The sequence below is a fragment of the Vitis riparia genome, chromosome 4, assembly GCF_004353265.1.
Source record: "Vitis riparia cultivar Riparia Gloire de Montpellier isolate 1030 chromosome 4, EGFV_Vit.rip_1.0, whole genome shotgun sequence".
Lineage (NCBI taxonomy): Eukaryota > Viridiplantae > Streptophyta > Magnoliopsida > Vitales > Vitaceae > Vitis > Vitis riparia.
Genome location: NC_048434.1, coordinates 13,006,097 through 13,078,185, shown reverse-complemented (window position 1 = coordinate 13,078,185; position 72,089 = coordinate 13,006,097). Strand labels below are relative to the sequence as shown.

At 33.8% G+C, this 72,089-nt stretch overlaps 1 protein-coding gene across 3 annotated transcripts; it reads left to right on the top strand.

Annotated features, from left to right (window-relative positions):
* Positions 1 to 33,271: 33,271 nt before the first annotated feature.
* LOC117912182 (cadmium-induced protein AS8) lies at positions 33,272 to 45,231 on the top strand. Of its 3 annotated transcripts, none has more exons than XM_034826680.1 (5): positions 33,272 to 33,574; positions 33,757 to 33,806; positions 34,805 to 35,051; positions 35,243 to 35,515; positions 44,976 to 45,231. In XM_034826680.1, the coding sequence occupies exons 3-5, from the start codon at positions 34,811 to 34,813 to the stop codon at positions 44,987 to 44,989; spliced, it is 528 nt and encodes a 175-aa protein (XP_034682571.1). In that variant the 5' UTR covers positions 33,272 to 33,574; positions 33,757 to 33,806; positions 34,805 to 34,810; the 3' UTR covers positions 44,990 to 45,231. The 3 variants fall into 3 exon arrangements, with proteins under 3 accessions (XP_034682571.1, XP_034682573.1, XP_034682572.1); XM_034826682.1 differs by having other exon boundaries at positions 33,272 to 33,623; XM_034826681.1 differs by lacking the exon at positions 33,757 to 33,806 and having other exon boundaries at positions 33,273 to 33,574.
* The last annotated feature ends 26,858 nt before the right edge of the window (positions 45,232 to 72,089 follow it).

Here is a 72,089-nt window from a genome sequence, read left to right as displayed (position 1 = left end):
TAAATGAATGAACGTGAATAGTGGAATTTTTTAGATTGAAAATTAAATATGGAAGTCGGATTTTTAAAGAATTGAACTTTAATGATTGGAGTTTTTAAAAGAAATAAATAAATAAATATGGAATTATAATAATAATAACAAAAATAATATTTAAACGAATGAACGTGAATAGTGGAATTTTTTAGATTTAAAATTAAATTTGGGAATCAAAATTTTAAGAATTACTTAAAGATAGAATTTTAAAAGTAAATAAATAAAATAATAATAATAATAATAACAAAAGAATAATGATTAAATAAATAAATATGGAAATGGGAATTCTGGAATACTATTCTAAAATGAAAGCTTTAAAAATTATTTGAGAAGTGAAATCATGAAAGGAATTTTGGAAACCTGGAGTTAGGAAAATTGTTAAAATAATAAGAAGATAAATAAAAAGTCAAAAGCTTATTGGGGCCATATGCCAAAGTGACCACACTTAGAGGTGGCCAATGTGGGAATTTTCAAATGATGTTTGAACATCCTAGCAGCCCAAAGAAAAATAAAGCAAAGTCTTGCAACGTGTACATCATGAATTTACATCTAGGCCCTACCATCAACCACAAGATATTTTCAATTGTAATGCCTTAGATACTTTCTAGCATGGATGCAACTACTCTCTTGGCCTTCCTATTATTATATTCCTCTTTTATTTTTGAACCACAACCCCTCTTTTTTACTTCAACAATTTCACTCATTTTCTCCTCCACACGATTAAATATGATGGAATCCATTTTATTTATTTTTAGCAAAAACTCTAAGTACAGTTGGGTCTACGTTAGAAGCTCATACAATTTAGTGAACTGGTTATCATTCAAGTGGGAGGCCTCCTGAGATATTACTTGTTTTGCATCCTCTTCCTTCACCCGTTCTTTCATCAGCATCTCTTCTTCCTTTGCCATGGTTCTGGATATAAAAGAAGAATCTCCATTTTTTTGCATTGAGGAGAAGAAGTATGTCATCCTCCATCTTAACTTTAATTTTCTCCTCACAAATACCCTCATCCTCCAGGACTGAATTCGGAGAATCTACAGAGGCGTCATCCTTTACTTCGTTACCAGGTACCATTTTCTAACCCTAACAATCTTGAGAGTTGTGGTGTTGGTGGTCACAAAGCAACAGACCACAACCGACAAGAGAAGATGGAGTATTTAATACCCAGAAATGGTCAAGATGGATCATTTACCAGGGACTCGGTGGCTCACTCGCTGAGCTTTCATATTTATCTTTGAAGTGCATGCCAGGAGAAGATGACAAGGAAACCAAAGCAATAATATACCCAAGTAACAAATGCAAGCCAGAAAACGACTAGATAAATGCATGAAGAGCAATATAATAGGGAAAATGGATAGGAAATCTACAGTACTCGTACCTGGAAGTCTCTTCTCAGCATCAGATGTGCTCGCCTTTCAGCACTCGTCTAAATGCAGAGGTACTCCCCTCCTCCTCGGCTTCCCATTGGTTCCCCTTTTCTCAAGCCAACTTTTTCCTTTCTTCCTACTGTCCCCCCAAGGTGTCTTTTCTAAGCTCTATTTTCCTATCAACCCTTCACACCTACTCCCTACTGCCCTCTCAGTTGTCTCATCAAGCCGCCCCCCAAAATGCTCACCCATCAGGGTGGTCAGAAAAAGAAAAATAAAAAAATAAAAAATAATAAAAAATAAAAACCTTCTCATTCGAGGGGGTCTACAACATCCATCTTAGATAAGATAGTTAACAATGATTCCACTAGTTTCTAGCATATTCCATAAGTTATGGACATCATTTAGTAAAACCAAAGAGGATAAATAAAGTACATAAATTTTTATTTTTAGGACATAAGTTAGAAATATAGTTCAAGAAGGTGTAGTTTTTCTTTATAGGTAAAATATTTTCTTACAAATCAATAGCTAAGTTCTAAATTTCTGCCTTGTTGAAAATTTATCATCATAAGAATAGATATATGAGTTATCATCAGAATAATGTTGATTAGATTAGTTACAAGAAGGTGTACATGTCTTATGATGACAATCTATTTGTGGTATCCAACTAAAATGAAAAACATGTCTTAGCAGCTACTTGTAAAGTACTAGTTAATATTCTTTAAAGGTTGATAACAACCTACATTGAAGATAAAAAACTACAAATATTCATAAAATAGAAGAAAATAAAACACAATAAAAGATGCTCACTTCGAACAAATGGTACAAAATGTTCTGATTAGAGTAGATGAAACAAACTTCAAGTTGAGAAATAGAGATATCTAGGTCAATGAGATGGAGAAACAAAAATATCAAGGTCAAAACTATATTCACATTGTAGTTTCAAGAAACTATAGTACTCTTTTCACTAATTATAAGCAAATTATTACTCTTCCTACTATATTTTATATGGGTTTGTTCTAGCTCAACTTAAATCATCAAGCAATTGATTGAAAGTTCTAATGTTCAATATTCATTCCATCCATCTACAAGATTAATGAAAAAAGTAGGCAATGTTAGTAAGTGATTCAAGATCTATGGAGATAAACTCACTCGGTTTTTGTACCCTGCATCATTTTCAGGTGTTTGTGTCATAAGGAAATTTCTTAATATCTTTGGTTCCAAAGGATGTTGGAAAGCCAACTATCAAGTTAGAGAAGGTTGCAGTTAGGAAAGGAACTTGTATATGGGAAGATCTTATCTATGAAATTGTGAAGTTAATCAAGAAGAAGAAAATAGAGATAATCAATGAGAAAATTAACCATTTCATTGTTTCAACTATATGAATTATCATAACTTCTTTCATCTTTTTTATTTTTTGATTGAATTTCTATTGAGTAATTTCTAAATTTTATCCTTTTCAAAAATAGGTGAAGCTTCAATTAATTTTGTAGACTAAGAGGTTATTAAACATCTAATTATGTCTCTGTCCCTTTGGACTTCTATACAATTTGGTGATATTCCTAGTGTTCATAATCTATATACTTGGTGTTAACAGTCAAGTGGACTAATTTCACATTTTGATATATTATCTAATCCCTTAATTCAGGAACCTACTACTCTACTCAAAAGGATATTCAATTGAAGAGAACAAATGTGTCTATCTCTTTATCCACTTATGTGCTCCATTGATTCCTATAGTTAGTAGATACCAACGTACTACAGTAGCAATCTCTATTTGACTAGGCTCACCTACTTGCAAGAGGTGAATACCTCCCCCCTCTCCCAAGTCTTCAAATTCTAAATTTTTTGCCATGGCACAAAAACCACTTTGATGGTGACTCAATATATTCTAATTTATGGGTGTTTGGACATTACAAGAACTTGGTATCATTCCACAAGAATACGCAGGTTGGGGCACCAGTTCAAGCCCATTTTTTATCTGATAGAAAAGACAAAGGAATTAAGGAAATCATTATGATATAGTGAGGGATTATGGAAAAAAAAAAAAGATATGAGCATACAAAAGGTGTTAGTGTTGTACCAATAGAATGAGGTGGTGATTGTGGTGAAAAGTTTGAGTGGTTCACATCATACCACCATGGTGCCAATTGAAATTGAGACTCCTTTAGCATTGTCTATCTCTAAGGAAAGGAAAAAAAATTACGAGGAAAAAAATTTGCTCCAAGGCATTACAAACTATCAAATTCTTAGTTGACTTTGTTACTTAATTACATATCAAAATTACAAAACTACAACAAATTGTGAAGTCTATTTATATAACATACCTCAAGAACAAAAAGCTTCCCTTATAAATGCTTAAACAAAACCTACAAGAGGGAAGTAAAAGGAGTTATTGTCATAGATGCAAATTCATAGAAAGAAATAACTTCAAACACATTTATTTAGGCTAACATAATCTGTGGTTTTCTCTATAAATCATAATGAGATAAGGCATCTTTAACTTCGTAAATTAAAATATATATATATATATATATATATATATATATATCAATCATTGTTATATGGTCTCTAAAAATGATCAAATATCAAGAAGAAAATGCATCTTAAATTACCTAATTACATGACTCCATTTCTAATTTTTCTTATGAAAGGTTTAACATATATGTTAAGTGTTAAAAAATGACTTTTCCTAGGAGAATAAAATACTACCTCAGACAGTAATAATGAGGACTTATTTGAAGCTTTAAGGGCTTTTAAAATGCATCGTCAGTGTAGTTCATTGAGGGTCCTACCCCTAACAACTGAAAGAAAGTAACACATGGAAAAATTTGAGAGGATATTTCACACTTAAATTGTCCCAAAGCCCTCTCATTTGCTTATCAAACTTAAGCTAAAGTTTTTGTTTAGTTTGTTATGTTTGGTTCTCAGAAAATACTAAGGAAAGAAAACAAAATGCAAAGGAAAATGATTTTTTCATGTTTAGTTGTCCTATGAAAAATTCAAAAGAAAATAAAATATAATTAAAACTAATTAAAAACTTATGTATTTTTAAATTATTTAATCTTTATATTAATGAGTTAAAATAAATAAAATAAGTTTGAAGTAACAAAAAAAAATAATTTATCAACTTTAAATCTATTTTTTATTTTCCTTCACTTTTTCTTTTCTTCTACTTTTCCTTTGTATTTTCTTTCCCTTGCATTTTCCCTCAAACTTTCTAGGAACCAAACATAGCATAAAGGAATAATTCAAAAAGAGACTTCGGGTTGTAAAGTCTATCCTTTTATCCCTTGTTGTTCTACCTTACGTCCATAATCCCATCATGACTGAAACAACATGCCGAAATAATTCACTACATGTTCATCACCATAAAAACAAAAATCTTTGCCACTATTTGACTACTTAAAAATAGTCATCATAATAAGGACAACTTCGATCATCAATTCTAAAGGAAGGACAGACATAACTAAAACATAGGAAGAGCCACTCATTCCCTAAGATCTTGCCAGCCACACTAATAAAGAGTTAAGAAATACATTTTTTTTAGATATAGGACCAACCACTCTAGAGCTTTAAGAATTCAAACCCTTAATTATATTGTAATACATTGGTAGATATATTGGCTCATATGTCTATTGAAAAGAATCAAATTAGGCTATGAATTGAGGAAGAAAAATCCTTTTTCTTAGAGATACAATCATGTAAAGAAAATAGAAAAGATATTCCTTTCTTAAGCACTAAATAATAGTGAAAATGGCAAAGACTTTGTTTGCATTTCCTTTGTTTTTTCAAGAACCATATAGAGGATAATTGAACAAATAGATAGTAGATCGAAGAAGTACTTGATGAAAAAGTGAAGAGCAAAGTGATCTATGAGATGGCTCACATGTAAAGGTTGTTAAAGATCTTTGTCATTTGAAGGTTTGTTATAGTCAATGGTGTCGTGATCGAAGATAGCAGATTCAAAGATTGTCATCATCAAATGTCTAGGGCTATAGAAAGAGAAAATAAGTTGCACATATTGGGTTTATATATGAACCCTATGGTTCAGGTTGAACATAACGCGACAACAATGGGCCTATTTATGGTTGTAGACAAAATGATACCTTGACTAGATACCCATATTTTTTATGCCCCTAACTACACTTGAAAATCCTTTACACATGTGGAATCTGTATCAAATGGGACTATAACCATGATAGAAAATTTTTGCACTAGAATTTAGCTCCAACATGATTATTAGTAGTGGAACAACTACTTATTGGAACTATCAAACCCTTTATTCATGTTTCTTGTTAGCCCCTAATAATGTTTGGTGGCTATACCTTTATTTTCTTGTAATGCATCAAAACTGGTGTTGGTAAAAACACATGTAGCTCTAATTTATAGGCTGCTAACAATTCCCTTTAAAATGAGGAATTATTTCAAGCATGCCAACTATTTAATCAAATGCCACACATGATCAGTACATTCTCAACGAACATGATGATTTCAAGCTATGTCAAGTCAAACAATCTTGCTAACACTAGGGAGTTGTTTGATGGCAAGGTTGATCAAACAACAATGACATGGACAATTTAATTGGTGAGTATTTGTAATTCAACCAATTCATGGAGGGATTTATTTTTTTACCTTAACGTTGAGATGTGGGATTGAGCTAGATTATGTAAGTTTTGTCACTCTTATCTCATATCAAGGGTGTAATGACCCTGAAATAAGCCTTTAGAATTCACTTTGCAATAGTTTAATGTGCCAACATTAGGTTAGATGTTATAGTTCAATTCACAATTTTGTGATGACACTACTACAAAAATAGAAAATTATGACACTTTAATCATTAGCGCTTTCATAAAGTATCGTTACATTGGGATATACAATGGCGCTTTTCAAAAGTGTCATTTTTTATAGTAGTTTTTTTTATTTCATGGCGCTTATTTAAAGTATCATTGGCTGATGTGACCTTTATAAGTATAACTAGTTATGCCATGACGCTTTATAGTAGAGTCATAGTTGTGATATTTTGCATTGGCTCTTATATCAGGTGACATTAAATAATAGTATATATATATATATATATATATATATATATATATATATATATATATATATATATATGTTCCAAATATATATTAATTAAAACTTTTTCCCTTTCTACGAGTACTCGCCAAACATTCCCTCCACCATTTTAGAACTCAACAAACCCCGAAACCCTAGAGCCCTCACTAAGACCAACTAACGAATGGCGACCGAATGATGAGTTATCGGAGACTTACTGCAAAGCCATTATCCTGAACCCCAACTTTGTCTATCGAAGCTAACCTTGTTTCGAAGAGTTCCCGGGTTTCTTTATAAAAATCAGTGCTCTCCTTAGATCAAAGCATTTTTTGTAAAGACCCTTGCTTCATAACTAACCAACGTGGTGAGAAACCTTTGTTTCATCCATTATTAAGTTGCCCTAATGCTTTCGTTATTAGTAAAATCTGCAATGCCCTAAATCATTTGACTCCACATCAGTTGCCAAAATCCATTCCCCTTGCAAAGTTCGCCACTAAAATGCCCTAATCCGTTGGAATGGTCATGTCTAACTTCCATGGGAGATCACCATTGTCAAAATCTACTATGGAGCATCATAGTTACGGGTAAATCTCTTTCTCAACTAATGTTGTTTTCCTCATACTTGAATAGATTAGTGCAGATGAAGACAAATGGACGGGTTTTCATTGTTCCAAATATCTGATATTATTGTTTCATGGATGGGGAAATTATTTTGGGAGGACAAAATCAGGGAGATGGTATCCCAAATAAATACAATGCATTTTTTTATTGTTTTTCCTTGACTTGATAGGACGTTACAACCAATTGTTGTATTCTACTCTATTTTTTTGTTTATATTCAGTGGTATTTAAAAAATAAATAAATAAATAAATAAAATTAGAAGGATATCTTGAATTTCTTTTGTAGCCCTTCTTTATGTTGTCAATAAGCTTTCTTATCCAATTTATGTGCTTCTTTGATACCCTATCTCCTTCATCATCCCAACTGACCAAGTATTGAATTTATACAAGTTCCCTTTTCTGTGTGGGCAAGGAACTTCAATCTCTGAAATCTCATTCATCCTTCCACAATAAGGACTTAAGATCTACCTCTTCTTTGTAAAGCATCTTCCATACCCTTGGAAGATGAGACATTTTTTGTGGGTTCTTTGCCACCTTGGTTTTCCATAGATGTCTTAATTACTTTCGTAATGTTTTTAACTAGTCTTCCTTCTTTATCATCTTTTATCTTTCTCGAAGAATATCTTATCCTTCCTTGAACTTTCATCAATATTAATGAATTTTATTTTCTTTCATTGAAAAAAGAAAAGGTAAGAGAAAGAAAAAAGAGATTGTAGATAGGTACAATAGCATAGGGTTGGAATTTAGATGGACTTCCAGATCCAGAAGACAAATAATCTTGTCAAAGGGAAGCTGATTTCCTTGATAGTTTGGCTTCAGGTTGGTTCTGCCTGGGTGAGTGGTGGGATTTTGGGCAGGGTGGGTGTGCTCCTCTATTTTATTTCTTGGATGATGCCTTTTTTTTTCTTTGTCCTCAATGCACATGGCCTGAAGAATCTTGTCCTACTTCTTACTCTCTTAGTGCATGTTTATGGTTTTCCAGAAAAACATAGCAATATGGCAATTCATTTGTGAATATAAGAACGTGAAATAAAATACCCTCCATTTTCTTATTCCTGTTATTTTTTATTGGTTGGACTTTCATTTTTTGGCTTCTTGTAAAACTAGTGGGATGGGCCTTGCAATTGGCTGTCTTTAGAACAAGGCATATAATGAAAAAAATTGTTATGTGGCTTATTTTACTGCTATAATCGAATACTGCATATATTATGATTTGAAAGCTAACCACAATTTATGATGCAGCTATGTGAACTGTCATTCCACAAAACTCGCCATTTGAGGAATCCAAACAATGAAAACCTAATGATAAAGTAAGATTGCTCATCCTTCTTTGTCATCACTTCTGATTGATTCCAACTTTAAACAATGTCTTCTTTCTCCCCCTTTCACACTAAACCCAGAATTTTCTTTTGGTAACAATTAATCCCTGTCATTTTCTATTGGTTTCTGGGTATAAATGAGGTAGGTGAGAGGTCCTTCCTTTCAGCTGTGAAGGTTGGAAATTTACTGGGATTGGTTTAATCATGCACACCACCTGGATTCTACCAATAAAGTCCTTAGGAATGTAATCTAAATTTTGGCCTAATCTTTGATGTTACAAAAAGAAAGTAGGGGTGGAGATGATACACTCCACAGATTGGACAGCTAACAAGTACCTACTACTATTGACTATGTATTAATTTCCTAGCAGCATATATTCCTTGTAAAGTGCAGTAAGTCTACCATTCAATTCCATCCATCACGGCCAATTCCCACCAGCAAAATCAAATCTGTACCCCAAAATCTTGAAATTTGTTACTTTCTCCTCCACAGTCAACACGAGACCTAAATTTCCAGAAGCTAGTCTTCATCACATCCATATCAATCGTCCTTCCTTCCTAGTAGGTGTGAACAAAATTTTATTGAAATGAGGTGAGGTGTATTATAAGTTGTAATTATTATAGTTCACAAAATTCTTGTTTGCTTAGTGAAGCACACGTTACAAAGAAAATGTGAAGCTTTTTATTTTATGGACAATTGTGTTTTCAATCCATACAGAGTTGATAATTAAGTTAAGGTTCTCCAACTACCCATAATTAATGACAAGGATATGAGATAGTAATTAACAAAAATACTCACTTGACTCATTTTTGTCTTTATTCTACTACTTGCCACTATTCTTTCTTATTTAACCATTTTTTTATTTTTCATTATTTTTTTAAACTCTTTTATAAATAATTCAAAAATTAACATTATTTTTTATTTTTAAATTATAAATAAACAAAAATTATATTAATGATTCAAAGACTATTTTGGAAAATACTTTCTAAAAAAATATTAATTTAAATAAATAAAAATTATCTTTTAAATTTATTTTTATCTTTTACATTTTAGAAGTAAATAATTTAATGATTAAAATAAATATATTCACTATTTTAATTTTTTTTATACTAAAAAGTATTTTAAAGTTTTTTTTTACTATTATAAAATAAAAAGTTTAATTTTTTTTAATCTTCTTTCTTCATTATTTTAATAACTTTTTTAACATGACTTTTAGTAATAAGTTATATGAAATGTTACAAATTTGTTTATTAAGGATTTTTTTTAATGATTTGAATTAATTGAAAATTTATTAAAATAAGAAAAAGAAAAAGAAAGAAAGAGGATGGATGGAGAGTTTTTATTTTAAGTACTCAATTAAAATGTTTTCATATGACCTAATTTTATAAATGGATTATATCAATACATAGTAGAGATTAAATTTTTATTATATAAAATGGTTGAAATGTATATTTAATTATTTTAGATGAAAACAAGTAACTAAAAATTATATAGATTATATTTGAGTTTGGTTTTAAAATATTTTTATAGTTTTTATTTTTTATTTTTTTTTATTTTTAAAAATAATTTTTATTTTCTATATTGTCTCTTTTTTAAAATACGTTTAATTAAAAAAATGAAAACTATTTTTAAAAATGAAAATTGAAAACCTTGTTTAGTGCTATTTTTTTTATGAAAAAAAAAATTATTTATTCATTTATTACGTCATTGTACAATTGTATTACACTAACCGTACTAAGTGTACAAAGGCGTACAAGGCTACCATTTGTGAAAGATTATAATAGATTATGAGTAACTCCTTTATTTTTCTTATCACTCACAAATTGTGCATATATGTCATGCACTTTATTTAATTCCCGCGTGGAAATTCCAATACTTTCTCCAAGAATGATATTTGGGGGAAAAATTTTTGACCTTAAGTCATCCACCATCTTCTCAACTAAACCATTGGAAATATGGTTAAACACTCCTACGTGGACACATAACTTAGGAGGGATATGAAATTTGTGTCATTGTACAAGGGTATTACACTAACTATACAAGGGAAATGTACTAATTGTACAAATGTGTACAAGATTACCCTTTGTGAATTATTTTAATAAATTCTAAACCACTTTTTTTTTTATTTTCTTGTCACCCAAGGATTGTACGCCTATGTCATGCATTTTATTTAACTCTCACTTGGAAATTCTAATATTTTTCCCAATAATGATATTTGGGGAAAAAATTTGACCCTAAGTCATCCACCATTTTCTTAACCAAACCATTGAAAATATAATTAATACACATACATGAACATATAACTTATGACAAATATGAAATTTGTGTCATTGTACAAGGGTATTACACTAATTGTACAAGGTAAATGTGCTAAGTGTACAAGGGTGTACAAAGTTTTGTACAATTTTTAAACAACTTGAATTTGACATTAAGACAATTATTGATAGTTTTTTTTTTTCTTTTTTTTACCAAACTATGTCATTAAGACATTCCCTACAAAAATTAACACATAGGAAATAAAATTAAAACCAATCATGTTTGAATTGTTCATTATAAGTAAACTAAATGAAATATATATTTTTACTATTTTGCCTTTATAAACATAATTTCTTTGTTATCAATAGAGATTAAAAAAATCATATTTAAATGGAATTAAAAATAAACAAAAATTATTTTTATAACATTTTTATTTTTTAAAATCATTAATTTAAATTATGAAATTAGTTTTAAAATTAAAAATATTTGTTGTAATTATAGTTTTGAAGATTTCATGATTTTTATCTTATTACTTTGAAAAAATCGCTTTAATAAGAAAGTATTTATTTTAATGATTTTAAATATTTAAATCTTTATTAAAAAATATTTAGGATTAGTGTGGAGAGCAATTAGGTAATTTTGGAATGGAGAAATTTTGAATATTTTGAAAATTTTAATTCAGCCAATTACCCTATTTACACTTTCAAAATTATTGGAAGGTTGGTAAATTAGTCTTAAAAATATTGTCTTCTTGATTAATATTATATATATATATCAAAGCCACGGGAAGGGAAGTTGGGTTTGTTTTGGGTGTTTTGAGCTATCCTAGGATAGGTAGTAGTGTGCCTAGGAGCGCGAGCCCTGCCGGTTGAGCCGTTGTTAGCCGTGGATAGGCGTTTGTTAGGTTGTAAAAGGGTTGGGTGACGTCTCATAAGGTTTGTCAATCCGCTATTAGGCTCTAGATCAAAACCTTAAAATGAGTTCAATTTTCAGAACCATGTCTAGGAGATCCAATGATTCTCAAGATACTGTTGTAAACAATGCAAAGATCAATTATCCTAAGATCTAAAATGATTTAGATGATTGGAAGTTACCCAAGGTGTCTAATCAATAAATTTATAAGAAAGGAACCTTTAAGTTTTTCACAAATTATACCATCAAAACCTCTGAAATGTCAGTTAGCTTAGAACAAGACGACCAAGTCATAAGACTCCTAGATAACAAGTCCATTGAAAAGCATAAGAAAAATGGCTATAATTTCGTACACTTTGGTATGATTCAAGTAGCAGCTAAGCCTTTGACAAGATTAGGTTTAAACACCTCTATTATCATGTGTTTAAGGGATAAAAGGCATCTCGAATATCGAGATTCTATTATAGGCGCAGTCCAAGCTGGACTGAATGATGGCCCAGTTTATTTCTAGTGTTTTCCTAACTTCACAGTTAGAATAAGAGATGCAGCCATCTTAGATTCTATTGTCCTACATATTAAGACCCATGACTTTAAGATCAAACCAGGAAACAGTCATGTTTCTCATAACCAGGTTTGCCTATAAGAGCATGAACACAAGTGTTGGATCTGAGGCTCTTTGCACCAACCCTAAGGGTGAGACCACTTACTTTCACTCAGATATGCTTGATAAGTCAGATTTTGTGGAAAGATGTTGAGTTTCCTGAAAACTGGCATTTTGCTAATGTCGTTCCAGCCATTGAACAGAGATCTGAAAGGATTGAACAGATTGTTCAATATCCTAATGGGGGAGGAGATCTGATTTTCTCCAACTCTTTCAAACATTCCAACAGTCCTAGAGTTTCAGTTTATGAACCCTCTAGAGCTTCAAGCTCTTCTATTCCAGTTAGAACCACTAGGGAATAGGAAGGTTCCAACTCAGGAAATCCTAAGAACATTAAGCTAACAGGTGTTAGAAGTCACACCAACGTGGCTAAACCATTTTACACAGAGGAAAATGAGTCTACTCAGGAATCCCAACAGGATGAGTCCCCTGTTATGTCTCCTACCTATTCTCATATGATTAACACTATAAGCCTAAGTGATGAGGGTTTTGAGATCAACAAGGATCTCTTAAGAAAGGGCTTTTATTCTGAAGTCAATAAGCAAAGAAATGATTGGTTCTTTAGCACTATCCCTAAAGTCATTAGAGCCATTTACCAAGAAGAATTCTATGCCTACTTAAGACAAGAAAAGAAAAATATTAAGTTTTAGATTTGGTTTGAACTCTTCAAACAAGAGAAATATCCAGATTATCCCTATAAGCGTGTTAATAATACTAAGAGCACTGATAAAATTAAGTCTTTTGAATTTTCTATGGATTTACAAGAAAATCCCCAAATTAACCAGGCTTTTGTTGATAGGATTAACCAGAAGATTAAGGATAATCTTGTTGCCCCTTTGACTGTCCAGCCTCATAAGAGAATCAATTTGGTTAAAGGTGATATTAGTTCAGAACAAGAAGCTGATGAACTAATTAAGATGTTTGAGGAACCCCATAATCAAACTATTTCAAAAAGTATTAACAATTTGGAAGCCTTTAAGACTAGGAATTACTATCCTAGACCTACTTTTCCTGACATGCAGTTTAAGGAAAGAAATCAGTATACTCAAGCCTCATACACCAGTGGTACTATCTATGAATGGAACATAGATGGTATGATCGAGTATAACATACTCACTAAGCTTTAAGAAATGACCATGGTAAGTATAGCCTATAAATTAAACAATAGATTGCCAGATCATGCTGTAGCTCAGACCATTGTTGTTGGGTTTACAGGTCAGCTTAAAGGTTGATGGGATAATTATCTCACTTTTGATGATAAAAATAGTATCCTAAAAGCCTATAGGATTAATGAGAATAGTGAAGTTGTTAAGGACGAAGATGGCCAAGATATAGAGGATGCAGTGGCTACTCTAATCTACTCAATATCCAAGCACTTCATTGGAGATCCTGCAAAAATTAAGGATAAAACTGCAGATCTCTTAACCAACCTTAAGTGTCCCAAGCTTCACAAGACCATGACCCCTAAAAAGAATACCCAAGCTCCTAACCAGAAAACCCAATCCAGTCAAGCTCCTTTTCCCCATAAAATGCTATGGAGCCAACAAGTTGAAGAAGAAGAAGCAAGGCTTCATTCTTCTAACCCTATGCCTAATAAGATGATGACCTTGTACTATGATCATTCTGATCCAGCTAATTCAGTCAAGGCCACCCAATACCCAGCCATTTCAGAGTCTCAGACCTTCAAGCAAGTCACTAAGGCTAATCCCTCTCAAAAGGAATTAGCATCAAGCTCCTCTTTTTCAAACAAGCAAATTATGGTGGCTGCCAACCCCACACCTCTTTCAACAAAACCAAGATATTGGCAAAATGATTTAAATCAACCTCTTTTGGTTATTGAAAGAGAATTTTTTTTTTTTTGAAAACCCTAAAGAGATTGCTGCAAAAGCTTTTCAAGAAAATTTTCATTATCCCTCTAGTGATATTTTAAAAACAAGAGAGTTTTATGAAGCAGTCCTTACAGAAACTAGTTCTATTAAAATTAAGCATAACGCTGATAAATTCAGCAATATGAGCTTGGCATTCTCCACCTGCCATATCTATAAGATTCTTACTGTCAAGCAATGGGGGTGGAAATCCTAATCTTTCAAGGGAATTTTCTGAACCATCAAAGCCAAGGTTTTTTAATTATTGGGATTATCAGAGAGCATGGTTCAACGCTTTTCTGATCTAGAATAGGGACTTCCATCATTCATGGATGTTCTATTTTCCATCTAAGAATCAACTTTCCTCTTTCCCATTTTGGTTCCACAGTTGGTGGACTTATTATGGTCTGACTATTAAGATTCTTCCTAAGCCCATCCTGGACGGCTTTGAGCTATTCAGCAATTCTTTTGTTATCCCCAAAGAACTTTCAGCTTTTCCCCCTTTATTATTCTTTTTCAGCAAATTTGGCCTTGTTTGGATAGTCCAGTGGGACTATATTATCATTGCAGATGAATCAATAGCCTTTTCAACTCTATGAAGGACCTTTAAAACTAAATGGTGGGACGCCTTGAAAAATGATGCATTTATTGATGCAGTTAAGCAATACTTCCTTAAGAACCCCACACAAGTCTCAGCCAGTGATGATATGTCTCAGTTTCTCCTCAAAAAGCAATAGTTACAAGCCATGCTCGCAGCAGCTAAGACCCTCAAGATTTCTAGAAAATCCTTGAAGAAGGAAGCTCAAGTTTTTCCCAAGAAAATTCTTATGCAGAATCTGATGATTCAACAAGCTACCTTCCAGACAATGGTGACGACTGTGAAGGAATCCTTCCTCTAATAAGAAGATCCAAGTAATCATCAGCCTTATGTCTTCCTACCGTCAAGAATATTTTACATCTTTGCAGTTTCAGCACCAAAAACAGCAAGCATGTGACTACACAGTCTAAAGCAGCCTGTCAGTAGTTTTCTCAACCAAAAGTGGGTTTTTGGTGGAATTCGATCAAAAAGTGAAATTTACTATTCACTATTCATTATTCATTCACGAGATTACTATTCATTGCAGTTAGTCAAAAAGCAAACAGTGCTTTGTCCCCTCTTTTGGCTATTTAAGGAGGCTTGATCCTCATTTTTAAGCATCTTGAATTTTCCATTTTCTCTCCCAAGCTTATGCTCTCCCTTCTCTCTTCTTTCTCTCTCAGCATGTAAACCTTTCAAGCCCCAAGCTTTCTTCAAAGCTTTCCACCCATTGTAAGATATGTCTCCTTATGTATCTATGTTTTATGATATACCTCCTATGATGGAGGGTTTTAAAATTATGTAAATTTTCAAGTTTGTTTTACGTTTACCTCCTATCATGGATGGTTTGTTTTATGTTTCCAGTTTACCTCCTATCATGGATGGTTTTATATTTATGAACTAAAAGTTTGTGGTTCCTTTTCTTTTAAAATTTCTTTGGTTATTTATCTTGTTTATTTTCTAACCCTCTTCTTTGTTTTGAATCATGGCATAATTCCTGTTTTCATTGCATATGACCTTGTCCTGGGTGTTGTTATATATATATATATGCATATGAGTGTTTACATTATTTTCGAAATAATAAACACCATGTGTCTAATTTGCAAGTTAGAAAAAAATAATAATAATATTTTATGAGGTATTTAAAAAGTATTTATTATATGTTTTATAAATTTGAAAAAATATAATATTTGATGATACCTAATTTACAAGTTAGAACAAACAAATAATACTAATATTTTATGAGGTGTTTAAATATTATTTAATATATATGAGAAATAATATAAGTTTGAAATAAAGAATAATATTTATTATATATTATGCAAGTTTTCAACATATTTAAAAAATATTTATTATATATTATGTAAGTTTGAAAAAATATATATATATTTGATGAGGTATTTAAAAGTTATTCACTTCAAAAATACATTTGGCAATAATAATTTTTAACCATTTTTCATATTCAATTTGATGAAGAAAAATGATTCAAGTTGATTCCACTATTAAATAGGTGAGAAAAGGGTAAAAGAGTCAAAGAGAGAATGAGAAAGGTGAGATAATTGGTTAGTTTTTTCATTTAATAGTCAAGGGTATTTTAGGGATTTTTTAAAGACAACATCCTTACTCTCAATTTTCACTCTTTCATTGGGTGTTGGGCTTAAATATGGAACTTATATGGACCATACATTAATTTTTGGGCCTAGCTAGGCCCAAAACACAATTTTCCCTTTATTTTACTGTCGAATGTAATAAAGCATTGCATGGAATAGTGGCTAGTAATGATAGTGTCCCTTTTGTGGACTTCTTCTTTGCTTCATGGATACATGGAGAAAGTAATGGAAAAAAGTATTAAAGCCAATCTAGAACCCCCCCAAATATAATTCCAATTTCCAATATATATATATATATATATTGCAATAGAAAATGAGGAAGAAAACCAAATCTCATTCTCTTTATAACTTATACTACTCTCTTGTAAGTAAGGATGATAATGTCCATCATGTCTTAGTTTTAAACTCGGGCTAAGTTTGGAGTAGGTCTAAATATTGCCTTGTCCTAGGCCATGTCAATAAAAAGTTAATTTAATTTAATTTCTTTTTATTTTCCTAAATAAAATTTTCAAAAATTATTTTTTATTAAATGAATTATAAAATTTTATATAATATTTATTTATTTATAATTTCTTTTTTATGTAATCTAAAATTTAAAAAATAAATAAATAATGGGATTTCTCATGCCCACCACACCCGATTTATTGTATTATTTTATTTTTTGAGATAGAAATGAAAATATATTTAAATAATTGAAACAAAGTCGAGATATAGGCGTTCCCATCTGGAACCCATCTCTTATTGTCTTCCCTACTTCTACATGGGATTATGATTTACCTCTATTCTTATCCTATTTTTATTCTTATTCTCACCTACCAAAAACACTAGTAATTAATTGTATGTTTTCAATGTGTTATTATTTTCAACGACTAAATAATATTATAAAATTCTAATTATTGTAAATTTTAAAGCAATTTGAGTCTCATTTCGTTAGTTTAAAGTAATTCAGAATGTAATCAAACTCATTCTAAACTTAGGTCTAATGAGTAGCCCTAAGTAGCATCACTCTAAGAAAGTTGTTTTGGCTTACAAAGTGCTTTCAAAATAAACAAAAAAAACTAATAAAACCCTGAATTAGAGAAAGTTGGCCTCCATTAGCATTTGGTTGTCACCATAGACCATGGCCCTTTAGGAATCTATAAACTTAGAAATGAAAAGCTAAAATCCAATGAAAAGAAAAGCTAGAAAGAGCTTGAAGTCAATAACACTACACCAGTATAATAACCCTGATAATGATTCCTTGAGGCTTACTTTTTGTTTTCATTTTCTAGGAAAGCTAATCTTCCCCTGGAAAATTAATTATAGTTCTCCATAAAGTCCTAGATCACTAAAAAATTCCATATGGTACCCTAGCTTAAATTATTTTTTAGTATACTTATTTAATGATTCATTCTTATCTTGTTTTCTCCCTATTTACAAATATATTTTAATAATTGTTTCATACATAAATTTTAATCAACTCTTTGCATATTAATTATTTTTATTAAGCACGATAATCCATATTATGATTTTATTGACCAAAGTCAATCAAAATTCTTTATTATTTTCGATAGTAGTTTTCCTCATGCCTCCAAAGTAGGGTTCTTTACTATTAATTATATATTGATTATGCTATTAATTATGTTTGTTGTACTATTAAAATAAATTGGAATTCAAAAAACAAATAAAAATCTTTAGTAACCCAAATTATCAACTTCAATTCATTGAAAGTCTTACCAAGAAATGGAATTTTGGTAAAACAGAAGTCCATTTGACCTCTCCATTTGCTATTACTACATCAATTTTAGTGTATTCAACAATCACAAAATATTAAAATAAGAAATATTTTTTTAATAACCACACATCATAAATATTAAATGAATTATTTATTTTATTTTTAATTTTTTATTTGTTTTTGCATATACATCTTTTAAGGGATAGTGACCTACATTGGAATTTTTCATTATACAAGCCAACATATTTTAATTATAATGTCATTTTTACTTTGGGTGGTTAGAAGAATATAATGGAGGCGTTATTTTAAATTTTGTTTAAATCTTATTGAGAACTTGAATTCTACAAGTTATTCCCTAGCTTAGTTTGATACCAAGGCCCAAAATTTGACTTAAGGTTATGACATAGCCTAGTGTGACTTGATTTGGAAATCATGGGCCATACGTATACTTGTTTAATGGGTAATGGATAACATGAAATATACCAATAATTATGGACCATCTTTAGGTGTTTTATAATTATTAGATTACTCAATAAGTAAATGTGTTTTAATTTTAATCAAACATGCACGCATGAAACCTTAAAGTTCCCATTCAAGTATCATTGTAAGATAAAAGTTTCTCTTATTACATACTAAAGACATTTAAGTTGTCAAAGGTGAAAAAGGTTTTATCTAAGCCATTTTCAAGTTAACAACTTTTAAATTGTCTAGCATGTGATAAAGATTTTTTTTTTTTTTTTTTTTTTTGCAATGATGCTTGAATTGTCTGATTGGATAGTGTAGGAAAACATAATATCTATGAAGTTAATTGCTTATGGTTAATTCACTTTTTAAAAATTTTGGTAGTCTTTCTTCTTGTTCTCTGAGTGCATATTTGAACAAGGTCACATATTATACCTTGTTCATTTTGTGTACTTGGAGAACTATGGGGAAATGTTGTCGAAATTTCTTTAAAATGAAATTGAGTACATTGGCAGTTAACACATAGGGATTATGTATTCCTACATGGGATAGGAACTACTACCCGATTTTGGATGTTAGACATGTTAAAAGGCATAAAAACATCCATCAAAATGTTTTGTTGTCATATTGTTAATCCTATTTTATTGAGGATGAGGTTCAAATTTTTATTACATTTGAATCCTAATTTTTTGTCCATAGAAAATTAAAAAGAAATTTTGGATGTCAATAATGAGAAACTAAAAGTTTTGAGTGTTTTCTAAAGGTAATGTTTCTAAGTCTTTTCCATTTTCATTGTTTTATGTTTGCTATATAGGAATTGAGTTCACCTATTATAGGCAAATGAATCATTCTTGGATGTCAAAAGATAGAAAATCAAAAGACTATGAGGATGGGGTTGAAAATTTTATTTCATTTGCATTTCAAAATTCTACAAATCAAAACTTCATCAAATGCCCATGTCTACAATGTGGAAATTTCAATACTCCTCAAAAGATTAGAGAACACCAATTCTTTTATGGAATTGACCAAAGTTGCCATACTTGGTTTGGGCATGGGAAGGTAGCTCTAAGTAGTGGACCACCAACTACAAGGGTTGAATGTTTTGATAGAATTCATATTGGTCATGTGGATTATACAGTAGAAATGGTTGAAGCTGCACAAGACGATTGTAAGGCTAATCCAAAATTATTTGAAAGGTTGCTTGAATATGTTGAACACCTTTGTATCCCGATTGCACAAACTTCACCAAATTATCTGCATTAGTTAAATTATACAATTTGAAAGGAAGATATGGGTAGACTGATAAAAGCTTCTGTAAGATATTAAGCTTACTTGGTGATATGTTTCATCTCAACAATGAGTTGCCATTGTCTATGTATGAAGCAAAAAAAAACATTGAATGCATTGGGAATGGAATAAAAAAAATACATACATGTCCCAATGATTGCATACTTTTTTAGGAATGAGTTAAAAGATGCATCTTCATGTCTTGCATGTAGAGCTTCAAGGTGGAAGGTGAATAGAAGAGGAACCAAAAAGAGTAAAGGAGTTCTTGCTAAAGTGATGTGGTATTTTCCACCTATCCCACAATTTAAAAGAATGTTTCAGTCCTCAAAAATCGCAAAATACCTCATATGGCATGCACAAGGTGGAGAATTTGATGGAAAAATGTGTCATCCATCCGACTCCCCATCGTAGAAGGTAATTGACTCTAGATGACCTGATTTTGTTGTAGAACCTAGAAACCTTAGACTTGCAATTTCAGCAGATGGCACAAATCCCCATAGTTCCTTGAGCAATAGGCATAGTTGTTAGACAGTTGTCATGATCACTTATAACTTTCCATCGTGGTTGTGCATGAAGTGAAAATTTATGATGTTATCTTTGTTAATATCGGGTCCACAACAACCTGGCAATGACATAGATATCTATTCAGCGCCATTGATTAAGGACCTCAAAACCTTGTGGGAGATAGGAGTAGAAGCTTATGATGCATATCAAAGAGAGGTCTTTACATTAAGGGTTGTTCTATTATGGACAATAAATGATTTTCCTGCATATGGAAACTTCTCTGGTTGCACAGTCAAAGGATATTTTGCTTGTCCAATATGTGGACCGGAAACCTAGTCACACAGGTTGAAGCATGGGAGAAATAACTCATTTACAAGCCACAAACGTTTTCTTCCATGCAATCATCCTTTTAGAAAACATAAAAAGGCATTCAATGGTGAATAAGAGTTTCGATCACCTCCACAACCATTAAGTGGAGAGGAAATACTATTGAAAATGAATGCCATTTGTAATTCATGGGGGGAGAGGGGAAGGGCAAGACATGATAAATCCAATGTGACTTCTACCAATTGTTGGAATAAAAAGTCCATATTCTTCGAACTTGAGTATTGGAGATATTTGCATGTTCATCATAATTTAGATGTAATGCACATTGAGAAAAATATTGTTAAAGCATCATTCGTACATTACTTAACATCCCAGAGAAGACAAAAGATGGACTCAATTCTCACCTAGACCTTATGGACATGGGCTTAAGGTGTGAATTGGCACCAAGGTTTGAATCGAATCAAACTTACCTCCCGCCTACATGTTATACATTGTTAGAAGGGAGAAGAAAGTATTTTGTCAAACTTTAGCTAAGTTAAAGGTTCCTGAAGGTTATTGCTCAAACTTTAGAAATCTTGTGTCAATAGAAGATTTGAAGCTCTATGGCCTAAAGTCCCATGATTATCATACACTGAGGCAACAATTGTTACTAGTGGCATTGCGATCACTTTTGCCAAAGCATGTACGACATGTTATTACTAGATTGAGCGTTTTTTTCAATGCTTTATGTAAGAAGGTGGTTGACGTGTCTACACTGGATAAGTTACAAAATGAACTAGTTGTGACATTGTGCTTGCTTAAAAAGCACTTTCCACCATCCTTCTTTGATATCATGATTCATTTAACGGTTCATCTTATTAGAGAGGTGTGACTTTGTGGACCAGTTTATTTTATATGGATGTACCCATTTGAAAGGCTCATGAAAGTATTAAAGGGTTATGTGTGAAACTGTAACCACCATGAAGGTTGCATTGTTGAATGCTACATTGTAGAGGAAGCTATTAAATTTTGTACAAAGTACTTATCAAATGTGGATGCAATCGGGGTTCCTAGTAGCACTAATGTTGACCATAAAGTTGGGACGCCTATTCTTGGAGGTCATATCACCGAAGTTGATTCTAATTTGTTGTTGCAAGCATATCATTATGTGTTAGAAAATACAACTATCATCCAACCTTATATCGAGTAAGGGTTAACTATTTTGATTTTATGTGTAGAGTAAACTAAATTTGGAAACTTATTGTTACTTTCTTATACATATCTTATAGAGAACATATGAAATGGTTGAAATTGAACAATCCTTATCAATCTAAGAGACAAAAGTGGCTACAAGAAGAACACATGCGAACATTCACTCATTAATTGCGAAAAAAATGTATTGAATTTATTGTAAAAATTGCACTATTCTTAGCACTAATCATAAAAAATATTAATAACTATGGCCCATTCAAATAGGTAAAAGTTGCCATTGCTGACAAAGAAAATATATCTGAAACCCTAAGATGGATAGCACATGGTCCTTCCCACTATGTGTCCAAGTATCATGGCTATGTTATAAATGGGTATCACTACAATACAAAAGATCGTGATGAATTATGAGTTACCCAGAATAGTGGAGTCAGCATTGTAGCAACAAAAATACAAATTTCTAGTGCCAAGGATAAGAATCCAGTATTTGGTGAGCTATGTTGCTATGGGATTATTACTGAGATCTAGGATCTTGATTATACCATGTTTAGGATTCTAGTTTTCAAGTGCAATTAGGTTGATAATAAGATCGACATCAAAGTTGATGAGTTTGGGCTTACATTAGTTGACTTTACTAAGATGGCTCATAAATAATATCCATTCATTTTAGCCTCCCAAGCCAAGCAAGTATTCTATGTACAAGACCAACTTGATCCAAGATGGTCAGTTGTTTTGTCAACTCCTCAAAGGGACTTCTTCAAAAGAGAGGATTCTGATGACTTCATGGATAATTCTATTGAACACCATCCTCTCATTACCACCTTGCCACAAGTTGAATCATTTGATACAATGGATGACTCTTATGTCATTTGCATTCAAGGAAACTATGAGGGATTCTGGATTGATAACAAATCTTCTATGTAACTAAATTTAGGACTTTATTGTTTTGATGTGAAGGTTGTAACTATCCCATTAACTTGTTAATATTGAAATTCTACATTTTAGTAAATAGTTGCTTATTTCTTTTCTAAGGTCATTAAATTCATCATTTCTATTAATTTATTGATTCTCTATTTCATGATTATTATTATGCACATATTTTTTCAAGAAATAAAGACTTTGAAAATAATCTAACTAAACAATGAATGACATTATAAAAATAATTATGAGTGACAATTAAAAAAAATTATGACTAGCATTCAATTTTTTTATTGCTTTGAGGTTTGTTTTGAATTTTAAAATTTCTGAATTAATGTAAGAAATGTGAATAAATAGATTCATGTGGCACTGAGTTAGTGTTATAAGAATTATCAAGTCATGCAGTTTATATGGATTTGTGAATGAGTGGATTTATGTGATTAATTTTTTAAAGTAATTATTCTAATTAAATCGTTGAGTAGATTTCTTTTATGTTGAATATCATGATTTTGGATATCAATTTATCTCTGAGTAATCTAAAGGGTAAACAAGGATATCAATTTGTCTCAGCTCAAAGCTTATGATTTCTAGTTCCATAAGAAAAAAGGTTGGTGAGGATCTTCTAGTAAGTTTTTATTATTATTATTTTTAAATATTTCATGACAACATGTTAATGTTGTTATCTAGCATGTAAATTATTCCTAGTATGTTCATTTTACTAATATGAGTGCATGTTATAAAAAAAATTAATTTTACTTGCAATTAATGGGTTTACTTATCATTTCTCATTGATGTATTATAGGCATGGATTCAAAGGAAGAGAAAACCCCAACACAAAAAAAAAATATATATATATATATATATATATAGAGAGAGAGGGACAACAAGGAAATCCATTATTATAAGGAATAGGAATAGAAGGATAAAGATGGTCATAAAGTACAATGATGATGGTATCTATGTAGGAGAATCTTCTGTGCACCTAACAAACTACTTAGGTGTATTGGCACGTACGATAGTGCCAATCAGATATAACACATTGCGAGATGTCGCTGAACAATTGAAGGATAAGTTGTGGGACTCTATTGAGGTAACTTAATTTTTTTTTTTTTTTAACATAAATGAGTTTTCTACAATCTTTATATTTCTTTAAAATTTGAAGGTACTAATGACTTTGTAATTTGTAGATTGATTTTACATTAGATAGGAAAAGAAAAAGGAATTGTATGCTTACATTGGGAAAATGTTTCCGATCTTTTAAGAACATGTTGACTGTGAAACATATTCTTCCTTTCAAAGATAAGCCAGAGCTTCTTAAGAAACCACCAACTGAATATCATTTTATCAATGATGAAGATTGGAATATTTTTGTGAAAAATAGGTTATCTGAAAATTTTCAGGTACAAATACAATTAACATTAAACATACTACATGCATCCACATATATATACTAATCATCCATTTTAATTTGTAGGAATATAGGGAAATACAAAAACAGAGAAGGAAAAAGCATATATATATATAATCATCATCTAAGTAGAAAATGGTAAGCTAGACTTGAGGAAGAGATGGTAAGTTTTTGTTAGTTCTTATTGTGGTTTAATTTTATACGATTATATAAGTAATGAAGGAATACTTTATGTGGGCTTCTTAATTGTTTCTTTTTTGACAAAAAAAAAAAAACATGTGTCATCTAATAACTATCTTTAATTTTCCATTTCTATTAGATAATTGAAGTTGGCTCCACAGAAAGCATTGATAGGATTTTACCTTGAAAGAGAGCAATGTAAAAAAAAAAATGGTAGCTATGATGATGTGGTCATACCAGTAGTGGAAAAGATAGTAAGTAGACATTTTGTACCCAAAAATCACATCTATAAACACCTTATTGGTTTTACCTATTTCAAAGTTAACTTCATAACTTCATCTTGTTTTATGATGAATTGATGAAAGAGTCTCAAGAGAGTGGCATAAGTTATAATGGGAGCAATGACATACTTGCTCAAGCACTAGGTACTCCCAAGTATACTGGTTGTGTTCAGGCTAAAGGGAAGCATTACACGCCTTGACAATATTTCAATAGTATGTTAGAACGTGTTGTGAGGGATATTTTAAAAGCAACTCAAGAACGTCAAGTTAAGTTTGAGGCTGATGTGTTAGCGAAACTATCTCAGATAGGAGTTGCTACACCACAATCCGATGTGAGTAGTTCCAACATGAAATCAAAATTGTTGCACCTACCAGAAGTAGTGGAGAAACCAATTCGTAAAGTTGAGGAGGAGACCTTACCTGTGAAAATAGAACCACACATGAAGGTGTGTTATTTTCAGTTTACATTGTCTAGTTCAATGACGTAATTGTAACAAATTCCAAGATAATTTTCATAAATAATTTCTTCCAATTACTTATATTTTTGTTAGAATGATACTTGCATTTTAAGTAGAATCTATTACAGTATAATTAATACTAGTAATATTCTATTCCACTACAACTAGCACTTATAAAATATGTAACTTTTGTCTTAAATATAGCCCTAACATAGTCAATGCACCTTAAACTTCAATTATTGATTATTTTTTTATATTGAAATTAACAATTTAATTTAATTTTGAAGGCAAGAAAATGTGAGTTGGCGGTAGGGACCAAGGAAAATACAATGGCTGGTGGAACAATTGTAATGGATTGTGGTCCCAACTACCTAGTTGTTTGGATGCTCCCTATGAGTCAAATACACCACTTCATATTCCCATTCCTGGTCAAGCTACAACAGTTGGAGCGGCAATGGGCTACCAAGTTTTATAGCCAACCCATTTAGGCAATTTGAGTACTAAATTCATCCAAGTGTGTTATTTTCATTTGCAACAGTTTATAAAGAGACGTATATCATTTGAAAACATGGTGCTTTCTTTTATAGGGATCTCAAAAAGGGAAAAGACAAAAAAAATGAATTGAAAAATGGTGAAAACCCTCAAGATATCAAGAATTTTGATGCATTAGTAGGTCTCATGCTAAAGGAGGGGAAAGTACAAGGTGTGGAGGTCCCAAATCATGTATTTGGCAAGAGTTTTAAGACATTCCTTATGAAAGAAGACATGGCTATGATAATTTTATTGAAGAAAGTGTCAGCTAATTGTGTCATATATTATATATGGTAAATAATTTTATAACTTGCTAACATGTGTTAATTTTTATATATATATATAAAAGTAAAGTATTCATTTCTTATCAAGGTATGTGGAATTTAAATAGGCACTTGCAAAAAAAAGCTAAGTGATGCTAGGCTCACCGAATGATTTGTTTTTATCAATCCAACTTTAGTCTCTAAAACTGGAATGAGTGAGACAACAAAGGAAAATAGGTCAAGGTCGATTGCAAATCATTTAATGCATGCAAAACGTGTTGACTACATTTTTATTCCATAAAACCCTGAGTAAGTTGTGAAAAATATAAAGTTTTTTTTTATGTTAAATAGCTTAATCAATGCTAATTAGTAAATAATATCTAATGTACTATTGTAGTTTCCACTAGGTCTTGGTGGCATTGGATATGAGGACAATGATTGCGTACTACCTTGATCCAATGCAAAAGCAACCATGTGATGATCTTAAGGAAATTGTTAACATGTAAGTGTCTTCATTTCCATACTTGAATATAGTGCATTATATTTAAAACGTTAATTTTTTTCCCATGTCAGGCACTACGAATTCGTCTACCAAAGAAACAAAAATCATCAAAGAGGGAGCCGACATGTGTAAAAGTATTGGTAAGTTACTTATTTAGAGTAAGATATATCATATGACCACTTATATCAACCCATAAAATTTGAATATGGTTTTCTACTTTGTCACTTAGATAATAATGACATAAAATATCATGATATTAATGTCTTTATGGTACCATAATTCATATGTGTGCCCATAGTGCCCAAGATAACTAGGTAGTGTGGAGTGTGGCTATTATGTGATGAGATACATGAAAGATATCATTGTTGATCCAATCCTCCTATCCACAAAGGTATGTACTCATTAATAAATTTTATTAGTTTCTATACTTTAGTAATTTTTTGTTAACTTAACTAATCATCATGTATGTACAATTAATTATTAGTTTAAAGAAAAAAAATCATATAGTGAAATTGAGCTTAATGAAGTACGATCTAAGTGGGTTATGTTGGCAACTCAATTAATTCTTACCCATGCCTGAAGGTATAAATTAACATCTATAATGCTTGATTTTCATTATTAATGAAGTCTTGAATGGACTAATTTTTTTAATTCACCATCTTATGTATGCAGATGCCCTCATTTCAATCCATTAAGAGTTGTAGATCACATTTTCACGATTCTCATATGTTCTCATCTCATGATAAGTAATTTTTTCCCCCATAGTAATAGAAGATAATAGTTTTATGTATAAACTATTTCAATATAACAAATCAAATTATTGCATCATCACCAATGTTGTTACATGGAGAAGTTATTTTTATTATTGTTGTATGGAGAAGAAGCATATAATTTGTGAACTCAATAAATCAAATTATTATATCATTATCATCAATGTTGTCATTATTATTGTTGTTGTTGCATGGAGAAGTTGTTATTGTTATATGTTTGGACTAAACAAATCAAATTATTACTAATATAATTATCACCATCATCAATGTTATTGTTATTGTTGTTGTTGTTGTTACATGGAGAAATTGTTATTGTTGTATGGAGAAGTGGTTGTTATTGTTGTTGGATGGAGAGATGGTAGAGAGCTTCTTATTTTTTATTTTTTTTGTGTAAGGTTAATTATTATATTTTGGCTATAATTTTGGAATCGAAAATAAAGGCAAGTTTTAGAATGGTTGTTATTATGACATTTAACCAATGATTTGTAGGTTTCTATTTCCTTGGTTATGCTCTATTAATTTTTAGTTAATACTCTTTTTTGCCTTATGAAATGTCATTAGTCAACTAAATTTGGTAATATAGGAAAGTTGTAAGAAGAAATTAAGGCATTTGCAAATGGTTAATATTAAATGTCTTATATTACTAGATATGATGATTTATGATTGAAACTAATTATAAACCAAACCTATTGGTATCTTCATATATTTATTTATGAGAAATGAGTTTCATATGTTAGACATAGATAAGAAAATATTATATTACATTCCATATTGTAAAATTTATACCATTGAAAGCCTAACTTGTTTCCTCTAACTTAAAAATGAACTAAAAAGTCTATAATATTTTATAAACAAGTATCAAATTAAACAATTTTTCATCTTCATTGAAGCATAACATCTCATTAAATACCAAGTCATTCTCATTTGCACTTCTTTCATGGACCATTTATAGATTTAAATTTAACTTTCATTGCATGTATATTAACTAAACATAATTTGTTTCTTCTATTTTTTTTTTTAAATGTATACAGGTAAAAGATTTCAAGTTTAAGAGTGGATATGCAACCATCAGGAATACTTTTGGCTTCTTCTTCTTCTTCCTGTGATATTATTTTTTATAGCAATTTAGAGACCTTGTTTTTTGGTACATGTGTACTTGTTTCATGTTGAAGTTGGAAAATATGCTTGTTGTAAATATTTGGATACATTAACAAATTTACGTATTAATTAACTATGTAGACATTAGTTCTTTATCATGATATTATTCCCAAATTTATTCAATTTCTTTTGGAAGATATAGTTATTAATATTGAAGTTATTGTTTTGTACTTTATAAAAAATCATGCAGCCAAAATTATATATAACAGGACATACAAAATATATCATTTCAATAGGGGGATTTTCAATATTATTATCCACATAAGATGACACTTTTTTGAGTGTCAAAATAAACAAATGATATTTTGGACATTCCTTGGCGCTAGTGTAAGTGTTAACATAGGTAGATCAATAATGACGCTTTTCAAAGTGTCAATATAGATCAATCAATAATGACGCTTTATAAAGTGTCAATATAGATTAATCAATAATGACGCTTTATAAAGCGTCAAAGATAATGAACATTAAAGATGATGCTTTAAAAGTGTCAACATCAAAAATTTGGTGGAAATAATGGCACTTAAAGAATGTCATGCTTTTAGAAATATGACACTTGGATAAGCATCAATGTAAGTGCTTTTATAGATGACGCTTTCTAGAAGTGACATAGTTGCTTGCACCCATTCCTTGACAGGGGCGAAAAGGACGCTTTCAAGAAGCATCATCTTATACATTTATTAACGCCTAAAAAACGTCATTATTGCCCTTTTCTCTTATAGTGTGAAGACCAAATTTGTTTGGAATGTTTTTATGAGTAATGCTTGATTAATACAAGCAAACTTTTTTATGTGATGCCAAAGTGAGACACTATGTCTTACAATGTAATCACCATAGGCCATGCATGGAATGGACAACAAAAAGAAGCTTTTGATCTTTTCCAACAATTACAATTTGCAATATTAAATAGGAAGTAGTAGTTCCCTTTTAAAACCACGTTGGGCATAAGGTTACATACTTTAGATATGGAAATGGGTAGGTAGATCCATGACCACACTATTGAGATAACAATTGATTCAAAATTTTTACAAAATGTGATAAATATAACAATGAGGGCAAAACAGGTACTAGATAGTGGCTTATTGAAAGCATCAACAAGTTTATCTTTGTTGATTTAAGAGACAATAAGTAAACTTTGCTCAACCTTGTCTCGCACAAAGTGAAAATCAATAAAGATAAGTTTCATATGAGAGTGAAAACCCGATTGACGCAAAGGTAAGTAGTACCCGCATTGTCATGATGAATAACTGCAAGCTTGAAGAGAGAAACTATAAGTTCATTATGCAAAAATTACACCCAAGATAATTTACCAATGGTGATGGCCGCAACACGGTACTCTGCCTTTATTTGACGAATGGACAACAAATTTTTGTTTACTAAAAGATCATGCGATAGCATTTCCACCAAGGTAAACAATATATGTAGTAGTAGACATCTAACCATCATGATTACCATCCCAATTTGCATCAAAATATGCACTTAGAGTGAGAGGTTGATTGGAACATAGAAGAAGATCATGATCAATAATGTGTTTTAGGTAGTTCAAGTCTTTTAGTAGCTATCTAGTGATTAATAGGAGGACTATGCATAAATTGAGACAACTTGTTCATAGTGTTATGATAAAGCCCTTAAAAGTATGACATGATGTAATAAACTCTTGGATTTTATTATTATTTATTTAATAAAGTTCTAGTCTAGTTTTATCTATCATATTTCCATGTATTATATCTTATAAGCACTTTAGTTTGCATCTTTTACATTGCATGTGACTTGGGTGTATTAGGAGTTGCACAAAAAATCTAAGTCATGGGTTCCTTACAAATAAATGATAAGTTCACAACTAGTTCATCAGTCTAGGCAACCCATTAAAGGTTGTAGTATAGCACCTCTTGATTGGAGGGATGATTGGTCTTGGCTATTAGGATGGGTTTTCCATGGTGAGTGCACTAATGTGTATGGTTTTACATTGGACCGGACCTACGGTAAGTCATGACTTAAGGCTATCAAGCAGTCATGACTTTATCAAGTTGCTTCATTATGTTGTCTCTTAACCTTTGAGAGAATATTGAAATTGTGTTAAAGTTAGCAATGACTTTAACCTATTGATGAGATCGTAAGTTGATCATATATTCCCTATGAATTGGGTCATTATTGATAAAAGTCGTTAATAATAGGTATTCTCAATAAAGACACCATAATATCTCTTAGAATTGAGATGGTGTGTCTCCTTGGGTGATCCTAAGAAGATGTGTTCATGGAAACTATGACCATAGTAGTTTCTTAAGTGGAACTTGACATAAGCTCTTGGGAAGTTAAAATATGTTAGTTAAACACATAATGGAGGATCTATAACTCAAGGATAGTAGAGGTAGTCTTGAAAAACTGATAGCTTTCACTTTGTTAGACGATAGATGACTAATTCATGGGAAGATTAAATGCAATGGATATCATGTCACGGTTCTGAGCACATGGTGTCTCATTATTTACATATGATACTAGAGTTTAGTTGATTCTCTATAGTAGGATGTTGAATCAACTTTAGAATTGGATTTTGAGGGAGCCAATACACATATGGGTCCTAGTAGTCCTTACTCTAAGCCCATATACCTTGTTGGTGTAGGTTATAAGGATCGGATTGGCTCTAGGTTCACTTTTGTGCATAAGGGCATTTTGGTAATTACACAAGGTTGCATAGGGGTAAGTGAACAAGGTTTTTGGATTGGGTTAATTGATTAATTAGTAAGCCTTATTAGATTAATTAATTAACTAGGACCTACTTTGGGCTAGATTAAGTGACCTAAGCCTTTAATGGGTTCAAGTCACTTAAGCCTAGTGGGGAACTCTATAAATACTCTCTTATGAGTTAGGGTTTCCATAGTTTTTTCTAGACAATAGTCTTCCACCTCTAGACAAAGAGAGCCATAGCTTTCACCTCTCTTCCATCTATTAGGATAGAACCCTTAAAAGCATAAAATGATGTAATAAATTTAGAATTCATTATTTATTTAATGATGTTCCAATTTCACTTTTATCCATCCTTATTCCAAGTATTATACTTTGTGAGCATTCTTGCCTACATCTTTTGCATTGTATGTGACTTAGGTGCATTAGGAGTTGCACAGAAGATCTAAGCCATGGGTTCCTTTCAAATACATGACTTGTTCACAATCAATTCATGGTCTAGGCAACTCATTAGAGGTTGTAGTGCACCACCTCCTAATTGGAGGGATGGTTAGTCTTAGCTATCGAGATGGGTTTCCCATAGTGAGTGCACTAGTGTGTATGCTTACACATTGGACATGACCTATGGTGAGTCATGACTTAAGGCTATCAAATAGTCATGACCTCACTAAGCTGCATCATTATGTTATCTCTCAACCTTGAGAGAATATTGAGTTTGTGCTCCAGTTAGTAGTGGCTTTGATTGATGGGTGAGATCATAAGTTGATCATATATTCCCTATGGATTGAGTCATTATTGATGAAAACTAGTAGCAATAGGTATTCTTAATAAAGGCATCATGATATCTAATAAGATTAAAACAATGTATCTCCTTGGGTGATCCTAAGAAAATGTGTTCATGGAAACTATGATTATAGCAGTTCCTTAAGTGGAACTTGACATAGGCTCTTTGAGAGCTAAAACGTGTTAGTTGAATATACAATAAGAGGATCTATAACTCAAGGATAGTAGAGGTAGTCTTAAAAGACTAATAGCTTTCACCTTGTTAGACTATAGACACTAGTTCACGGGGAGACTAAACACAATGGATAACAAGTCATGGACCCGAACACGTAGTGTCTCATTGTTAGTTACATAGGATGCCAGAGTTCAATTGATTCTCTATAGTGGGATGTTGAATCAACTTCAGAATTGGATTCTAAGGGAGCCAATACTCCTATGGGTCCCTATAGTCCCCACTATGAGCTCATATACCTTGTTGGTATGAATCATGAGGGTTGGATTTGCTCTAAGTTCACTTTTGTGTATAAGGGTGTTTTGGTAATTACTTAAGGTTGCACAAGAGTAGGTGAACAAAGTCTCTGGATTTGAATAATTGATTAATTAGTAGGCCTTATTGGGTAAATTAATCAATTATGACATTTTTTTTGCTAAATTAAGTAACCTAGCCCATGTGGGCTCAAGTGATTTAAGCCTAGTTAGGAACCTTATGAATACTCTATAAGGGTTAGGGTTTCCATCACATTTGTCTTCCACCATCCAGAGAGAAAGAGAGCCATGACCTATACCCTCATTTCCTCCCTACCAAAAGTGTGCCAAGAATAAGGTTAAGTCATCGGGTGCAAAATCATGAATTTATGAGACTTCCAACAACTTCAAGGTCGTCTTCAACACTTAAAATTTAAGGTTTGGGAACATCGAAACCTAAAGGTTAGTACTTTAACCCCAAAATATCATTTTTTTAAAAAAAATTGGTATTACTTCCATTGCTTAGATCTAAGATGCCAACACCAACCTCATTGAAAGCGTGCTAAGATCAAGTTCAAGTCATCGAGTGAAAGACTCTAGGTTTATGAGACTTCTATGATTTCGTTCTTTATCTTCATCATGTAGATTTGATTCTAGAACATCCAAATCTAAGGTATGTTTTTTGTTAGCACTTTTTTAATCCCTTAAAGTTTAATCCCTCATTTTCTAAACTATAGAAAACCGAAAAGAAAAATCCTAAAAAATAATAAAAATGCACCTTTAGCATTATTAGAGATGATTATTTATTTATAAATTATTCAAAAACTATAACTTTCTTTAAAACTTTTGTTAGCATTTTGAAGAGATTGAAAAAGAAAAAATGAAAGAAGAAGAGGAAGACATTGTATTGGATTTTAAGGATATTTTGGTCTTTTTATTAAAGAGTATTTTTTTTCCTAAAAATTATAATCCAAGTGGATGTTTAGAAAGATTAGAGGGGATGCATGTATATTTTTTCATACAAAAAATCTCAAATTTATTATGGTTCAAGAAATAGATTTTGAAATCTAATTTCCATTCCCACCAAACAACCCCTTAATTCATGTTTGCCCAAGGCATGCGAGTCAATTTTATTTAAACCAACCGATTCCATGGGTAAAAACATGAACGGAAAGTTGAAGGAATGAAGGGTGGGGCGAGAATCGGAATTCAAGTTGGTAAGGAGCGCACATAAAAAATAAATTTCATTGAAGAAATAAATTAGCGCGATATTTTTCCTATAAATCAAATTAAAAATGTAGAAACAGATGGTTAATGGAGATTAGTGGACCACATTCAAAACCCTGGGATTGGGATTGGGATTGGGATTGGAAGCAGGTGATTGGATCTCTCTCCTCGCTCTCTCTTTCGCTCTCCGGTAAGCTAGCGTCTTCCTTATCCTGCTCCCGCCACACTTTTCTTCCATGGTAATATGCTTCCTAGGGTTTCATCCTTTTGACATTCCTCATGCAAAAATACACTCAAATAAATGCTTTATTTTCTTCCACTTTCTCACCAACCAAATTGATATCTGTTTTACTTTCATTTTCTTGTTTGTAGTGTCATTTTCCGTCTGATTACTGAGATTTTCTGGGGAAAGTAAATAACAGGTGCAACTCTTCTGGAGCTCCAAAGCTGACCTAACTTTTAACATTTTCCACTTTCCTTTCTTGTTTGGGCTATTAAATTAGATTACTCATCACACAGAGAGACAATTCCTGACTATTTTTAGTTGTTTCTTTGGGTTTTAGGGTACACCTTATGATCACATTTTTCTGGCATCAACATGGAGTTAATGTTCCCAAACATAATCTTAATTAAAAATGTTGCTATTCCTGTTATGCATGTTTTGAATGAATAGCTTCTACTGCTTGATGGCTTCCTAAATTATTTATTTACTTTTGTTGTGCCATTGGGCTCAATGGATAATATAATGTCACAGCACATGGTTTTCATTATAATCCTAGAAATATTCTAGATTGAGACATTTGAACCAAACCATTGTAAAGTGGACCCAGTAGATAGATCCTCCCTCCTCTTCTTTTTGAACTTGTTATGTCTTCCATTTCAGTTTTCTACTTTGTTGTGCAGATTTCCACTGTTACCGGCTATTCTTTTTTAGTTTTTCTAACTAATGTAATTCTACTTCCATTATTTCATAACCTTGGGCTTCTTTCATATTTTAAGCCTCTACCATCTAAATCCCATGTTAGTTGCTGTCCAGAAATTTCAGCAACTAATTTTCTGAAATTTTAGCAATTCAGAATCAAACCATACTCGATTCCACCCAAATTTCATTTATAACCCAAAAATCAATTTTCCGTACTAACCTTGGAAATGTTACGTTTCTAGAATGTGATTCAATGAACAAATTGGTCAGAGGAAGCCTTATTGTGTTGTCCTGCATTGAGATATTAGTCTCTTTCTTCCTTGCTTCTGTTAAGGCAGATCCATTTACCATACAAACAATGTATGGTTTTTGGAACTAATTGTGAAGCTTTATTGACATCTCATAAACAGATGTTATTGTGCATGGGATCCATTATGATTCTATTCCTTTTAAATTTCTTTGTGAAAATTCTGATCTTGTTATCATATTTGGTTGCAGATCCTAATGATCATAAAAGGGTTGTTTAGAAGATATGAAAGATGGAATCCTGTGCATCCAACATCCGGAGCCTTTTGGGGCATGGGGATAGGCATTGGTTGTGGTGTTGGATGGGGTCCTGGGTTTGGCCCTGAGGTGATTGGGTATGTGGGAGCTGGTTGTGGTGTTGGATTTAGTGTTGGCATCACTCTGGCTGGTGTTGGTATTGGTCTTCCTGCAAATTGCCTTATTGAAGTTCCTTATAATGGTGCATGTTCCTGCCTTCTTATGCAACTGTTTTATTCTTGTTCCTTCCTGTATCTGTTGCTTAGCATGAGGTTATGTTTTAACATGATGTTGTGCCTGAAGAGCTCTACATGCTAAAAGTTTGCATCTCTTGATTTGCCTTGAGGCTTTCATATTGAGTGTTACACTTGATTGATATATAAATTTTTTCAGCCTTTATAGCAACAAGAAATGGTGCTTTGGAGTTTACCCGAATGAGTGGTCTTCTTTCCATGGGAAACGCTGCAGGGGATGGCCTGAACAACATTGTATCACACATCTCTGGTTTGCAAAGAGAAGCCAGTGGCAGGTTCTCTAGCTTTAAGGGTAGACATATCTTGAACAGAGGGGTAGATTTATGTGACTCGAAGAGCTTAATGCTTCATTCTAGGTCTATTTTGGAACGTATAAGAACATCTGGTTGCAGCTTCTTTCATGGTCGGAGAGGTATGTTAATGAGTCCATGGAATTTTTAGTAATTCTAAGATCTTTACTATTTGCTTATAAATCTTGAATGGATGGTTCTAATTGGTTTAACATAATCTTTCATATAACACTGCTATTTTTTTTTTTTCTTTTTTGTGCTTAATTTTACAACCTTAGGAAGTTGTGATCACAATTGGATCAGCATTGTCAGGAGAGGGATTATTTTTTTGCACAATGTGTGAATTTGGTGGGATTAAGGAGCAGTCAGTTCATTGTGGGATGATGTTGTAGTTGGCCCTAGTTACTTACATTATAATTTTATCTGGTCTATTGGCTCAAACTTTCTTTATTTTCATTGGTCAGTTTGTGTGTTGGTTTATGAATGATGTTAGGTCAACATTAGGGGCCTATATATAGGTCTACTAATGTGATTTAAGGGATTAAATGATCATGTGAGAATTTCTACCAAAATGAGCAAATCACAACTTAGAGGAAATGGATCCACCCTATCAAATGATCTGTTACCTGCTCCACTCTTGCCAGCAGGAATCTTGCTGAATTTTCTTAATCCTAAAGGTTGCTTCACAAGAATCTTGAGAATAGGAAGGTTAATATGTGGGTGTGTTACAAACAATACTGAACTGCTGAAATCGTCTTCTCGAAGGATAATAAGGCCTTCTTCCCCCCATCTAGTCCTTTTGATGTTCTTTCTAATGTATGTTGGCACCCTAGTATTCCCACCTAAAGTCGAGATATGTGAAGGCTACCTAGATGCTCCTAGTTAATATTGAGAATGGGAAAGGTACTCTTCTAATAGCCCATAGTTTTAATTGGAGTCTTTTATTTTATTTTACTTTAGTAGAATTGTATTCAATAGTCTTTTTTAGTCAAATTTTCTATTTGCTTTAACTTCTAATTTGCTTTGAGAAGAAAGTTATATTTTTACTAGGAAATAGAGTCTGAATCTTAGGAATGAGAATTTTTAGTAACTATTAAATTAACAAATAGATTCGATTGAGAATTTTTAGTAAATATCAAGCTTATGTGAAGGTTTTGATTGCCTTCTTCTAAGTGAGATTGGTTAGGAACCCCAAATGGGAGTACTTAGAAACCTTGGTGTGATTGTTAAAAAATTTCTTTTCCTTTTTAGTCTTCCTTGACCTTTTCATCTCATTCTATAACTCTAGAAACTTTTATTGTTCTAGAAATTTAGTGATCTTGCATCATTGAGTTAGTATTGTCATTAAAATCACCGTAGGATGAAAAGTGGAAATTCCATGATAGCATCATCCGTAACATTCATGCTCACAATTGTGAAGGAGATAATGAATGGACTATTTCTTGATGCACTTGATTGACACACCTCATTATTTTATTCATTGGAACTAGATGCAAGTGTGAAATTTTGAATTATTCTTATTCCCAAAAAATCAAGAGATACAACAAAGTATATATCTAGCCTCCTTGTATTCTAGGAAAGGATAATTCATGATACATATGGTAATTCAAATCAATTCAAATGTCCTAGTAACTAATTTACAATTGTACACAAAGAATCCAAAAAAAAAAAGTCCTTACTAATTCATAGTTGTACAAGAGGAATCTTAAAAGGAGAAAAGTCCTAACTAATTTATAGTTATATAAGAAGAGTCCTACAAGGAGAAAAATCCTAAATTATAAGACCTAAACTTTCAATACTCTCCCTCAATTTGGTGAATAGAGATTCTTTATTCCTAACTTGCCTTTAATTCTTTGAAACCTGGTATTAGCTAGCCCTTTAGTTTGAACATTTGCAAGTTAGCCTCTTGTCCCAATATATAGAGTGCAAAGAAGACCTCTATCAAGCTTCTCCTTTATGAAATGTTGATCCACAAACTTTATTTTCGATCATGTTGTATCGGTTTATGAGCAATGTTGATTGTGTCCACTTGATTTTAAGATCATCTAAAATAATCTTAAGCCATAACAATTTACAAATTCCATTAGCCATTGCTTTGAACTCTACCTTGTCTCTTGATCTTGCAACCATTGGTTGCTTTTTACTTCACCAAGTGACTAGATTTCCTCTAAGAAAAGTACAGTACCTCAAGGTTCATCTTTTTTCTAAAGTTGATCTAGCATAATTTGCATCCATGTAGGCTTCCAAGCGCAACTCCATACCTCATTTGAATGACAACCTTTCATCGGAAGTTCCTTTAACGTAATGTTTGATCCATACACAGCTTGAAGATGAGAGTCTTTGGGATTCTTAAGGATGAAAATATTAGTTTTGATGGGTATATTGGTAATTTGATTTTATGGATATATCGAGAAATATTGGTGGATATTTTGACACAAAAAATTGATGAAGAGAAAATTGATAAAAACTTCATAAAAATATAAAAAATAACTCCAAAAATGATAATAATAATAATAATAATAATACATGTATTGAAGTTGTTTGAACCAAGAAATCAATATATATTGAAGGATATAAAAGACAATATGTATATATATATTGTAAAATCTAAAGAATTGGAAGTTAAAGAATAAATTTCTTCTTCTTAAAATTCAATTTGTACATCTCCACATATTTATACAAATATTCCTAGACCAACAAATGGAAACTTTTCTAACCTAAGTCTATCAAATCTCCTTGATTATGAGATTGCCCTAATTCTCTCCTTATTTACAAAAATACGCAACTATAATATTTCCTAATTACATTCTTCCACACTCCCTCTCAAGTTGGTGAATAGATATTTTCCATTCCTAGCTTGGATACACTTGCTTGAAATGTTTATTGCTTAAAGCTTTGGTGAGTGTATCTGTAAGTTGGTGTTTAGTAGATATATAAAGAGTTCAAATCAACCCACTATCTAATTTCTCCTTAATAAAATGTTTGTCTATCTTTATGTACTTCGTTCGATCATGTTGTACTGGATTGTGTGCAATACTGATTGCAGATTTGTTGTCATGGTAAAGTCTTATTGGGCCATCCCATCGAATCTTCAAATCTTCCAAAATAATTTTCAACCATAGTAGTTCACACACTCCTTGAGCCATTGCACAAAATTCTGCTTCTGCATTGGACCTTGCCACCACACCCTGTTTCTTACTTCTCTATGTTACCAGATTCCCACCAAGAAAGGTGTAATGGCCAGTGGTTAATTTTTTGTCAACCATAAATCCAACATAATTTGCATTTGTGTATGCCTCAAGTACTAGTCCTGAGTTTCGTTTAAATAATATGCCCTTTCCTAGAAACCCCTTAAGGTATTGTAACACTCGGTTAGCAGCTTGGAAACTTCTTTTGGACTATGCATGAACTAGTTAATCACACTCACGACATATGCTATATCTGGTTTTGTGTGAGAGATAAATGAGTCTTCCTACTAGACGTTGATACATCCCTTTATCTATTGCAACATCTTCCTTAGCCTCTCCAAGCTTATAATTAGGATCTATTGGTGTGCTTGTTGGTTTACTCGCCAACTTCCCTATTTCCTTGAGAAGGTTTGTTACATATTTCTGCTGAAAAATAAAAATTCCCTGCTTAGAATGTGCAACTTCGATTCCTAGGAAGTATTTTAACCTTCCTAACTCTTTAATCTCAAGCTTCTTGGTCAAGCATTGCTTCAAAGTTTGTCTCTCCTTTTCATCATTTCTTGTCACAATGATGTCGTCTACATATACCAAAATGGTTGTAACTCCCCTGAATCTGAATGTTTGATGAACAATGTATGGTCTCCCTGACTTTATTTGTATCCTATGTTTTTCATTACTTTGGCAAACCTTCCAAACCATGCCTTTGGAGATTGTTTTAGCCCATATGGAGCTTTCTTTAGTTTACATGTCTTCTAGAAATTTATATGAATATTGTTCAAACTTGTAAGAAAACTTTTATGGGATAGAGACAACTTTTCAAATGACACAACATGGGAAAGTGGATACAAAGGACGTTTAGTACATTCCCTTGTTCCCTTCCTAATGGCAATTGGGAGGTTTAAGTCCATGGGTTTTTCAAATTGAAGTTCTAAGTTTGTAAGAGAGGATGAGAGACTGTTACCTCATTTCTAGAAGTTGGTTTGGATTCTTGGACTTGTATAAGTTGAGGAACTGCAACTTTCTTCCTTGAGTACACTTTTCTAGTCATTCGATTCTCAGGAGTAGATTCAATGGGTGACGACTGAAGTTCAGACACAGGCTCAATGAGCACAGGAACAGGACCAGAGACTTTAGAAGGGTCAATTATGAAGGGATCAATGAAATAGGATTTCTGATTCTTATCTTTCTTGATGGAATTCTCGCCCTGAAGATAAAGAGTGAGAAAATAAGGCTCATTTTCATTAAAGGTAACATCTGCTGTGACAAATTTTTTGGATGGTGGATGGTAACACTTATATCCCTTTTGAGTTGAGGACTATCCCAAAAAAATGCATTTGACTACTCTTGGATCCAATTTTCCCCTATTTGAACCATGAACATGAATAAAGGTCACACACCCAAATATGTTGTGAGTAAGATGGTTTGTGGTTCTCATATTAGGATAAAATGATGAGAGAATTTCCATGAGACTTTTGAAACCTAAGACTTTAGAACGTAATCGGTTTATGAGATGAGTGGCGATTAGTACGGTTTCCCCCCAATAAGATTTAGGCACATGTTTTTGGAACAAAAAGGCTCGTGTTGTATAAAGGAGGTGACCATTTTTCCTCTCAACAACTCCATTTTGTTGTGGGGTGTTTACATACGATGACTCATGAATTATACCTTCATGATGAAAGTATGGAGTCAAGACTTGATTGAAATAATCTTTGTTGTTGTCTGATTGAAACCCTTTGATAGTGACACCAAACTGGTTTTTTATCATATTATGAAAATTTGGGAGAACAAAACTCACATCAGATTTGTGTTTAAGTAAAAAGATCCAAGAGACCCTAGTATAATCATCAATGAAAGAGACAAACTAGCATGACCTAGATATATTTGGGATAAGAGAAGGACCCGAAATATCACTATGAATTAAATGGAAAGGCTTTGAACTTCTTTTATTACTGATTGAAAAGGTTGAATGTTTATGTTTGGCTAATTCACATACCTCACAGTGAAAGCTTTCAACATCCAATTTCCTAAACAGAGAAGGAAACAAGATCTTAAGAGTTCTAAACGACGGATGTCCAAGCCTATGATGATGAAGCCAAATTTTTTTTGTAAGAAGGTGATGATCATAAAGAAGAGATACAGATGATTTGCTTGGTGTCTCAAGGTAGTGTAGTCCGTTCCATATTGTAGCAAGTCCAATTATTTTCCCCAAATGCTGGTCCTGCAATACATAGTGAGTAGGGTAAAAAATCACATTACAACCCAAATCTTGTGTAAGTTTTTGTATAGAGACAAGATTAGTAGATAGCTTTGGAACATGAAGCACATTTTTGAGTGAGTGTAGGACTAATTTGGATATCTCTACACCTGTGACAGTGGTGAAAGAACCATCGGCTGTGGCTATTTTTCTACCATTTGGACAAGGGTTATAGTTGTTAAATTGATATGATGAATGAGTCATGTGATATGTGGCACCTAAAACTATAACCCATGAGTTGGCAAAGATTTCATCCGAGACTTTTAATCCAATGGGAATAGGAAAGGATTGGTGACATTCAAAGTTTTCACCAACCACACCAAGAACTTAGAGTTTTACCATGTGAAATTCTGAATTATTTTTGCTCACAAAAAATCAAGAAATGCACTAGAATATATATCTAGCCTCCCTTATTTTAGAAAAGGATAGTTCATAATATACACGGTAATTCAAATCAATTTAAATCTCCTAGTAACTAATTTACAACTAAACATGAATGGTCCTAGAAGGAGAAAAGTCCTACCAATTTATAGTTATACAAGAGGAGTCCTAAAAGGAGAAAGGTCTTAAAATTATAAGTCCCAAACCTTCGACAATAAATGAAAATTTGGCTGAAATTCCCAAAATTTTGACTGAAATCTTGGTATTGTTTAGCTTAATACCGAAACAACCCATCCTTATTAATAGTCCATTAATCAAGGGAAAATTGTTAAATTTTCACGTAGAGTAATAATATCGTATGTCAATGTCAGCCATTGTCTATTTACAATTTATTGTGATATTTTTTCGATTAAAATTAGAATTAAAGCCTTGTAAGAGACACGACCTGAAACTAGGCCTCTTTTAGAGCAAATGTCGACCATCTCACCAAATTGAGATTGCGTCTTGTATATAGTATACTTCCCCTTAAGAATATTCACTATTCTTAAGGCCCACTTTTTATACATCTATGGTGGGATTTTGCCTTGTATATAATATTCTTCCCCTTACATATATTTATTATTTTTAAGGTCCTTTTTTTATGCATCCTTGTTGTAACTTCTATAATTTTAGTAATGATTTTAAACATGTAAAAAATAACATTTTAAAAGTAATTTTTTTTGCAACATAAAAATAACATATTAATAAATAAATGCATCTTAAGTATCTATATTCTCAAATTCCATCAAGGTACATGTTGTATACATAAAAACCACCTTACTTTGAGAAAGGGCATGTTTGAACTTTCAAAAAATAAAGAGGGCTTAAAAACTTAACTATTATAGATGTAATACCAACACATGAAAATGCATGAAAATCTAGGATGAACTCAATTATGGCTATTTTCCATTTGGACTATTTCTAAATTTATGCCATTTAGATGTTTGTTTCTCCCATTTGGGATTTCTATTTTTTTTTTATCAATCATATTTGGCAAATTCTATTGATTGATTTCATCTATTTTGTTGGCTAGCAATACTGTTTACTGCTGGAAACTCTGTCTCATCATCCCCAACATATCATGAGACATTTGTCTCATTTCTTGCCAGAGTCTATCCCCAAGTTCTTGCAAGTCCATTTGTCCACAATACGATCTTTCCATTTTTGACTTTCTTGTTTAACTTAGTTTTCACTGTTGCTCATAGTTTTCACTGTTGAGTATAAAAGCAAACTGATCTTGGAAGGAACGGTTCCTTACTGGAGCTTGACAATTGAATGACCGCTGCTACATTGGTGGCTCTTGGTTCAGTGACCTATACCCAAAATCTGTGCTTCTCTCTGAATCCTACTTGCCCGGATATAGAGGATTTCAGCAAATTATTAGGAAGAGTAAAGAAAAACTCAAAAACAAAGAATAGAAATGAAGAGCAAGTTTGATTTATCTGCATTAAGTTGATCATAGAAAAGGTTAGATTTTGTTTAATGATCCATTGAGTACCTAAAGACTATCAGCTATAATTACTTGTATTGGGTAAGTGATGCAGGACAACCCTATAATGGTTGTCTACAATCAAATAGGTGGCCTAGGGTTAAAATCTTTTAGGATTTAAGTGGAGGAACAAGGAATAAAAATTTATGGCAGCTGAGAAATTGAAAGAAAATAAAGAGAGAGAAAGATAAGAGGAAATGGAAACTATAGAACGTCACTAAGGCCCTCTAGGAATCACTCTTAGAAAAAAATCAATGGAGTCTCACTATTGAAGAATGCAATATATGCAGAAAGAACTAATATTATTTAATCACTCTATCTTGGTTTACATCAATTAGTCTTATTTATAGGTGTGTTTAACAAATCCAAATTCTACTAAAATTATGATAATCTATCATGACTCTAATTCTAAATTTTCTATTATGATTGCAATAATTGGCTACTCCGAGTTTAACTTCAACAAATACTAATCCTAATTTAATTCCAACTTAATTCCAACTAATACTAGTCATTTAAAGTTTATTTACTTCTTTCCTTCCTTTTCCTGATTAGATCTTAGAGATTCATCCTCATCAGTAAGATTACTAAGATTACTAGCTATTGCACAGAATATTGGCTGTGCTTATTTGTTGGGAATTTGGGTTTGTTGAGTAGTAGGTCACTTGCATAACTGATGCTTCTTCCATTTATATTTCTGGTAAGTTTTCTCAGATAATGAGTTTTCCATTTCTTGTCATGTTTGCCACTTCCTTTGCTGACTGCAGCCACCTTCCTTATACCCCAGCTGCTCCCATTTCTATGCTCTAGGTTGAAGTTAGTTTTTACATGTTAGTTGAGAGGTGTTGGTTGTGAAGAGGAAGTAAGCACAATTCATGTAATGCTTGGGTTAAATACTGGTGGAAACAAGAAATTATAAAACTCATGTGTACATCATTTTACATATGTTCCACTCTGGGTTCACAGTTAGTTAGGTTGGTTTTCCTGTTGACTCAAGCTTGGCTTTTGGATTGTGTTGGCTTGAGTTCAGCTTGTCCATGTCGCTGCTTTAGCACCAAGTTAAATCTTCTTCTAGTTCTAGAATGCGGAATAAGTTAGAATTTTTCCCCCTTCTTGTGCCCATGGTTGAAGTTTTTTATTATCGATGGGTTCTAGACTGAGTTCAGTGACAATTGTCAAGATCACATAATCATTTTAAAGCAAACAGCACATAATTAGAGAGGGAAGGATAAGTCCCCAAAAACTGACAGGTCCAGTGTCTTGGTAGTTTAAAAGCGGAGATCAACGAGCAAGTAGAGTGATTTGCAACTAAAATAGAAACCAATTTTTGTACGTCTAAATATAGAGCTGCTAAAATAACCCCTGAAATGTGCATTCCCAATAAAATAACCTTCTTTCTTATGCTATAGAAATAAGCTTACTGTCTTTAAAAAGTTGTGCAAACACTTCACCTTTTTTTATGGGATCCACACCGGAAATTGCATCCCCAGCAGACTGTTTTGATTTTATTTGTTAATGTTATTTATTTTTCTTTTTTTCTTTTCCATACTTTGTATGCCTCTTAACAGTTAAAACCCGATTATGAAAATTTTGTTGACTAATACGGCAGCATGCATACCTACACTTTTGATCATTCTATAGGATCTTTTGAATACTGAAAGTAGTTGATGTATGGAATGCTTTTTCTTTAAAATTTTATATTAATTTAATACATTGTATATTCGTGCTCGAGTATTCTCTTGTTAGGTAGTGCCTACTATTTTGACTGATGATGATCCAAAAACATGAAAATTCTTTAACCCTATGTATTGAGGAAAAAAATAGAGAGAAAAAAAAAATGAAGAAAAATGAAAAATAAATTTAAATTTAATAAATTATTTTTATGTTTTTTTTACTCATTTTATTTATTGTATAAAGATTGAATAATTTTAAAATGATTAAATTTTTAATTAATTTTAATTATATATGATTTTTTTTTTCATATTTTTCATCAAATAAAAAGAATAATTCTTTTTAGTATTTTTTTTACCCTTTTCTTAATAGTTTTTGGAATCAAACATAAGTAGAATTGTAAATTTATTAAATGTAGGTATTATTGATAGTCTTTAAAATTTTTGATTTCTCACTTACAAAAATTCAGTAATTGCAATTTGATTTCCGTTTTTGCCTCTTAACATAAATAATTTTGTTGTTTGTAATTGGTGGTGAAAATGACAAATTCTCATCCTTGGCAGGTTTAAAGGATTAGTGCATGTCATGTGAGAATTGTCCATATGCATTTGAAGTCACTGCAATAACCTAGGGAGACCTGGATCTACTTGATATGAGAGGGATTTTTTATTTTTTATTTTTTTTATTCCTATTCTCCCTCCTTGTTAATTTGTTTGTAATTTTTGTTCTCTCTTTATAGATTGCTTTCTATGGTATATACAACATATACATAGTAGATGTTTGTTATTATGTACAAAATTGTCATCCATTTTCTTCCCAGGGTTCACTTGTTAGTCTCACTTGGGCCCATGCCCCATCCGTCAAACTTGCTAATGGTCCTCAAGACTCAGAATATGGAGGCATCTTTCTATGCCTGTAAAACACTTGATACATAACCTGGAAAATTTTGCTTGCAATACTAATCTTGGAGTTGGTCATTGGTAAGTAGTAAGTAGTGTTGGAATGAAACATGGAGGGAAGCAAAGACGATGACGCAATCTGTTCAGCTGGTCATGACCACTAGGTCTGGGCAGAGTTTGCTACAGGCTTAATTACATTTCATGCGCATCTCATCAACAATTTCAACATCGTTTTAAATGGAGCCCCCTCCTAACATTAGAGAGGAAATGAGCCAAGGGTTTGAACTCGTGAACATGTCAAGTCAATTAGGTTAAAACCCCTCACCGGTGGCCCCTTTTTGGCTTTTTGTTCTTATTTTTTTAGTGAGGTTTGAGTTTATGACAATGTTTTTAGAATCGGATCGATTATTGAATCGGAAAAGTTATTGGTTCACAATTTACTGGTCGGACTAGTGATTGAACCGCGGTCGAACCCATGAAGTCAGAAATATATAATTTATATTTTATTAAAATTACAAATAATTTAAAGATATATATATATATATATATATACATACATATACATAATATTAAAATTATAGCATTTCATTTTTATTTTTTTTTGTATTTGATATGTTTATTAAATGATAAACATAAATATAAATATATTAATATATCAAATTTATTAAATAGAATATGTATAATATTTACATATGAGAATAAATTTATAACATTTAATTTTATTTACAAATCTATTTTCACGACCCAAATTTCGGGTGACTCAAAATTTGGCCCATGACCTCAGGTCAAAGGTTTGATCCTAAGGATTCCACCTAATTCATGTTGGCAGTCAATCAAAATGCTTTGAATTTTTTTTTTTCTATTCATCACATTAGAGTTCTCATAAACTAATAATATTTCATTCACTACTCAAAAGTAACAAGATATAATAATTATCATTATAGTCCAAAAATAAAAGTTTACAGTTAAACAATTTAATCAAAATAGGGTCTTATTACAAATCCATAATTTACAGTTTACTAAAACAAGTTCCAATATAACAAACACAACAAATACACCACACTCCACTATGTAGCTCTAACACCTCAAAGGGCATCCTGAAGTTTTCCTTGCCCCACCTGTGGATCCTTAGGAGTGATATCTGCATGTAAAAATATGTAAAAAAAAAAGGGTGAACATTCCATATTGCTCAGTAGGGTGCCTAACACCCAATGGGTTAATGGAGATTACTAAGTTTCAATGAGCACAAAAGAAACATTCACCAACATTGATTAAGCCACATATTTCAATCTCTATAATTATATCAAATTCCATAATTTTCAACAATTAAATGAAATGCATATCAACATGTGACACATAGTCATACAATGCACTATCGTTCTCAAGCTTTCACCGAAGGATACATGTCTGTACCCAAATACACTGTCCATTCGAAGTCTTTCCGGGGTAAACTTTTGGCTCTTTCACTCTAGGGATCTCTCACCCTTCTTAATTTGCCTCACACGGGCCTTTACTTTTCATCACTATTCATTTTTCTCTTTCTTTTGCCATTTCATGCACTTTTCATAGTTTTTATCATTTCTTTACACAATCATGATGCAAATGCATGCCATGAGGTTAATTACCCTCATTCACAAGTATCACCAATATCATTGGAATTACAATCATACCACAATTCGAATTTTTTCAACAATTTCAATAATTTCCAATAATCGAATATAATTATTTTCCACAATAAAATCACAAAAAATATTCCAACAAATTCTCAAAAATTCACATATCAATAATTTATAATTTATGCCACAATTTCGAATTTTTTTCCAACAATTTCAATAATTTTAACAACCCAAAACAACCATTTATCAACCAAACAAAATTTCCCAAGTTCACCAAAAGTCCAAAAATGCTCCTAATCATCCAATAAAATTCCCATTTCACAAATGTTACCCATTTAACTCATAACGACAAGATCTACAATTTTTTTTTCAAGGAAAAATGTATTTAATTAAAGTTTTTGGGTTAGGTTCCCTTACCATAGATCTATGAATCAGACAGTTAAAATCAAGATTAACCACTATAGAATCGTTCCTCTCGTTGAGTAGAACACTTCCTCAAATTTTCAGGCTAAATGAATGACGTTTGGCCGTCCAAACGAACAACCAAAGATCCGGCGGACAGACTTTCTCCACAGTTGCCGAGAGCTGTCTTTTCTGCCGCTTTCTAATTCCTTTCCCTTTTCCTTTTTAATAACTCAATTCATTTTGTTTTTTAACCACCAGCCACCACAAGTCTACGACCTAACCAAACAACCTGTTGAATTCTTTTCTTTTATTTATTTTGTTTTGCTTGTATTTCATTTCATTTCCAATTCACTTCATTTTTTTTTTAACAACACACAAAATAATTTATTAAACACCAACCCAAAAATTTAATTTTCCTCAAATTTATTATTAAGCAATTTAATTTAATTTTTACTTAATTAGTTCTAATTAATTTTAATTAATTCATTTTTCACTTTTTTTCGTTTTCGTTTTTCATTTTCGGAAATTTTCAATTTCTATAATCCTAAGAAATTTTCTACCATAAGGCTGACGTGACACAAAATTTTCAACTCGCCTAATTGACTAACAAAATAATTTGAATTTAGCCAATCCAAAATTAACACGTGTTCTCCAATCACTTTTCTTTTTGACTTTTCGACCACCACTCAAAAGAAGACTTTTCAAACTAGAAATTCTAACGTGGCCTAAAATGCCTGGTCATTACATCCTACCCCCCTAAAAGAAATTTCGTCCCGAAATTTAAACGAGGTTACCTTAAAAAATGTAAAAGAGTTGCGGATGGTGTCGTCTCATTTTTTCCTCAGATTCCCAAGTGGCTTCTTTTATCCCATGGTGTTTCCACCACACTTTGACTATGGGAATCACCTTGTTCTTGAACCTGTGCTCTCCAACTTCCAGAATTTGTAAAGGTTCCTCCACATAAGAAGTATCTTCACTAATTTGAACATCTTGCAAGTCCACTACCCAAGTTGGATCTAGAGTATACTTCCTTAGCATCGACACATGGAAGACATCATACACGAGGGACAACTGTTGAGGCAAGATTAACTTGTATGCTACTAGGCCAACTCTCTTATCAATCTGAAAAGGTCCCACAAACCTAGGGGCTAACTTCTCATTTTTCCCAAATCAAAATATGCCTCTTTCTGAGGGGACACTTTTATAAACACCCAATCCCCTTCTTCAAACTCCAAGGGCCTTCTCCTTTGGTTTGCATAGCTTTTCTGTCTATCTTGAGCAGTTTTAAGCTTTTCCTTGATGAGTTGTATATTTTCTATAGTATCTTGGACAATCTCAGGTCCCAACAAATGACTCTCACCCAAATCTATCTAACACAAGGGCGATCTACAAGGTCTCCCATAGAGTGCTTCATAAGGTGCCATGCCAATACTAGATTGGTAACTATTGTTATAAGAAAACTCTGCCAAAGGTAAGTAATTTGCCCAATTTCCTCCAAAGTCCAAAACACAAGCCCTTAACATGTCTTCTAAAATCTGGATCACTCTTTTTGATTAGCCATCTGTTTGAGGGTGAAAAATGTTACTAAAATTCAATTGGGTGCCCAAAGCCCTTTGTAAACTCTGCCAAAACTGAGAAGTATATTTAGGGTCCCTGTCAGATACTATAGACAAAGGTATCCCATGCAATCTCATAATCTCCTGTATATACAACTTAGCCAAAGAGTTCATGGAATTAGTAGTCTTCATAGCTAGAAAATGAGCTAACTTAGTAAGATGGTCCACAATCACCCAAACTCCATTTTTCTTGCTTCTAGTTCTTGGAAAACCTATCACAAAGTCCATAGTGATATGATCCCATTTCCACTCAAGTATAGGTAAAGGTTGCAACAACCCTACAGGCCTTTGGTGTTCAACTTTCACTTGCTGACTAGTCTGACAGTTGGCTACATACTGAGCAATGTCTCTCTTCATCCCACTCCACCAGAACTGTCTCTTTAAATCTTGATACATTTTAGTACTCCCAGGGTGGATGGTATACTTTGCCCTATGAGCATATGCTAGAAGTTCATTCCTCAACTCCATATCTCTTGGCACACACAATCTTCCTCTAAATCTCACACTCCCATCTACATGCATAGACCAATTTTCATCTACTTCACTTTTTACCAATTGGGCTTTAACTTTTTCTAAAAACTCATCATGAACTTGGGCCTCCACTATTCTTTGGATAAACATCAGCCTAGCTGATATACTGTACAAGCATGGACCTTGTCCTTCCCAACCAAGACATAGCTCAAAATCCTAAATAACTGCATGCATCTCAAACTCTCTCAACCCCAAGCTAGACAACTGGTCATAGCTCTTTCTACTGAAGGCATCTGCTACAACATTCGCCTTTCCAGGATGGTAATGAAGAGGAAAATCATAATCTTCCAATGTCTCCATCCAGCTCCTCTACCTAAAGTTTAGATCCTTTTGAGTGAAAATGTATTTCAAACTCTTGTGATTAGAGTACACCTCAAACTTCTCTCCATACAAGTAGTGTCTCAAAGTCTTAAGGGTAAACACCACTGCTGCAAGCTCCAAATCATGTGCTGGATAATTCCGCTCATGTTGCTTGAATTGTCTTGAGGCATAAGCTACCACCTTGGCTTGCTGCATTAGCACACACCCTAGCCCCACTATAGAAGCATCACAATAAATCGTAAACAACTCTCCACTAATAGGAGAAGTTAACACTGGAGTAGTGGTCAATTTCCGCTTCAACTCCTAGAAAGCATTCTCACACTCCTCATTCCATTCAAACTTCACTATTTTTCTAGTCAACCGAGTCATTAGTGCTGTAATTCTAGAGAAGTCTTCCACAAACCTCCTATAATAACTAGCCAACCCCAAGAAACTTCTAACCTCAAATACATTAGTAGGCCTTTGCCACTGATGCACATCTTCCACTTTGGAATGGTCCATTGCTATTCCTGCCTCAGAAACCACATGGCCAAAGACTGATATCTTCTTAAAGTTATAAGGGTGGTCACCAAATGCTGCTTATGCTCCTCTAAACTCCTTGAGTAAATCAAGATGTCATCCAAAAATACAATCACAAACTGATCCAAGTAAGCACGAAATATTCTGTTCATTAAATCCATTAAAGTAGCGGGGGCATTAGTTAACCCAAAAGGCATGACTAAGAATTCATAATGCCCATATCTCGTTCTAAAAGTGGTTTTAGGGACATCTTCTTCTCTAACCCTCAATTGATGATACCCAGTTCTCAAGTCAATCTTACTAAACTACTTTGTACCCTTCAACTGGTCAAACAGGTCATCTATCCTTGGAAGAGGATACTTATTCTTTATAGTAACTCTATTCAACTTCCTATATTCAATACACAACCTTAGTGTGTCATCCTTCTTCTTCACAAACAACACTTGGGCTCCCCATAACGATGTACTTGGATGAATAAAACCATTACTCAGCAATTCCTCCAATTGAGTTTTCAACTCCTTTAACTCAAGAGGGGCCATCCTATAGGGGGATACTAAAATAGGATTTGTTCCTGGATACACTTCAATAGAGATATCAAACTCTCTATATGGTGGTAAGCCTAGTAACTCATTTGGGAATACATCTTGAAACTTCCTCACCACTAGAATTTCTGTAATGTCCTTATGGGTTTTCTCCTTACTATGAAGGCAAGCTAGGAAATTTATTGATCCTTTCCTTAACACATACTGATAGCATGGATCAGACCACAAAAAAGGCAAACTAACACACTTCCTTCCAATAAAGCAAACCTTAAATCCATTTGATAGACAAAATATTATCCTGCGATGATGACAATCAATAAGCGCTCTATACACCGACAACCAATGCATTCCCAAGATAACATCATACCCAATCATATCCAAAATCCTCAAATCCACCTTAAGTGCTCTATCTGCTAAGGTAATAACACACCCCTTGCATATTCTATCAACTCTAGAATTTATACCCATAGGGGACTCGATAAGTAACAAATTTTCTACCATTTCCGTTTTCAACCCTAATGCATTAGCACAAGATGAAGAAATGAAAGAATGAGTTGCACTAGTATCAAACAAAACACACACCTAAGTACTATAGGCCAAAATCATACCTTCCACCAAAAGGGCGTCCTCCTCTAGCTCTGTTGGGGTCAAGGCAAAAACTCTTCCTATTGCCTGCCTCCTCCTACCTCTAGCACTTGACCCTTGAGAAGAATGGGTCTGACTACTCATGGTAGTTGTCCTGGCTCCTTGCACTGTTGGGGGTAAATGTGGTATCTGGTAGTAAGGCAACTGAAACCGAGGGGGCTGGAAAGACACTGCTGGCTGTTGTTGGGAACCTTCCTAAGGTTGAGGTTGATTTTGTTGTGCTCCTCGCAATGGGCAAGCCCTCCATAAGTGGTCTCCTGCTCCACAACCATAACATACTCTAGTAGTAGCCGCCCTTTGAGCACTCTGCTCACCTCTTGCATAGAATGAAGAATGCCCCTCAAACTACTGACCCCTCTGCCTCTACTGCAGGCCTTGGGATCTCCTCTGGGAACTTCCCCACATACTTTGTTTCCCTTTTTTGTCTCTCCTTTGCTCCTGAATTTGATTGGTTTACTCAATGTATTGTTCCACCAACAAAGCCCTTTTAACCAACTCAGAATAGTCCCTTATAGCCAGTGGGACTAATCTATTTCTAATAGCAAGCCTCAACCCCTGCTGGAATCTCCTAGCCTTCTCTCCTTCCTCACTAATCATCCCCAAGGAAAATTTGGACAACTCCGAAAAGCGAGACTCATACTCCAACACCGACATAGTTCCTTGGATGAGGTGCTCAAATTCCACCCTCTTGGCATGCTTAGCCACCTCTCCAAAATATTTGCCTAGGAAGATTCTCTCAAATTCCTCCCAGGTTATCACCTTAGTGTCATACACTCTTTTCATTGATTCCCACCAGAAATTAGCTTTGTTAACAAGCATGTACGCCACCAAACTTACTTTCCTTTCCTCAGGTATGTCCAACCCCACTAGAATCATTTTCATTCTCCTCAACCAATGCTCAACTGCTTCCGCATTGGGCTCTCCATTAAAAGATGGAGGTTGCATCACCATGAACCTCTTTATTGCCTCCATCTGGCTCATTACTGGCCTCTCAGAGTGGCTCCTCCTATGCGAGTGGTCTAAATCCTCTTGGCCCTGGGTACTTCCTGACTTCCTGGAACCCTAGCCTCTGATCAATTGGGCAGTCTCTTGCAACTCCCTTATTACTTCTTGGAGTTCTTGTCTTACCGAATCCAACTCCTCATCTCTCTTAGATCTTCCTCTTCTGGTCCTTCCCGCCATTTCAAATTGAACAAGCCCTAATTCAACCGCACTATCAAGGTGAGCAAAATAAATTCACATGTAACCATTTAGAAACTTCAACAACTATCAAAACTTCCACTTTCATACAATAACAATACATAATTCAACATAATCAACACCATAATGCTTCTTACCATCATCAACAAGCACCATCACAAGGTTTTTCAAACATCAAGAATCAATAATTAAATAATTCAATTAATAATCAGCTCGTTAGCTAACACATACAAAAAATCATGGACATAACAATACACACAAACACCCACAACCATTGACCCCAAGGTATTATTGCAACCTTGGCTCTGATACCACGGGGTCACGACCCAAATTTTGGGCGACCCAAAATTTGGCTCATGACCCCAGGTCAAAGGTTTGACCCTAAGGGCTCCTTTAATCCATGCTGGCAGTCAACCAAAATGCTCTAATATTTTTTTTCTATACATACATCACATTAGAGTTCTCACCAACTAACAATATTCCAATCACTGATCAAAAGTAACAAGATATAATAATTATCATTACAGTCTAAAAATAAAAGTTTACAGTTAAACAATTTAATCAAAATAGAGTCTCATTACAAATCCATAGTTCACAGTTTACTAAAACAAGTTCCAATCCAGCAAACACAACAAATACACCACACTATACTAAGCAGCTCCAACACCTCTTGGGGCATCCTGAAGTCCTCTCTACCCTACCTTTGGATCCTCAGGAGTGATATCTGCATCTAAAAAGATGTAAAAAAGAAGGGGTGAGCATTCCACATTGCTCAGTAGGGTGCCTAACACCCAAGGGGTTAATGGGGATTACTAAGTTTCAATGAGCACAAAAGAAACATTCACCAACATTGATCAAGCCACATATTTCAATCTCTATAATTATACCCAATTCCACAATTTTCAACAATTAAATGAAATGCATATGAACATGTGATACATAGTCATATAATGCACTGTCATTTTCGGGCTTTCATCGAAGGATATGCGTTTGTACCTAAATACACTGCTCATTCAGAGTCTTCCCGGGCTAAACTTTTGGATATTTCACCCCAGGGATCTCTCTCCCTTCTTAATTCGCCTCACACGGGCCTTTACTTTTCATCACTATTCATTTTTCTCTTTCTTTTTCCATTTCATGCACTTTTCACAGTTTTTATCCTTTCTTCACACAACCATGATGCAAATGCATGCCATGAGGTTAATTACCCTCATTAACAAGTATCACCAATATCATTGGAATTACAATCATACCACAATTCAAAATTTTCCAAATATTCCAATAATTTCCAATAATTGAATATAATTATTTTCCACAATGAAATCACCAAAAATATTCCAACAAATTCTAAAAAATTCACATATCAATCCTCGCCATGATATTCATAGTGCAAATAGTAAGAGTAACAAAAAAGCCTCAATGATAAAAACAATTTTCCTACTTCACAGTTCTGATCGAATATGATTCATTAATGTTTATAGAAACATTTTTTGACTCTGCAAACTTTAGACCTACTGTAGTGATACTAGGGCACCACTGTCTTTGACACAAAGAGCAAAGATTAGCTTACCATGTTGCAAGTACCTTAACACCTCATGCAACTTTAAGCTGACCCTTGTGTCTAAGGGTTATGAATGGTAAAGGAAAAAAATGGAACTTAACTGGCTCGGTTGAAACGCCAAATGTGTTGTGATAAGGGAGTGGTGAACCCTTTTTTTGTGGAACAACCAAGCTCACACAACATTAAGCCGAATTAGATGACTTACAATAACTAAAAGTCAAAAGTTGAAGCAGCAAAAAAGCCTGGATGAGTCATTCGAAGATATGCACGACACCTTTCCCCAAATGGCCACCACCAGCCCCTAGAACGTTATTTTTCCCTAAAGAGTTACACATGTTCGTGACCCTTAGACGTAAGGGTCACTCCTTATCCATGCATGATATTACTATTAGAACTATATGCCCTTAGGGGCACTGCCTTGTTTCTTGGCTGGTCCGTTGCTTAGTAAAGCTCATTTTCACTATTTCTTAACTTAGAGTCCCATTAGTGTTTTCCCTAAAGAGTTACACATTTGTATAGGGTATTTTAGGTGCTAAAATCCATGATAAATCGAAAAGAAAGCCTTGTGGAAGAGGCTCACAACTTGGCTTAGATAAAAAACATAAAAATAAGAAGAAAAAAAAAAAACACTTAAAGCAAGTGTGTTTGGGCCACATGTCAATCTTATGATTCACAAAGGCTTTTAATATTGGGGGGGGGGGGGGGGGGGGGTTGCTAGATAGATCATGATAGAGACATGGACATATGGTAGTCATAGTAGGATACACTCTAATAACTATTTTTTAAAATAATTTTTTATTCTTTTAAAAAACATAAGAAAATATATTTAACAAATAGAAAATAGACAATTTTCTATTCTTTAAAATAGAAGATATGATATTTTCATATTGCATTTTTTTAGTTGTTTTTAAATGTTTTCAGTTTATTATCTAAAGATCATTTTAAAAAATAATGGTGCAAATATAAAGAATGGTTAAAATAAAGCATAACATGTAAAATTTATTTTTAAAACATATTTTTAAAAATAAAAAATAGATTAAAAATATTTTAGGTTTTTGTTCTACAAAATATTAGATAATACTTTTCAAAAACCTTTTTTTTTTTTTAATTATTTTCGAAAACACATCTCAAACAAATTCTAAGTGTTTAGAGTGCTTGGTATTCTTGGATTAAGGATGATAACAAATTCTTTGGGGTATCTGTTCCTCCTTACCTTACCCTTAATAGGACTTGACATGTGATAAAAACCAATGAGTTTGAGGCAAGTTTGTGCAGTTTTATTTTTAAAACTTGACTAGGGCTTTATGAGGATTTAGGTATATATCATATTGATTAGCACTAAAAGCTAGTGTTTTTCCATATATAAAATAGGTTTTTGAATAACTTTTGAGTGTAAACTATTATCTTTTAACTTAAATATATGCTAAGTCCCAACCTATATAAAAAAAATATGTATATGCTAAGTCCCAAATTAAGGATTAGTGTTTACATCTAGTAAAAAATGCAATGAAAATAGGATACTATCTGCATAAATATAAGTACATGGCAATCTGAAGATTCAAAGATGTTGAAAGTAAGGTGGAGAATCCTCGATGCATAGAACTAGATGAAGAAAATAAGGAAAAACAAATGGGAATTCTGACACAAGTTGGGGGATTTCAATACAATAATCCAATGCCAAGAGCTTACTTTGATACACATTAACAACACTTTAATAAAAGGGAACAAATTAATCTAGATATAGTGAGTTTGGGATGTTATCAGAATGAACATAGATATCGGGCAATACATAATTCAATACTAGGACACCATTTTGATACAAGAAATGCATTTTGATATGACTTCGATACCTATTGTGGTATCAAAATCATTTTGATATGAGAGATGAATTTCGATACCCATTTCGATATAATGGAGGTATCCAAATTTTCCAGTATAAGCAATCTAGAGATATAGAAAGTTTAGAGGATTATCAAAATTCATTTCAATACATTGAGATACAATTTCGATACAAGGTGTAGAATTTTAATACATTATGATACATGAAGATACACTTCGATACATGTCGACACCAATTCAATACTACATTAAAAACATGCCAAAGGTCTAGAAGGTTTGTGCATTTGTCGAAATTCATTTTGATACCACTATGGAAGTATCGAAATTTTTTATATGAGCTATGATTTCTAGAATTTCACTTTGAGACTTTCCCCATTTAACTCTTTTGCATGTGTTTGGACATTTTAGGACTTTTATATATGTTTTTATGGTTTTTATTTTTACAAATACCATAGATTTCTTTAGGAATAGTGGATCAAAGAGAAAAAGAGAGAGAAAGAGAGGAAGTTTTGAGTTTGAATACAATTTTCGTAATCATTTGGTTTTCAATAAAATCTATCTTGGTTTAGTTTAATTCAATGCATGGTGTTAATTTGAGCATTAGTGGTTAAAAACCTCTCATTGGAGATGTAGTAATGAAGGTGGATGATCCATGAGAGAGCGATTATAAGAAAAGTTGATATCTTTCCATGATAGTAAGTTCTTAATCTTTAAGTTTCATCTTCAACTTAAATTCTTAGTTAGTTCATCCTTGTTAAATATACATAAGATGCATATTAGGTACCCTTTGATACATGAGGAATTATGATCCTTGGTTGACTTGGTGTGATCCTTTGTGATTGATAACTGAAGAGAATCTACCAAATGAATATAAGGTTTCAAACATCTTAAAGATTAAATTTTTTTTTTTTTTTTTTATCATAGTACTTGTTAGAAGACTATTAAAGAATGGATTTTAAGTTCTAAAACATGTTTCTAGACTTGGATGACCTATATCGATGATTTAATCTTGGAAGACAAAATAATAATAATAATAATAATAATAATAATAATAATAATCAATACATGTTATCTCTCAATCTTTGATCAAAATCTGGATTTGTGTAAAATCTTTAGACTTGTTTATCATTGTTTTCTCAATCAAACCACATTTTATATCCAATCAAATTTTCATAAAAATCATTACTTGATTCATTTTAGGCAAAACTAGTTAATTTTTTTTATTCCTTGAGAATGATAACTCAAAATACTATAAAACCATGGTAACTTTACTTTTACATTTTTATTTTTTATTTTTATGGTCAGGGTTATCACATATTTAAGCTATAATATTTTATTTGTAATAGAGATTTTTAGCCAAATATTAAATAAAAAACCATTTTAATTAATTATTTTTATTTTTCATTTTTTTTAAGAGTGAACATACACAAATTAGGTATACTTAAAAGAGTCCTTGTTAGACTGAAAGTTTGAATTTGTGTACCCAAGGGGTACCGACTCATCACAATGATACACTAGTTTGATCTTGAGGAATGCACTAATTTCTTGGTTTGGTTTGCTTGAGTTTTTGTCATTGGTTTTTAAAATCGAAAAAATAGAACAAAACAAAAAAATTTAAACTAGCGTAATCGTTCAAAGTTTTAGTTCTTGAACCAAAGAATTCAAGGGGGAAAAAAAACTAATAGCTATATAGTGGTTAGGTTGTCTTTACAGGGAACTTAGGATTAATAGTATTATAGGTAGGAGTTTTAGAGGTGTGAGTGTAGGGGGATAAAATATTTTTGGTATTTTTGTTTTTGGAGAGGTAGGTGTTGACATCTTAGATCTAACCAATAGAAGCAATACCAATTTTACAAAAAAAAGATCGTTAGGGTTAAAGTAATAACCTTTAGGTTTGGATGTTCCCAAACCTTAAATCTAAGTGTTTAAGAATCAAATCAATGTCGTTAAAAGTCTTGTAGACCTATGATTTTCCGTCCGATGACTCAACCTCGTTCCTTTGCACACAAATGGTGGGAAGTTTAGGAGAGTGGAGGTTAGGACTCCCCCTTCTCTTTGGATGGTGGAAGACAAAAATTCATAGAAACCTTAACATCTAGGGGGCATTTATAGGAATCCTAATTGAGCTTAAGTGACGTAAACCCACATGGGCTTGGGTAACTTAATCTAGCCCAAATTGGATCATAATTTATTAATTAACCCAATAAGGCCTACTAATTAATCAATTAGCCTAGTCTAGAGACCTTGCTCACTTACATCTATTTTAACCTGCATAATTACCAAAATGCCCTTATGCACAAAAGTGAACCTGGAACTAGTCCGACCCTCATAACCCGTGTCAATAAGGTATATGATCTTAGAACAGGGGCCACTAGGACCCATATGAGTATTGAATCCTTCATAATCCAATTTTGAAGTTGATTCAACATCCTACTATAGAAAATCAACTTAACTCTAGTATCCCATGTAAATAACAATGAGACACTATGTGCTTGGGTTTGTGACTTGCAATCCATTGTGTTTAGTCTCCTCATGAACTGGTGTCCCTAGTCTAACAAGGTGAAAGTTATTAGCCTTTCAAGACTACCATTACTATCCATGAGTTACAAATCATTTTATTGTGTGTTCAATTAACATGTCTTAGCTCTTAAACAACCTATCTCAAGTTCCACTTAAGGAACTACTATGACCATAATTTCCATGAACACACCTCCTTAGGATGACCCATGGGGATACTCTATCTCAATTCCATGAGATATCATGGTGCCTCTATTGAGAATACCTATTGTTACCTACTTCTATCAATAGTGACCCATTTATAGGGAATATATAATCAGCTTACGATCTCACCTGCAGGTCAAAGCTACTGCTAACTTTAGCACAAACTCAATATTCTCTCAAGGTTGAGAGATAACACAATGAAGTAGTTTGGTAAGGTCATGACTACTTGATAGCCTTAAGTCATGACTCATTGTAGGTTTTGTCTAATGTGTAACCATAGACACTAGTGCACTCACCATGGGAAACCCATCTTGATAGCCAAGACTAGCCATCCCTCTAATTAGGAGGTGGTGCACTACAACCTCTAATGGGCTACCTAGAGTCACAAACCAGTTGTGAACAAGTTATCTATTTGCAAAGAATCTATGACTTAGATATTCCGTGCAACTCCTAATGCACCTAAATAACGTACAATGCAAAAAATACTAGGCAAGAATGCTCATAAAGTACAATACGTAGAATAAGGATAGATAAAAGTGTAACTAGGAATATCATTAAATAAATAGCAAATTCCAATCCTATTACACATGTCATGCTTTTAAGGGATTTATCCTAACATTCTCTCACTAGCCCTTAAAGCATAATGATCCAAGCATACTAGATACTTATTTGAAACCTATGCTATCCTTATGATCAACAAAGACTCTTGTTGTCAATGTGTTGTTAAAGGGATCCACCAGGTTCTCTGATTACTACCAAAAAGTGCTATTTTGTAGACCTAACCAAATGGTTTTAAGCACCTTTGTGTAGTAATCATATTCATTTAACCCAATTAATTCATTAAGGTCCTTAGTAATTGGTTTTAACCATTTTGTGGCAAGTTTACATGTTTTTATCAGCTTATGAATCAATTCAAGCATGCCAAATGATGGAGGAGCTAATTAGACAAGTTAAAGCAAGGATTTTGGAAGTTTACAGGCTTGAATTTCAAGTGGAAACACGAGCACAAGCAAAGAGAATGCAAAGAGGAAAAACAAGCAAAGTGAAGAGGAAAACAGAGGACAGCAGCTGCAGTCTTCTTTCGAACTTTTGGAGCACTTCCCGAAGTCCATTTTCTACATGCTATATACCATTTCAAAGCTCAGGAAGTCAAGAATCCAACGCTTCAAACCGTGTACAATTTGGAGCTGAAATGAGGAAGATATGGCCTTCGGAAGACAACTGCATCAAATCTTGTGAAAATTTCGCAAGGTGAATTTCTCCTTGCGAAATTTCGCAAGGAGGATTTAGGCACATTGCGAAAATGCCGAATTTCCTCTGTTTCTCCACGCACGCACCACCGACTTCCCATATTTTTTAGCTTGATATTTTCTCATGTAAATTCCTTTTGTAACCTTGTAATCAACCAATGAAAAGGTTGCTTTTGTATTAGCTTTTGTAATTTAGCTTGTTATTGTCTTTAAATAGAGGTGAAGAGCCTTAGACAAAAAAAGCTTGTAACCCGTAACCTTAGAAATTATAAGAGCTCTTTTGTTCAAAAGCTTCTTTTCTCCTTTCTTTCTCATTTTCTTAGTAGCCAAACATCCTTGGAGGATGAAATCCCCAAGGATGAGAGGCTAAAACCTTTTAGTTTCTTGAAGTAATGGATGCCATGTGAAGCTCCCGTGTGAGGATGGAGATTTCCAAGCCATAAATGTAAGTAGCCAAGCATCATAAATGTTTTCATTCAAAGTAAAGCTTTTAATCCCTCTGACTTGCTTTGAATGGCCAATACTTGATAACCTTTTGGTCTCAGTGGATTCTTATTGTTAGATCCATTGACGTTCATTAGTTATCTCCTACGAGCCATTGTATTGCAAGGGGAGGAGATGTCCTATATCAATAAAAGAGCATTTATGAGGTTCAGCTACCCTTTTTGTAAGTTTTCAAGGGCTAAAACTTAGTTGTTAAACTCATACCGGTTCGGGAAGTAAGCATCACCTTAGTTGCTTCCCCAACTCGAGGTGAAAAGTCCCAAAATCTCCATTTTTACACCGTGAGTTAAGCATGGCTATCCAAAGCTTTGAGAAACTTCTTTTTCCATCTTTTAACCTATTTTCATGTTAGTTTAGTTTACAACACCTTCATCTTTTTATGTTTTCATCTTAACCTAATTTTTATTAAGAAAAGTTCACTCCATCCTCCGAACTTCACCAGTTAAAGTAAAAACCCATCCCAGTGTTCGATCCTAGAGCCACTATACTATAGTAGCTTTGCTACTTTAGTGTAAGGACGTTAGGTATAAATTTTGTTGATACCCTTACATGCCAAGCTACTAAGAGTCGGGTTATCAAATGGCGCCGTTGCCGGGGATGGTGCTACTTCACTGTGAATACATCAGCCGGAGGTAACTTGTGAGACTTCTCATGAGTAAGGTGAATTCTATCTCATTTTTTATTTACTAGCTTTTTATTTTAGTTTTAGAGCATTTTTAACTTAGTTTATATAAGTTTCTTTTAGCTTTTAACTTTCATTTTTAGTTTATTTTTCATACTCTGTTTTTCCTTCTGCATGCTCTGTTTTTTTTTTCTTTTTCTTTGTTTTGTTTATTTGTTTTGTTCCAGCTGAATCCGTGTATGCCCTATTGGATTAGAGACCAAGAGGGAAGGTTAGTGCGGATAGAGACTCCACGAGCTACTGAATTAGAGATTATTTTAGAAGTCATGGAGAATCAGCCAGAGGACCAACATTCACAACACGGGCCGGGGAATGATCCGAACTTGTATAGGTCCATGAGGGACAGGATGCACCCTCCGAGGATGAGTGCACCATCTTGCATCATTCCTCTTACAGAGCAATTGATTATCAGGCCACACATCGTGCCTCTGCTTCCTACTTTCCATGGGATGGAAAGTGAAAATCCATATGCGCACATAAAGGAATTCGAAGATGTGTGCAATACTTTTCAAGAAGGGGGAACAGCTATTGAGCTTATGAGGTTGAAGCTCTTTCCATTCACATTAAAGGACAAAGCCAAGATATGGCTCAATTCTTTGAGGCCGAGAAGCATAAGAACATGGACAGAACTTCAAGCTGATTTTTTGAAGAAGTTTTTCCCTACTCATAGAACGAATGGATTGAAGAGACAAATCTCCAACTTCTCAGCACGTGAGAATGAAAAATTTTATGAATGCTGGGAGAGGTATATGGAGGCCATCAATGCATGTCCTCACCACGGCTTTGATACATGGCTTTTGGTGAGCTATTTTTATGATGGCATGTCATCTTCAATGAAGCAGATATTGGAAACAATGTGTGGGGGTGATTTCATGAGCAAGAACCCTGAGGAGGCTATGGATTTCCTAAGTTATGTCTCAGAGGTTTCCCGTGGATGGGATGAGCCCAATAGCAGAGAAATGAGGAAGAGGCCAGTTCAGCAAACGTCAAGAGGGGGAATGTACAATCTGAGTGAAGACATGGAGATGAAAGCCAAGGTGGCTGCCATGGCTAGAAAAATAGAGGAAATGAAGTTGAGAAAAGTTCACGAAGTCCAAGCTATTTCAGAACCTCAACAACAAGCCAATCCTTGCTCCATCTGTCAGTCATTTGAACATATGGTGGAAGAATGTCCTACTATTCCAGCAGCAAGAGAAATGTTCGGGGAACAAGCTAACTTGATTGGCCAATGGAAGCCAAACTCAAATGCTCCTTATGGCAACACGTACAACTCTAGCTGGAGGAACCACCCAAACTTTGCATGGAAGCCAAGGCCAAACCCATATCAGTCACCAGCCCAATCAAGCCAACAGAGTCAAGGTCAATCCTCAGTTGAGCAAGCACTCGTAAGCCTTAGCAAGGTTATGGGTGACTTTGTGAGTGAGCAAAAATCCATCAACTCTCAACTAAATCAGAAGATTGACAACGTAGAGAGTACATTGAACAAGAAGATAGATGGGATGCATAATGAGTTGTCTCAGAAAATTGACAACATCCAATATTCCATCTCAAGGCTCACAAATTTAAACATTGTCAATGAGAAAGGGAAGTTTCCCTCTCAGCCTCACCAAAATCCTAAGGGGATACATGAAGTGGAATCCAAGGATGAGGATTCTTCAAAGGTGAGGGACGTGCAAGCTATTATCACTTTGAGAAGTGGTAAGGAAGTGCATCAGCCGGAGCATGATCAGAGGAAAGCCAAAGAAGACAAGGCTGATAGAAAAGAAGAAAAGAAGAAAGAACAAAAGGGAAAGGAAGTTCAGATGAAAGAAAGCATCATTCCTAGCATGGGTGAGGAACCTCAAATTCTTTTAAAGGAAGGCATGATGAAGAATCACATGCCTCCTCCTTTCCTCAAGCCTTGCGTGGGAAGAAACCGATCAAGAATGCTTCTGAGATTCTTGATGTGCTAAGACAAGTGAAGGTGAATATTCCTTTACTTGATATGATCAAGCAAGTACCCACATATGCAAAGTTTTTGAAGGACTTGTGCACTGTGAAAAGAGGACTCAATGTTACAAAGCAAGCCTTCCTAACCGAGCAAGTGAGTGCTATAATCCAATGCAAGTCTCCAATCAAATACAAAGATCCGGGGTGTCCTACAATCTCAGTCAATATTGGAGGAACCCAAGTGGAGAAGGCATTGCTTGATTTGGGGGCAAGTGTTAACTTGCTTCCATACTCTGTATACAAGGAGCTAGGGTTGGGAGAACTCAAGCCAACATCGATCACCTTATCCTTAGCTGACCGATCAGTGAAAATCCCCAGGGGGGTAATAGAGGATGTATTGGTTCAAGTTGACAAATTCTACTATCCAGTAGATTTTGTGGTGCTTGATACGGATCCCATTGTCAAAGGGATCAACTATGTTCCAATCATCCTTGGAAGACCATTCCTTGCAACATCCAATGCAATCATCAATTGTAGGAATGGGGTCATGCAACTCAATTTTGGGAATATGACATTGGAACTCAATATCTTCCATCTATGTCAAAAGCACATCCATCCTGAAGAAGATGAGGGCCCAGAAGAAGTGTGTATGATAGATACCCTGGTGGAGGAGCATTGTAATCAGAGTATGCTTGATCAGTTTGAAGAGAATCCAGATGAAAGCCATGAATATCTTGATGATGGGTTAGCTGAACCCATGGGAATGAATGCCGTTATGTCAAACTGGAGACAAAAGCCAGTGATCCTCCCTTTGTTCAAGGATGAGGAAGAGATGAAAGAAGCTAAGGGTGCAATCCTTAAGCTTGAATTGAAGACCCTTCCTGCCGAGTTGAAGTATGCTTACTTGGAGGAAGGCAATAAAGCCCCGGTGGTAATTTCTTCTTCTTTAACCATTTCACAAGAGGACAATCTTCTAAGAATCCTTAGAAAGCACAAGAAGGCCATCGGATGGCAAATTTCTGATTTGAAGGGGATAAGCCCATTGATTTGCACGCACCATATTTATATGGAGGAGGGAGCTAAGCCAACTCGTCAGCCACAGAGGAGATTGAATCCTCATATGCAAGAGGTAGTAAGGGCTGAAGTGTTGAAGCTTCTTCAAGCGGGCATCATTTACCCCATTTCAGATAGCACTTGGGTGAGTCCAACCCAAGTTGTTCCAAAGAAGTCCGGGATAACCGTAGTCAAGGGGGAAAATGGGGATGAAGTGTCCACACGCCTCACAACTGGTTGGAGGGTGTGCATTGACTACAGGAAGCTGAACACAGTAACGAGAAAGGATCACTTCCCTTTACCTTTCATGGATCAAGTCCTTGAGAGAGTATCTGGGCATCCTTTTTATTGCTTCTTGGATGGGTATTCCGGGTATTTTCAAATAGAGATTGATGTGGAGGACCAGGAGAAGACTACCTTCACTTGTCCATTCGGCACCTATGCTTATAGGCGGATGCCTTTTGGATTATGCAATGCTCCTGCTACCTTCCAAAGATGCATGCTTAGCATTTTCAGTGACATGGTTGAACGAATCATGGAAGTCTTCATGGATGACATAACTGTGTATGGGACTTCTTTTGAGGATTGTTTGTCACATCTTGAAGATGTTTTGAAAAGATGCATAGAGAAAGACCTCGTACTCAATTGGGAGAAGTGCCATTTTATGGTAAATCAAGGTATTGTTCTTGGGCACGTAATCTCAAAGAAGGGTATAGAGGTAGATAGAGCTAAGGTGGAACTAATTGTGAAGTTGCCACCTCCCACCAATGTAAAAGGAATAAGGCAATTCCTTGGGCATGCCGGGTTCTATAGGAGGTTTATAAAGGATTTTTCCAAGATTGCCAAACCTCTTTGTGAATTATTGGTGAAGGATGTCAAGTTTGAGTGGGATGATAAATGTCAAAGGAGTTTTGAGCTTCTTAAGCAATTCTTGACATCAGCGCCCATTGTGAGAGCACCAAATTGGGAGTTGCCATTTGAAGTGATGTGTGACTCAAGTGATTATGCCATTGGGGCTGTTTTGGGACAAAGAGAAGATGGTAAACCTTATGTGATCTACTATGCAAGCAAGTCTTTGAATGATGCTCAAAGGAATTACACCACCACTGAGAAGGAATTACTTGCTGTGGTGTATGCTTTGGATAAGTTCAGAGCTTATTTGATAGGGTCTTCCATTGTGGTATTCACAGATCATTCAGCTTTGAAGTATTTGCTAACCAAGCAAGATGCCAAGGCTAGGTTGATTAGGTGGATACTTTTGCTTCAAGAGTTCAACCTCCAGATCAGAGATAAGAAAGGTGTTGAGAATGTGGTAGCTGACCACTTGTCAAGGCTCAACATCGCTCATGACACCCATGGACTTCCCATAAATGATGATTTCCCTGAGGAATCCTTGATGCTTGTGGAGGAAGTGCCATGGTTTGCACACATTGCCAATTACTTGGTCACAAGAGAAATACCAAGTGAATGGAGATCTCAGGATAAGAAAAATTTCTTTGCCAAGGTCAATGCATATTATTGGGAGGAGCCTTTTCTCTTCAAGTATTGTGCGGACCAAATTATAAGGAAGTGTGTGCCTGAACAAGAGAAGCATGGGATCCTATCTCATTGCCATGAGAATGCATGTGGAGGCCACTTTGCTTCTCAAAAGACGGCGATGAGAGTTCTTCAATCGGGTTTTTGGTGGCCCTCACTTTTTAAGGATGCCCATGAGGTAAGTAAAGGATGTGATAAGTGCCAAAGACTAGGCAAGCTTTCAAGGAGAAACATGATGCCTTTGAACCCCATCTTGATAGTGGATCTTTTTGATGTTCGGGGCATAGACTTCATGGGACCTTTCCCTATGTCTTTTGGCCACTCCTACATCTTGGTAAGAGTTGATTATGTTTCAAAGTGGGTTGAAGCTATACCCTGTAGAACCAACGATCACAAAGTGGTTCTCAAGTTCCTAAAAGAAAACATCTTCTCGAGGTTTGGAGTGCCTAAAGCAATCATCAGTGATGGAGGCACTCACTTTTGCAACAAGCCCTTTGAAGCTCTTTTGGCCAAGTACGGAGTTAAGCATAAGGTAGCTACACCTTATCATCCTCAGACGAGTGGCCAAGTAGAGCTAGCCAACCGGGAAATTAAGAACATCTTGATGAAGGTGGTGAACACCAATAGGAAAGATTGGTCTGTTAAGCTCCTTGATTCCCTATGGGCGTATAGGACGGCTTATAAGACTATCCTTGGGATGTCACCGTACCGTCTTGTTTATGGCAAAGCTTGCCATCTTCCCGTTGAGATTGAGTTCAAGGCATAGTGGGCCATTAAAAAGCTCAACATGGATTTAACTAAGGCTGGGCTAAAGAGGAGTTTGGATTTGAATGAGCTTGAGGAATTGAGAAATGATGCCTATCTCAACTCAAAAATAGCTAAGGAAAAGCTAAAGAGATGGCATGATCAGTTGGTGATCAACAAAAAATTCTTCAAGGGACAAAGAGTCTTGCTATATGACTCTAAGCTTCACCTATTTCCGGGAAAGCTCAAATCAAGGTGGGTAGGGCCTTTTGTCATCCACCAAGTACACTCACATGGAGTAATTGAGTTACTCAACTCAAAAAGTGAAAAGACCTTCAAGGTAAATGGGCAAAGACTCAAGCCCTACATCGAGCCATTTTCCCGTGACAAGGAGGTACTCATCCTCCATGACCCATCACATCCTTGAGAAAGTGTGGTAAGTTGATGAGCTTAGCATGAAAAGCTAAGTGCTCATCTCTTTTTGTTTTAATTTTAGTATTACATTCTTGTTTACTTTGCATTTTTAATACTTTTGCACATATTTTGTTTAGGTTTCTTAGTTTTGATTTTGATTTTTTATGTTTTTAATGGAGCTTTGATGTCCAATAGCAGGTACGAAAGCTCACAAGCTCACAAATGTGGAGAGAAAGGTGAAATAGGGGAGAAATATATCTAAGTCCAAGCTTAAAACCCCATTTCGCAACTCAACAAGTGAGTTGCAAAATTTTCGCAAGGTGAATTTCACATTGCGAAAATTTCGCAAGGTGAATTTCACATTGCGAAATGCACATTTTGGCAAGATGCAAAATGCAACCTCTCGGGATTGCACTTTCGCAAGGGGAGTAACCAATGCGAAAATTTCGCAAGGTGAATTTTCACCTTGCGAAATTTTTTCTTCATGTTTTTTTATCTCCAATTTTAACACCCCTGCAAGCTACATTCAAATGCCATTGCAACTTATATGAGTATACCATCATGGCATGGACCCTTTGAGCCTTGTCCTCAGCTGCTCAAAGTGGGGCCCACTCATCATCATTTTTGTAAATATTTAGTATAAATTCCTCTCTCGTTCAATTTTTGAATTTTGAAAAAGGTGGTTCAACCTTCTCAACTCCAAGTCCACATCATAAGAGGTACCACTTCCTTCCTCCTTATTTTTGATTCAAACATTGAGGACAATGTTCATCTCGGTTGGGGGGAGAGATGAGGAAGTAAGTATTAGTTTAAATTTTTATCATACTTAGTTAAATTAGCTACTTTTTAAAATTTTTAAAAAATTTTGCTTTAAACTCCATGGATATTAAGGATTAACTCTCAAAATTAAATGAGAGAAGTCGAGTTTCAACTTGATTACATGAGTCTTAGAGTTTGTATTATGCTCTTCTAAAAGTTGATGAATTGTTGAAACTCCCATTGCATGCAAACTTATCTCTTCCACCTTAAGCTATTCGCACACACATACATTAGATTCCGGTTATAAGATGTGAAACTATCTCACCCTCTAAGCTTGAGAAATCATAATTTGACACCTTTAACCTCTCTTTAATAGTGTTGGGACACCTCATAAAGACCAATGAGTCTTTGAAAAAATAAAAAATAAAAAAAAAGAAAAAGAAAAAAAAAGAAAAAAAAAATAGAATAAACTTCTTTGCTTGCCTTGAAACCTGAGCATGGTCCGAAGGGGTGGCAAAAGCCTTTAAAGCCTGGTGCCCTAAGCCTTTATTGGTTGGGAGTCACCGATCCTCTGCTTGTTACATGGGTGAATTGGTTAAGTTTAGTAAGTGAAAAGAATTGTGAATAAGAGGTGCGTTCCTAGCCTATCAAGAGATGGTTAATTTTGCTAAGCTTAAAGAAAGACTTAGGTTGGGGGGAGATGATAGTTATCCATACTATACTCGGAAGCTAATCACATTAACACTTAGCTTTTAGTGGAAGAATTTGATTTGGATCTTTTGAGAGTGGAAATTCTTTTGATGCTTAAACTTGCATAATATCCATTCTTTGTACTCTATGATAAGTGAATGCTTTGACAACTCTTATTATAGGTTGAGTTTCACATCTTTATTGATCCATGGATGTCCATCATGCCACTCATATCATTTTTTGGAGTGATTTGCATGATCCCTTTTATGTATATTATTATAGTTTACTTAGTTTTTATCTCCTCCATTGCTAAGGGACTAGCAATGAGTCGGTTGGGGGGTGTGATTACTACCAAAAAGTGCTATTTTGTAGACCTAACCAAATGGTTTTAAGCACCTTTGTGTAGTAATCATATTCATTTAACCCAATTAATTCATTAAGGTCCTTAGTAATTGGTTTTAACCATTTTGTGGCAAGTTTACATGTTTTTATCAGCTTATGAATCAATTCAAGCATGCCAAATGATGGAGGAGCTAATTAGACAAGTTAAAGCAAGGATTTTGGAAGTTTACAGGCTTGAATTTCAAGTGGAAACACGAGCACAAGCAAAGAGAATGCAAAGAGGAAAAACAAGCAAAGTGAAGAGGAAAACAGAGGACAGCAGCTGCAGTCTTCTTTCGAACTTTTGGAGCACTTCTCGAAGTCCATTTTCTACATGCTATATACCATTTCAAAGCTCAGGAAGTCAAGAATCCAACGCTTCAAACTGTGTACAATTTGGAGCTGAAATGAGGAAGATATGGCCTTCGGAAGACAACTGCATCAAATCTTGTGAAAATTTCGCAAGGTGAATTTCTCCTTGCGAAATTTCGCAAAGAGGATTTAGGCACATTGCGAAAATGCCGAATTTCCTCTGTTTCTCCACGCACGCACCACCGACTTCCCATATTTTTTAGCTTGATATTTTCTCATGTAAATTCCTTTTGTAACCTTGTAATCAACCAATGAAAAGGTTGCTTTTGTATTAGCTTTGTAATTTAGCTTGTTATTGTCTTTAAATAGAGGTGAAGAGCCTTAGACAAAAAAAGCTTGTAACCCGTAACCTTAGAAATTATAAGAGCTCTTTTGTTCAAAAGCTTTTTTCTCCTTTCTTTCTCATTTTCTTAGTAGCCAAACATCCTTGGAGGATGAAATCCCCAAGGATGAGAGGCTAAAACCTTTTAGTTTCTTGAAGTAATGGATGTCATGTGAAGCTCCCGTGTGAGGATGGAGATTTCCAAGCCATAAATGTAAGTAGCCAAGCATCATAAATGTTTTCATTCAAAGTAAAGCTTTTAATCCCTCTGACTTGCTTTGAATGGCCAATACTTGATAACCTTTTGGTCTCAGTGGATTCTTATTGTTAGATCCATTGACGTTCATTAGTTATCTCCTACGAGCCATTGTATTGCAAGGGGAGGAGATGTCCTATATCAATAAAAGAGCATTTATGAGGTTCAGCTACCCTTTTTGTAAGTTTTCAAGGGCTAAAACTTAGTTGTTAAACTCATACCGGTTCGGGAAGTAAGCATCACCTTAGTTGCTTCCCCAACTCGAGGTGAAAAGTCCCAAAATCTCCATTTTTACACCGTGAGTTAAGCATGGCTATCCAAAGCTTTGAGAAACTTCTTTTTCCATCTTTTAACCTATTTTCATGTTAGTTTAGTTTACAACACCTTCATCTTTTTATGTTTTCATCTTAACCTAATTTTTATTAAGAAAAGTTCACTCCATCCTCCGAACTTCACCAGTTAAAGTAAAAACCCATCCCAGTGTTCGATCCTAGAGCCACTATACTATAGTAGCTTTGCTACTTTAGTGTAAGGACGTTAGGTATAAATTTTGTTGATACCCTTACATGCCAAGCTATTAACTTTGAGAATATTAGGATGCATGAAAATAAAACTTTTTCTTCCTTTTATTATGAGCTAAGTGATATTGTAAATTCCTTGTTTAAACTTGGTGAACCTATCCCAAATTCAAAGGTAGTTAGGAAAATATTCAGATATCTTCCAAAGAGATTTAAACCTAAAGTAACTACCATAGTGGAAAGAAAGGACATTGATTCCATGAAAGTTGATGAACTTGTAGGCTCCATTCAAACATATGAGATGACCCTACCTAATTCCCAAAAGCCTAAAGGCTCTGCCTTTAAGGCTTCTGAAATGAGGAGAAAGATATTGAAATACCATATGATATAACTAGTGATGAAACATATGACCAATAGAATTAAAAGGGTCATGAAATTCAATAAAAGGTTCTACAAGAATCAAGAATCTAGAAAAAGAAAAGGACCCAATGAACAATCATCCAATAAGAAAGGAAAAGGTTCCTCCAAAGGTAAGGAAGTTGAATGCTTTAACTGTGGAGGTTTAGGACATTATGCTCAAGTTTGTCCTAGCCTAAAAAATATTAAAAAGTCTATGCAAGAAACATGGAGTAATTTAGACTTTGAAGAGAGTACTTTCACAACTTTTGAATATGTAAGGTATGATTCCAATGACATGTTAGCTTTTGTTACATCTATGGATTTTTTGAATGATACTGATTGTGGTAGTGATAGTGATAATGATGAGTTTATTGATGAACAAAGGGCTGAATTTTTGGATAATCTTATTGTTGAGCATGAAAGATTAATTAAGAGTTATATGAAAAATCATGATGTTCTTGAAGCTCATAAAAAGAAGATTGATGAGCTTGGTGTTGAAAAGTTTAATTTACTTTTAAAATTTTGGTTTCTTGAATCTAAACATCATTCTCTTATTGAGAAGAATAATGTTGTTACTTAAGAGATCAAGAATGATAAGCCATCTTCATCTGTGAATGAAAATTTTCACCCTGGAACTAAAGTGCTTAATGAAATACTTGATAAATGCAAAATCTATGGTGATAAAAGAAGTTTAGGGTACATTAACAAACATGAAACTTCCTTTAGTGGAGAAACTACGTTTGTTAAAGGTAAGGATGATACCCCTAACTAAGTAGAATCTCCTAAAAAGACACCACTATGCACACATTGTAAGAAAACTGGACACTCTTAGTTTAAATGCTACACTAGGTTTCTTGAAAGGTTTGAATATCAAATGAATAGACTTATGAATGATTTTAATTCCCTTAAAAATAACATCTTGAATAATGAGAATGGGAATAAAACCAATCAAAAACCTAAAGTCAACCTAGTTCCTTTAAGTCACCATCTAGGATTAAGCAAGTTTGGTTGAGAAAGGATAGGTCAAAATGTCAAGTTGTGTTCAATGCTCTTAAAGCTAAATCTTATAGTAAGTGGTACCTTGATAGTGGATGAGAAAAATCCTCTTTTACTTCTCTTGAAAATGATGGTGGGGTTATTACTTTTGGAGATGGAAGCCTAACTTGAGTAAAAGGCAAGGGTAGTATAGTTATCCCTGGTTGTCCTAAATTAGATGAAGTTCTATATGTTAAAGGACTTAAGGAAAACCTCTTAAGCATTAGTTAAATGTGCAACAAAGATCATAAAGTGAATTTTCACCAAGACTTATGTGAGGTAGCTAATAAAGAAGGAAAAGTAGTCATCATAGGACATAAGATTATGTATAATTGTTATGCTATAAATCTTAACTCTAGAACACCTCTTATGTTCAGTAGGGCAAAGCTTGATTTTACTGAGCTCTGACATAGAAGAC

Excerpts from the sequence above, each read along its gene's own strand:
- LOC117912182 (XM_034826680.1), top strand. The coding sequence starts at position 34,811 with ATGATCATAAAAGGGTTGTTTAGAAGATATGAAAGATGGAATCCTGTG. Across the intron at positions 35,052-35,242 it reads TATTGAAGTTCCTTATAATG|CCTTTATAGCAACAAGAAAT; the intron begins GTGCATGTTCCT and ends AAATTTTTTCAG.